Below are 72,089 nucleotides of genomic sequence, written 5' to 3'. Positions count from 1 at the left end.
GGTAGCAATATAAACAAATGTGATTTCTTGATATTGCATAATGAAACATTTGGAAGATCTATGTAAACTCAGCGACACAATATTTTCCAAATGACCAGTGCATAATGTAACAAAATCATGCTTGGGTAAAAAATCCATTCAAAGTGCAAATCAGGCCAATGGATTTTAATATAACAAAGTATAAAAAGATCATTGGTATGGTTTTAGATTCCACTTTACAATTCTCCTTTATGAAACCGCCACTTGTCAAGTTTTGGTGTAATTTCCAAGACAAATATATACAACTACCTGATGAGGCTATTACAATACTCCTCTTTTGCTCCAGTTTACACCTCTGTGAGGCCAAATGTTCCTCATAAGTCGATGACAGCCACAGATCGAATGCAAGAGGAGATATGAAAACCCAACTGTCTTCTATTAAGCACCAAAAAGATTTGAAAAAGTGTAAAACAATGCCACTCTTCTCACCAATGTTTTTGTTTTGTAGAATATAGTTACTTTTTGTTAAAATGTATTATTTATGCCAGCATATAGTGGGATCTTTATTGCTATTTTTCATGCAATTAATAAATATTTTAAACTTTCCTCAGGTTTAATTTTAATGTAATAAATCTCAATAGATATAACCTATATAAACAAACAAAAGCCCTTTGAGATCCTCAATAATTTTTTTAAGAGTATAAAGGGGTTCTGGGTCCAAAAATTTGAGAAACACTGATCAGGATGGTTTTTTGTTAGTTCGTTTGTTTTGTCACTTGCAACAAAGGTTGGAAATGAAATGGAGGGAAAAGAAAAGAGCTGAGTTCCCAGTTTGGCGTCACATCAATACAGAGATAGAGAACCAGCCTCAATATTCATAACAAAGAACAAGAATGCTGCCAATGCAGGATCTAGGAACTAGAGGTGACTGAAAATTTCAGCCTTCCTTACGCCCCCTACTTAAGGATCTATAGAAATATTGGGGATGCTCAGATTTGGAATTTATTCAAAATATGAAGAGGAAAGGTGATTCAGTGTGACATCTGGGTAACAAAACATTCTAATAGAAATAAATTTGTGCTGCCAAATTTAACCCCCATAGAAATTTGATTTCAAGAAATTATACCCAAGTGTCCATCAATGATGAACAAATAAACAAAAAGTGGAATGCCCATACAATGGAATATCATTTGGCCATAAAAAAGGAATGAAATGCTGATTCATGCTAAAACATGGATGAACCTTGAAAACATTATGCTAAGTGAAAGAAGCCAGACCACAATGCCACATGTGTACGGTGCCATTTACATGGAAGTTTCAGAACAGGCAAATCCATAGAAACAGAAAGTAGATCAGTGATTGCTAAGGACTGGGGTAAGGAGAATTGGGGAGCTGCTGATAATAGATATGAAAATGTTCCGGAATTCGGTAGTGGTCAGGCTGTACAATTTTGTGACTATACTGGAAATAAATCACTTAATTGTACATTTTAAAGGGTGAATGTTATGGCATATGAATTATGTCTCATGTAAATAATATTATAAACCTGGTATATTAGCATCACATGGCTGCTATAATAACCAACCATGAATTTGTGGCTTAAAACAACAGAAGTTTATGCTCTCACAGTTCTGAAGGCTTTGATAGTTGCTGGCATTCCTTGATCACAGTATTGCAATCTCTGCCTGTCTTCAGTGTGTGTGTGTATGTGTGTGTGTGTGTGTGTGTGTGTGTGTGTGTGTTCCCTCTGCCTCTTTCTAGTAAAGACACTTGTGGTGGCATTTAGGGTATTATTATCTCAAGATCCTTAACTTCATCATATCTACTCAGATTCTTTTTACAAAATAGGTATTGCTCAAGTTCTGGGGATTAGGAGGTGAATATATCTTTGAGAGTCATTATCAACCTACTACACCTGGGTGTATATGTAAATAACTGATGTGGTATGGCAGCCAACAATGTGTGCCAATTGAATCTGTCTTTGAGAAAGAACTTGCCAATCAGCATATGGCATGCAGTTAGCTGGCATCCTCCAGTTACAGCACCTTCAGGAAGTGCCACACTCCTCCTGGCAGCCCCTGCCAATAGCCGAGCATGGCACATGTGCAAAGGATTGGTCATCTGCACAACATGGGACCCTCTACCAGTAGCCTTTGTGCCAGAGCTCTCCATTGAGTAAGCTGAGCTTTGGCTCTTCCTACTTAGTTTATCTTCCTTTTTTCCCTCTCCTTACCTACCCATTCCTATCCCTCTCCCTTTTATATTTCACAGGGTCACTCCCATGAATCTCTTGTGCTGCCAAATTCAGCCTGACACCTTCTTCTCAGCGGATCCAAGTTCAGTCAGTTAATGCTGAGAGTGGTCCAAGATAGCTGATAGCAAAGTGGACTTTCAGTACTGTTACTCACTGCCCAGCTGCAAATGATGACCCTTTGCCCCAGACTCATTGATGGTCAATGACACAAGGTAGCAGCCTATTCATTCAACTTGTACCAGTGGTGACTCCGAAGAGGGTTCTGGTGGAGGAGACTTCTCTGGCCAGTGCAATAATTCAGGCATTTGAGAGTGAACAACACATACGAGGGCAATAGAATTGGCTGGTCATGATTAAGGGACATGAAGGGATCATTAGAAACTGAAGGCGGTTAAGATGTAAAAAATAAGTGTGAGCGCCAACAGACCTCTCTGACAACTTACAAAGAGACTTAGCTCCCGCAGTGAAAGAACAGACACAGCTGTGGAACAAATTCAGGACATCCATACTTCAAAGACTATTGAATACTCAGCCAAGCCAAGTCTGTTATGCTAAGATGAGGGCTCTGGATAGAAAATACAGGACCCTGAAACATGGGTAAGACTTTGGCTCTATAGCTTACCCTGAACCCTCAGAGACTTCAGACACTACCTATGCCTCCTCATTAAGAGTTAGCACTTTCTCCACGAGTCCCATAGTGCGTTGGGACTTCCCCTTTGCAGAATGACACTGCAGAGACCTCTCCCCTACAAAACAACTGGTCCCCCACTCAGAACCTGACTCTATCTCCTCACCTGGTTGTCAGATCAATCACTAGAATGAATGAAATCACAACTGGGCTTGTGCCAGAAAGGATTAGAAAAGAGGAGATTACACCCTAAAGGTGATGGAAGGATTCCCCAAGATGTACTAGCAGAAGCCATAGGATTGGACTTTGAGTGTGCTTGATCAACTCCTGTATGTACAAGAAAGAATTTATTGACTTAGGGTCACTCTCTGAGAACACAAGATTTAACACTTGGCAAGGAAGAACTCAGGGGAATGGGGCAAACTCACTGGTAGGGTGGCTTTAAAAACCTGGACAAAGCAATGGCCCATGCTAAGTAAATTTGAAATGTGTGAGTTGCCATGACAGGAGAGAGACAAAGTAATTGAAAGGCTCAGGGAATTGGGCATGCTAAGATGCATATATCATGTGGGTCCAGAAGACCCATCAGAGGATTTAGTTCTACAGGAGAACCTAGAGAACACATTGTTCACAAAGGCTATCAGAAATGTAGTGCTGAGAGGGCCCCCAACATCTCTAAGAAATTCAGTGGTGTCCTCTTCTGCAGTTTAGGGCTGACCATAGAAGAAGCAGTCACAGAGAATGGCTTGTTATTAGCAATGGTGGTAATGGGTCCCTGAAATAGTAGAGACCAGGTAGTGGCACATAACTGTCCAGCAGAAGCCCTTTATAAGATAGAAAAGTACAAATGGGATCAAGCATATGCAGAAGAAGAAGTAGTCCAGACTCCCACTTACCCTCCAGGATGGTACCAATGCCCCTCCTTTAGCTTAAACCTCATGCTCATGTGGACGGCTCCACAGGACCCCTTGAAGCAGGAGGAGGAAACTTGAGTTCGGTTTACAAGTGGGTTATCTCTGAATGTGGGAGAAAGCTGAAATAGATGAGGCTGCATTACAGTCCCAGTCAGGGGTGATGTTTAAAAACAGGGAAAATCTTTACAATGCCTGGAGCTTTCAACTGGTACACCTGATCATTCACTTTGTGTGGAAGGAGAAATGTTTCGCGGTGAGAATATATATAGAATCACAAACAGTAATGAATGCCCTGATTAGCTGGTCATAGGCCTAAAAGGAATATTCTGGGAGTTTGGAGCAAAGACTTCTGCAGTTGAGGCAAGTGGATGGATACATGGGAATGAGCACAAAGTGTAAAGATATTTGTATCACATGTTAAAGCTCATTAGAAAGCACCCACCATGGAAGAGGCAATCAACAATCAGATAATAAAATGGCTCAGCCCGCTGACATTAGCCAGCCTTTGGCATTAATCACTTGAGAACTGAAAGATGGACAGTTAAGTAGATTAGTCACCATGTCGGAGATGGAGGCCACACAGGGGCCCTACAGCATGGACTTTCACCTACCAAGGTCAATCTAGGCACTATCTCCTCCGAATGTCTAACCTACCAGCAATAGAGACCAATTTTGAACCCACGATATGGTGCTATTTGTCAAGGGAATCAACCAACTAGTCACTTGATAGCAAGTTGACTACTTTGGACATCACATGATCTAGAAGGACCAGTGAGTCATGGACATTTACTTCAAATATGTGGTTATCTTTCCCGCCTCCACCTGTCTTCCAGCGTCATGATCTGGGGACTTAGAGTGACCTAATCTGCAGCTATGAAATCACACAATATAGCATCCAAACTACTTTGCAGCAAAGGAAGTACAGTAATGGGCTCATGACCATGGGACCCACTGGTCATGTCATACACAATACCATCCAAAAAGCAACCAGCCCGCAGCCTGCAGACAGTAGCTCTGTAACAACCCCTGGTGAAGCTTCTCCCCACATGTATACGGAGAAGTGTGGAGCTGCATGGTTCAAGGAAAGGACTGGATAACCATTACCCATGGAGGTGTGCCTCTTGGGTGTTCCTTTAAGAAGAAGCTGCTACAATTCACCATAGCTAAGATCTGGAAACAGCCTAAGTGCCCATCAGTAGATGAATGGATTAGAAAACTGTGGTACATCTACACGATGGAATACTATGCTGCTGTTAAAAAGAAGGAACTCCTACCATTTGCAACATCATGGATGGAACTGGAGAGCATTATGCTAAGTGAAACAAGCCAGTCAATGAAGGAAAAATACCACATGATCTCACTCATTCATGGATAATAAAGACCATTACAAACTTTTGAACAATAATAGATACAGAGGCAGAGCTGCCTCAAACTGATTGTCAAACTGCAGTGGGAAGGCCAGAGAGAGTTGGGGGGCAGGAGGGAGGGGAGTAAGAGATCAACCGAAGGTCTTGTATGCATGCATATAAGCATAACTAATGGACATAAGACACTGGGGGGTAAGGGAGGGTAGGGGTTTGTCAAGGGCGGGGGGGAAAAAAGGACACTTATGTAATACCCTTTGTAATACTTTAAGCGAAAAATAAAAATAAAAATAAAAAAAAAGAAAGAAAAAAAAAGAAAAAAAAACAATAAAGAATTTAAATTTTAAAAAAATAATAAAAATAAATAAATAAATAAATTTTAAAAAAAAAGAAGAAGCTGCTTGTCAGCAGTTAGGAGGGCCGTTACCTGACAGCTTCTAGCTGCAACACCTTCAGAATCCAGTAAGTGTTTGAGGTGAGCCAACCTCCAGGACAGCCCCCCGTCAGTGACTGAGTCAGTCATTTTTGTCCAATATGGAAGTCTTCTATGAGCCATATTTGTACTGAAGTTCCTTTGGAGTTGTCCACGACTTTATCAGACTGCACCGCAGCCTGTGGCTCTTCCAACCCAACCCTCTTTCTTTCCCCCTCTCCTTTCATGGGTATCAGACGTTCACTGCATCTGAAGGCTACCCGCTCTTGCTCCCCTCTTATATTTCACAGGCATTTTATGGGACAGGTGTGTTTCACAGTAAGTCTCTTCCTGTGTTTCCCAGTGTTTCATCCTGGAAGATCTGAACTGACACATGCAATAATTAAAATTTTCTTAACAACCAATACAATAAAATTCACTTACATTTCCTGCCTCACCACTACCCCACCAATGGACCTCTACTTAGCACCATGCAATTCAAGCATCCATTAATGACCTCAATGTGTATCGCCTTAGCTACAGTACCTATACAAAGCCCAGAGTCATTAATTTATTCATTTAGCAATTATTTACTGAGGATCTACTCTGTGTTAGATATAGGCACTGGAAGCATAGCAATAAACAAACCATAAAAAAAAAAATGCCCTTCCTTTTATGGAACTTACATTGTATTGGGGCAGACACACAATTTAAAAAGATAGACTGGAAGTGCCCAGCTAGCTCAGGTGGTAGAGCATGAGGCTCTTAAAAAGATAGACCACCAGAAAAATGCATATCTGCACTATATTGCTTTCTTTTCTTAGTGGAATCACCTTTCTCAACATGACAGTAAGAAAGCCTAACTGTGGACGAATATAAGAAAGAGCCATTTGTAAAACCTCTGCTGCATTGTTTTGGTAGAACAACTAATTATAAAACCAATTTAGCCTATATTTGAAAAATCACTTATTAAAAATGCACATAGGCTTTGTTCCAACAATTTCATTTCTAGGAATTTATCCCAGGAAAATAATCATGAATATTCAAAAAGTTTTTATCCACGGGAATATTAGTTGCAAGGGTTTTTATACTTGAAAAAAATAAACTGAAAACAATAATCTAGAACCATTTAAATAAACATTTTGTCACCCAGGCAATGGAATACTGCACAGTCATTTTAAAAATGTTGTAGAAAAATATGGCAAGGAAAGATGTTCATAATGTATCTAGTAGGACGGACCTTCTGGCCCTTTAAATACAGTTCCTCATGTTGTGACCCAACCATAAAATTATTTTCGTTGCTACTGCTATGAATCGTAATGTAAATATCTGATATGCAGGATGGTCTTAGGCGAGCCCTGTGAAAGGGTCGTTCGACCGCCAAAGGGGTCTCGACCCACAGGTTGAGAACCGCTGTAGTAGGAGGACAAGCTAGTTACACAGCAATACTTCATACCCATTTATAGAATCATACCATTAAAATTTGGATCTGGAAGACATTATACACAAAAATACCAACTGTTGTTTCTGAATGATGGGATTATGAACAATTTCAATTTTCTCAGTTTGCTTGTCCAGAGCGTCAAAAGTTTTACAATAAACAGGTAAATTCATTTGATCTGCTAACTTACATTCCTTAAAGTTGTGTTTTTGGTTTTGGTTTTGGTTTTTTTAAAAGTCACTCAATATTTCTGCCTTGAATGTCAATGAGTAAACTTTTCAAATGACTTTCAAGTAGCTGGAGATGTTCTAGAAATAAATATTTTGGTGGCCACAACTCTCCCCATGACAGCACTCTAGCTGGGAAGGGGGTGAAAGCGGCCTTAGCTCCCTAGTCACTAGCCTAAAGGAAAACTAGTCCCCAAACACAGTGTCCTCAGAAGCCTCTACCAGGGATGCACAGGTGCAGAATACGGACATCAGAAATGCTGCTGGGACAACAATGCTCCTTCGACACATTGATTATTGAGTAATTACAATCCATCTAACCTTTCTGTGTCACAGTTTTCTCCCATATAATAGGACTTCCCCTCTCCTATCTCTCCTAGTTAAGAAAACACACACATGTGAACACATATGCTCTCTCTCTCTCTCTCTCTGTATGACCTCCCCCCATAGGATCCTGCGACGGCAATTTATTAGAGATGATTTTTAATGAAATGCAAGGAAGAAAAGAGGAAAAAAACCCTCTTTTGCATAATAAGCCAAAAGCTTCATGGGAGTTGACAAGAGATTAGTTCTTCCAGAATCCGAATGCTAGGGTTTGAATTTTAATATCTGTTTTCTAAATATATGTAATATTTATTATAGATAATATTATATGATATTAATATATAATACATTATCATTTAATAATATATAATTTATTAAGTTATATATTTTATACATCATATATAATGATTTATAGTTATCTATTTTCTAAATAATTTATTGTATGTAATTTATATATGTAGTATAAAAATGATTATGTATAATTTCATATATGTATAATCTTTCTCAAGGCCAATCATTTAAGAAAAGCAAACTGACACTCCAAATGTATACCTCTCAATAAATTTTCTCTTCTCCATCCTCAAGGTATTTTTCTACTTGACTTTCAAAGTTGAAAAAAAGAGTGACTCACAACCCACAACAAAGTCTTGAAAATTCAAAAATATATAGGAGAAATAACCGAGATCTTGAGTTCAAAGCCTATGGGCTGAGTCCCACAGAGGAGAGAGGCTCAGTCAGGTGAAGAAGGTACACCCCACGGGTCTAGGTTGAGAGGACTCCCATTCTGGATCAGGGTCCTGTAAAGCACACAGCAGCAAGGAAGATCAAGACCAAGGTTGGCTGACGAATTCACCTAGGATGTTTTAGATTTATACAGGTTATTATTTACATGGGTGGCAAAAGAGTAGCCAAACTCCAACTCCCTGTTATCCTTGTCCCACACAATAAAAAAGATGGCCCCAAAACAATAAGGACCAGAATATTGCAACACATCCCATTGCTGCAGAGCCAACTCTAGACTGCCACTGGTTGGTCTTATAGTCTACAGCTGTATTCCAAAGGGGCAAGGCAAAAGCTTCATACCTCAGCAGTATCCAAAGGTAATGAGAAAGTCAAGGGTGACGGCCTTAGACCAGCTCATCACAGACCTTCTATCCTCCTGTTTTCTGGGAGAATAATAAGGCATATTCTGCCAACACTCATATTGACTGTCTTTCGGGTGTTTGCCTGTATGATTTATGTGGGTATGTGTAAGGTTGCCAGGGTTCCCAGTAGAATTGTTCCCCTACGGGCCTCACATGGAGTGTATGATTGTGAATCTTATGCAAAGACTCAAACAAACTTTTGGACTTAGGTGGATGCTCATTTGCAAAGGTTAGGCGGAAACCACTCAGCCAGTCATGCCTAGTAGGGAGAACCAGGGAAGTCCAGAATTTCCTGCCCTAGAGATCATGTGAATGTTAACAGTGAACCAATTTTATTAATGTTCTTTCCCACCTACAAGATAAGAAAATTAGTGACTGAATTATAGAGATAATGATATCCATCCTAGAGTGGTTGTGAAGCCTAAATTTAGATAAACAAATAATTCTAACACAGTGCCTGATAATGTAACAGATGCTCATCAAATGATAGTTCCTTTCACTCATTAATTTGTTTGTAATTTATTTATGGAACATATACTTTGTGAAAACTTACTGTCAGCCCAATATTAAATCAGATACTAGATCAGTGATGGCGAACCTATGACATGCGTGTCAGAAGTGACACACGAACTCATTTTTTTGGTTGATTTTTCTTTGTTAAATGGCATTTAAATATATAAAATAAATGTCAAAAATATAAGTCTTTGTTTTACTATGGTTGCAAATATCAAAAAATTTCTATATGTGACATGGCACCAGAGTTAAGTTAGGGTTTTTCAAAATGCTGACACGCCAAGCTCAAAAGGTTCGCCATCGCTGTACTAGATAGATACTGGTGAGTAAAGTAGAAAAGTCCCCATTCTCATGAAATCTCTAAGCTGGTAGGGAACACAAGCACACAATAAATATATATTCACAAATTATGTATTCTAAGTGCGAAGCAAAAAAAATATATTATACTAGACATTTTGAGGGACACAAAAATGTAATTATTACATCTTAAAGGAGCCTACATCACTTTGTAAAGAGGACAAGATGTATAAGCTTTTCAGCTCCAGAATTTCTATTTGGTTCTTTTTCCCAATTTCTCTTTATTGGTATTCTCTAATGAAACATTTTTTTAAAAAAATATGTTTTTATTGATTTTTATAGAGAGAGAGGAAGGGAGAGGGATAGAAACATCAACAAGAGAGGAACATCACCCATCCGCTGCCTCCTGAATGGTGGTGAAACATTTTTAGACACAGTTTCCTTTAATTCTTTATATTTATATGTTTCTAAAATCAATATTTATAAATATTTATTTCTATATTTAAGTCATCAGTTATATTTATATTTATATATATATATATATATATATATATATATATATATATATATATATCATGTGGTATATATTACTTAGGACTGATTTAAAGTCTTTGTCTAGTAAGTGCAACATTTGGACCCCTCAGGGACACTTTCTATAGACTACTTTTTTCCTATGCATCAACCATACTTTTATCTTTCTTTGAAAATATTTTAAACTTTTTCATTGAAAACTGGACATTATAGATGATATAATGTGGCAACTCTGGAAGTCAGATTTCCCCCACCCTCAGATCTGTTGTTATTGCTATTTTATTGTTGTTGCTGTTGCTATTTGTTACTTTAGTAACCTGACTGGATTAATTCTATAAATTATTTATTCTATGTAGGGTACAGCCACTGAATTCTCTGACCAATTAACCTAGTGGTCAGCTAATAATTGGTCAGAGATTTTCTTAAATGCCTTGAACAAATAAGTATCTTCTGCTGAGAAGCTTTGTGTGTAGATATGTTAGGGCATGACCCTGACACTCAGGCAGTTTACAGCTCTGCCTTAGCCGTCACTTCTTGCTTGTGCAGGGCCTCTAGTCAGCCAGAAGTGTGAGACTGGGGTCCCCCGAGTTTTCCCAGAAATGCACACAGCCTCTCACATTAGAGCCTTTTAGATCCTCGAGACCATATCAGTTTTTCAACACCCCTTTCCTCAGATCTGCCTTTTAAGTCTTGGCTGGGGTCCTGTTTCTCCCAACTGGTATCACAGCTGTGATGTTAAACAACTGCCTCTGGTTATTTTCAACAAATGCCCTGAGGATGGAGCTTCTCCACAGATTAAACCCAAAGTCAGGACAAAATTAACAACGCCCCTCATTGAGCTTTTCTTTCTTTTTATTTTTTTAATATTTCTATTGATTTCAGAAGAGAAGGGGGAGAGAAAGAGAGAGAGAAACATCCATGATGGGAAAGAATCATTGATCGGCTACCTCCCATAAGCCCCCCCACTGGGGATCGAGCCCGCAACCCAGGATGTTCCCTCACCAGGAATTGAACCACGACCTCCTGGTTCATAGGTCGATGCTCAACCACTGAGCCACGCCAGCCGGGCTCATTGAGCTTTCCCAGAGAGCTGCAAGATATGTCAAATAGTGTCAATGTTTTGGAGATAGAACTTTCTGAGGAGCTTCATATACATTCTGCCCCTTCTAATATCTGCAAGGCTTATGGGGAGAGGGTGATAGGAGCAGGACAGGTTAAAATGCCACAAAGCCCACTGTACTGAGATTCAATTGTTTTTCTTGAATAAACATTTCTCACATTATTGCAAGCCTTTGGTTAATTTACAGTCTGAAAAACTTGATTTTGACCATTTTTGCCATGTTTTTATGAAGGGAAAATTCACAGAGATCTTCATTCCATTATTCCGGGAGCCCCCACTTCTTTTAGAATAAATCAGGCATGAGATGATGCAGTTCTAGACTAGGTTACCGGTCACAGGAGTGGAGATGACCATCTTTGGAGAAGTTTTAAGTCAATATTTAATACAACGTTCTATTAGGATCTGGTGGCCAAGAAGGATGTGGGGAGACAGAGATGGTGCCAGAGATTCACAGCCAGAATGGGCTCTGCTTAAAGAATGGGCCCTGTCCTAACCGGTTTGGTTCAGTGGATAAAATGTCGTCCTGTGGACCAAAGGGTCTAGGGTTTGATTCCAGTCAAGGGCACCTCGGTTGCAGGCACCTCCTCGGGCCAGGACCCTGGTCATGGCTGGTGCAGGAGGCAACCAATCCATGTGCCTCTCTCATATTGATATTTCTCTCTGTCTTTCCCTCTCTCTTCCATTCTCTCCAAATTTCAATGGAAAAATATTCTTGGGTGAGAATTAAAATAATAAAATAAAATAATAAAAAATGGGCCCTCTTTCTTTATTCAGGATAAGCTCTCAATGCCTCCACTTATCACCATGCACTTGCATCTCAAGCAAGCGTTTGAATGATTTTCATGTGGTTTTATTGTGGTTCAAAAGGAAAAGATAATTACTTTGGCATGAATGCTAAGCCCTAAGTACTATACTAGTATAATGTAAACCCTTCTCTATGCCCAAGAGAAAGATAGGTCACATATTGATGATGCAATCTGAAATTTTCCCATTGGACAGGGGTTGAAGAAGGATATCAGGATTCATGATCATTCCATAGAGTAATTTTAATTCATAGAATATGCATTAAAAAATACTTTAAATACTTACCCTGTTATATAAAAAAATCTGTGTCCACGGTATACCTGCACATAACTAAAATAATTTTTTGCCCAGTCTCACCTATGGCAAGTAAATGAGCTGTATCATGATTGAAAAAAAAACATAGAGACACCAAGATGGAGGCAAACGCCTGTACTCTCTGCCTCCCTCACCACATCAAAATTACAACTAAAATACAGAACAACCATCAACCAGAACCGCCAAAAAGCTGGCTGAATGGAAGTCCTACAACTAGAGAAGTAAAGAAGAAAGCACACAAAGACCAGTAGGAGACACAGAGGCACTGAATGGGATGGTCTGGCACCCACGTGTGCCACTTTTTTCATCGGGAGGGAGATTGTCTCTGCAGAGGCCACCTGGAGGAGCAAGGGGTCCCAGACACCCAGCCCATGGTCCCAGAACTGGGAAAAGAAGTCTCTGTAACTATGGGCCATAAAAACCAGTGCAGATTGGGGCTCAGTGACACAGAAGCTGCTGGAGACCCAGCTGCTCCTCTTAAAAAGCAAGCACCACAAACTGAACTTACAAGGTCCTGCTTCCTCTGAGCTCCAGCACCAGGACGAGGCTCTGGGGGACACAGACACACACGATGAGGAACTGGATTGTCTGGCACCGGGGCAGGAACTCAGGGGCAGCTTTATTCCAGATGGAGGTGCTTGCACAAGTCATTGTTCCTATGCTGGGACCTTCCTGGTTGCAGGGCTTACTGGCAGCCATTTCTGTTTGCTCCACCCTGGTGATTCCCTGAGACCCTGCCCCATCCAATTTGTAAACCCAACCAACCTGTGTGGAGTGGATTTTTCATATGAATGGCCTGTCCTTGAAAATCTCAAATAAACTGCAGCTGGGTCAGAGAGCCCCAAACCTATCAATAAAAGGCCCAACACCTGGCACCAGCACCAGCCTGCCTTGCTTCACAGTTGGGCCTCGTCTGGGCATTTCCAAACCTGATACAAAGAGGAGGAATCTGCAGATCTCTCTGTAGCTCCTGTTGAGTGGCCTCAGGCAGTAACTGACTTTACTCCTCCCTAGAGACCCAAGAGCCAGTGTACCCAGTGGTCAGTGTCAGACCATACAAGATTATAATTCTACATATCCATTATTGACACACTCAAGGGGCAGATTTAGTGAGGCCCAAAGCCCCACTGAAGCAGTCCTGCTCCACAAGGGTGTCTCCTGCACAGCAGCTCTCCCACTGTAGTTGCAGCTGGTCCTCACAGTCAATTGGCTTGGAGGTCAATTCCTCCCAGTGATGCCAACAGCAAACAAGTCTCAACTACAACAAGACTATGCACACAGCCCACAAAGGGGTGCACCTAGAGTGTCCACCTCAGGTGATTGGGGAGGCTGAGCCACTGTGTCCAACAGGGCCATTCTATCAACTCTAGGAGACATAGCAGCTCTACCCAATACAAACACAGGGAAGCAGCCAAAATGTGGAGACAAAGAAACATATCACAAATGAAAGAAATGGAAGAAAGCAAACTACTGGATATAAAGTTCAAAATCACAGTTATAAGGTTACTCAAGAATCTTCTAGAAACCTCCAAGGGACTTAGTGAGACTTTCAAGGATTTTAGTGAGAATGCCAAAAAATGGAAAAGGACCAGTCAGAAATTAAGCATACACTGATTGAAATAAAGAATAATATAGAAGGATTCAATAGTAGACTAAAGGATCCTGAGAATCAAGTCAATGATTTGAAATATGAGGACAATAGGATGGCAAAGGCCTAGGGTGGGGCAGGAACCAGGTGGAAGGGGGTCATGGAGGGGGGAAGAGGGACATCTGTAATAATCTCAACAATAAGGATTTAAAAAAAAATAATAATAATAATAATAACATAGAAAAAAAGAATATGCCTCTTCCAGAGAGTTTAAATTTACATAACTTAAGCCACATCATCTGGAAACAGTAAAATCATTATTACCTGAGAAGAAGCTAGTCATCCTTGATTAACACTTAAAGTGGCCATTTTTCTTCAAAATAGTGCTCATCAAATCTTTAAATCAGCCGAAACCGGTTTGGCTCAGTGGATAGAGCGTCGGCCTGCGGACTGAAAGGTCCCAGGTTCGATTCCGGTCAAGGGCATGTACCTGGGTTGCGCGCACATCCCCAGTAGGAGATGTGCAGGAGGCAGCTGATCGATGTTTCTCTCTCATCGATGTTTCTAACTCTCTGTCTCTCTCCCTTCCTCTCTGTAAAAAACCAATAAAATATATTTTTTAAAAAAATAAAATAAAATAAAAAAATAAAATCTTTAAATCAGCAGTAACTTCATACATTTTCTAATTATCTCCAATATAGGAATGTTTGTCTGAATCTCAGAAAGTGTCCTGCAGGACCCATTCTGATGTCCTCTGTGGGCTTCATGGTTTTGTTCAGAAGCCTTCAGAGATGGTTGCTTAGAAATAATCACATAGCAAGTTCTTGCCACTTTTCCTTAAAAAATTTCTCCCTCAAAAAGGGGAAGGGAAAAAGGGGAAGGGATATGGCTAAGATTGGTGATCAAAGGAAACACAAATTATTAAAAGTTTGAATACCTTTTCTAAAATATATTTTTATTGATTTGGGAGAGGAAGAGAGTGATAGAAACATCAATGATGATAGGCTGCACATTAGACCAAGCCCACAACCCAATCATGCGCTCTTGAAGGGAATCAAACCTGGGACCCTTCGGTCCGCAGGCCGACACTCTATCCACAGAGCCAAACTGACTAGGGCTTAATACTTTTTTTAAAAAAAAGAGGAAGTAACTTGAAGGAAATATAACACTATGTTAGCCACCTGGATGGAAACAACATGACGTTTACTAAATATTCTTGCTTTTTCCTTTATTTTATGAATCTCTCAACATAAACGATAAGATAGATGGTGGCAGATGTACAAAAGGTGACATCCAGAAGGAACAGCTGAAGGTGGGCCACACCAAGCTAGGCCTGTTGCCAAGTTGCAGGAATCCTATATAATAAAAAGCTAATATGCAAATTGTCCCCTCGGGAGTTCGATGAACCAGGAGTTCAACCGCTCCCCATGACATGCATTGACCAGCAGGGGGCCAGCGCAGAATGAAGGAAGGCCCTGGCTGGCCACCAGAAACCAGGGGAAGAAAGGCCCTGGTCAGCAGCCAGAGGCCCCAATTGGCCCTGATTGCCAGCCAGGCCTAGGGACCCTACCCATACACAAAGTTCATGTACCAGGCTTCTAGTGCAACAATAAAAGGCACACCCCTGCCTTTACAGTGTTATATTGGAGTGGTAGAAGGAGGAAAGAATTTCTCACAATTCTGTGATAAAGGTGAGCAAGGAAAGACTCACTGGAGGAGATAGATAACATCAGAACTGTCATTAAAACCAAGGTTGGGACCCATCAACTGATGAACAGATAAATAAAATGTGGTATGTCCTTACAATGGAATGTTATTTGGCAATAAAAAGTAATAAAGTACTGACACCTTCTACAATGATGAACCTTAATAGCGTAAAGTTAAGTGAAAGAAGTCAATCATAAAAGGCCACACATTGTATGATACCATTCTTATAAAATGAGCAGAACAGAAAGTAGAGGCCGAAAGTAGATTAATGACTGCCAGAGGCTGAGATGCAGGGAGGTTGGGGAAGTGGAGGAAGCATTGCGGGGAAGGGGGAACAACTGCTAAAGGGCAAGAGTTTCTTTTTGGTTTCAAATGCATAATAAATCAAATGGATTAAACTGTGTATTGATTGCTAATGTGCATGGGGTTTCATTGATAAAGATGTGCTAAAACTGATGGTGATCACGGTTGCACAACTCTGAATATACTAAAAACCATTGAATTGCACTCTTCAAATGAGTGAATTTTATGGCATGTGAATTCTATTTTAACATAGCTGTTATATTGAAAAATTTAAGTGCTAGGTAATTTTTTTCTAGCTATAAGAAATGTTTATACTTATTGATTGATTGATTGATTGATTTTAAATAAATCTTTATTGTTGAGAGTATTACATATGTCCCCTTTTTCCCCCTATTGCCCTCTCCAACCCCCTCTTCCCCACCAAGCCCTCACCACCCTACCATCTGTGTCCATGGGCTATGCACATATGCACAGGAGTTCATTGGTTGGTCTCGTCCCCCACCCTTCCACCCTCCCCTGCATTCCCTTTGAGGTTTGACAGTCTGATCGATGTCTCCATGTCTCTGGGTCTATTTTTTTTTTATTAGTTTACTAGAGGCCCAGTGCATGAAATCATGCACTTGGGGAAGGTGTTCCCCAGCCTGGCCTGTGCCCTCTCACAGTGTGGGAGACCTGTGATCGATCTCCCCAAAGAGGTAGGCTCTGCCCACCCATCCGGGGCTCCTCGATGGATTGCCCCAAAGAGGTAGGCCGGAGCAGGGGGGTTCCGCCTCCGTGCCAAGCACACAACATCAAGTCCCCGCCCACCCTTCGTGCGCCTGCTGCGCATGCAGCCTCCTGGTGGTGGATTGTTACGGCATGAGGGCATCACAGCGTGAGGGTGTGACGACCAAATAGGCTTTTATTAGTATAGACTAGAGGCCCAGTGTACAAAATTCATGCACGGGGGTGGGGAGGATCCCTCAGCCTGGCCTGTACCCTCTCACAATTCTAGACCACTGGCTCCTAACTGCTCACCTGCCTGCCAGCCTGATCACCCCCAACTGCCCTCCCCTGCCAGCCCGATCGCTCACAACTGCCCTCCTCTGCCACGATCCACCTCTTCTGCTGGGACCCACCTCCTCCACATGAGGTGGTGTAGACGCCAGGACTGGCCTCCTCCACGCCACACAGAGCCATAGGACCCCCAGGTCTCACTGTGCAGAGCGGACAGCAGGCCCTGCCTCAGCTGTGTGCATGGCCATCTTGTGATGGCCATCTTGTGATGATGTGAGGGCGTGACACCACCTAGGCTATTATTAGTATAGATGTTGTTCATTAGATTCCACATATGAGTGAGATTATGTGATATTTATCTTTTTCTGACTGACTTTCTTCGCTTAGCATAATGCTCTCTAGTTCTATCTATGCTATTGCAAATGGTAAGAGTTCTTTTTTACAGCTGCATAGTATTCCATTGTACCACAACTTTTTAATTCATTCATCTGCTGATGGGCACTTAGGCTGTTTCCAAATCTTAGTTATTGTAAATTGCATAGCTATGAACATAGGGGTGCATATATTCTTTCTGATGGTGTTTCTCAATTCTTGTGATATATTCCTAGAAGTGGGTCATGGAGTCAAATGGTAGTTCCATTTTTTTATTAAGTGCTAGGTAATTTAACCAAATGACCCAAACATACTAAAAATGGCCCAGCTGTCATCACCTTTTAAGGGGGCCACTTGATGATAGTTTATAATAATATTTTTGTTTTTTTTCTGCCACTTATAACTATCCTCATGTTCTGTGCTCTCACGTGATCATCTGGTACAGTTGAAGAAATTAGTGGCTCCCAATACTACCTGGCAGTTGCTATTGATTCTACTGGGCAATTTGGGGTTACTATGATTTGTTTGTTTCTCAAAGGACTGTCACACATTGTAATGTCACATTTTATGTGAAACTTCAGCTTCTTTCTCTGTAGGAACAGGAAGAAGAGGAACTTTGCAATTCTGCTAGTTTATAGATGTGTTAAGTGGTATGCCCAGTATGAAAACCTAAAAATTATCAGTTGTAAGAGTCAAGCTGTTTCTTTGACCCTATGGAGATATCAGTGCTACCTCAAAGACTCAACTAAATATATCCTTGATCCATAGTATTTCACTGTGTAAAACTTCAGTAAGAGGCTACCATTTGGTACAGTAGAATAACTCATTTTGTTTATGTTTTGTTAATCCTCATCTGAGGATATTTTTTCCACTTATTTTTTTTTAGAGTGGAAGGGCGGGGGAGAAACAGAGAGAGAGAAACATTGATTGGTTGCCTCCCACATGTGCCTGGGACTGAGCCTGCAACCGAGGTACATGCCCTTGACGGAATCGAACCTGTGACCCTTTTGTTTGTGGGCTGACGCTCTAACCACTGAGAAATCAGCTAGGGACGAACTCATTTTCAAGTAGTCATTTACCTAGTAAAATAGTTTCAGCTCAATGGATGACAGATATCACTTATTTCATTACCTGTGACTAATAATAACTATTTAAACAAAATCCTCTGCTTTGCAAGTGCAAAAGAGCTAAAATTTCTCAACTCAAAAGCTAAACATCTGATGAATATACCTAATTGTCCTTTGGAAGTCATTTTTGTGCTGTGATAAGATGGTTTACTGAGTCTGTGTATTTGTTTTGTTTTTGTTTGTTTTCTTAGTATAAGAACGGTCACTTTTTTATCTTTATTGTTGAAAATATTACTTATGTCTCTTCCCCCCCCCATTGACCTCTTCTAGCCCACCACCACACCTCACACCCCACACCCCCAACCCCAGGCCTTTATTTCCTAATTGTTTGTTCTCATGGGTTATGTATACAAGTTCTTTGGTTGACCTCTTTCTACCCACCCACTGTTGAGGGGATTACAGACGTCTCCCATTTCCCCCAGTTCTTACCCCACCCCAGGCCTTCACCACACTATTATTGTCTGTGTCCATGGATTATGCATACATGGATGTAAGTTCTTTGGTTATTCTTTGCCCATCCTCCCCCCTTCCCTCTGAGATCCATCAGTCTATGTCATGCTCCCATGGCTCTGGGTCTTATTTGTTCATCCGTTTATTTTGTTCATTAGATTTCACATATAAGTGAGATCATGTGATACTTGTCTTTCTCTGACTGACTTATTTCACTTAGTACAATACTCTCCAGGTCCCTCTGTGCTATCTCAAAGGATAAGAGATCTTTCTTTTTTACAGCTGCATAGTATTTCGTTGTGTAAGTGTACCACAGCTTTTTTATCCACTCATCTACAGATGGGCACTTGGGTTGTTTCCAGAATTTAGCTACTGTAAATAGTGCTGCTATGAATATAGGAGTGCATATATCCTTATTCTTAAATAATGCAAACACAGGAAAACAATTTTTTTGGATAATGATGAAACATGCTTTGCAATGGGTCTCAGTGCATGGAGAAATTTTCAATGCCTAATAGCAGTATCTTGTGTTATCTCTAAGTTTACTGATGAGCTTTTGAAAGCATGCAAATTATGTTGCAAGTCCACTGACTTACCACTGTTGAAATTCTTTCACTCTTATCAGTTAATGAAAGGAAGAGAGATCTGCTTTGTTGATGCATGAAGCCTTGGCACCCACCAGAGAGCCAGGCACATAGTAGTGGTGCAATATTTGTAAAATGTATGATTTAGCTACTATCTTATCTATGGTAAGTTAGATAGTAAATACCTAAAATGTTCAGTAACAATGGCCTCAAAATTCAATTGTGAAAAAATGTAACTACTTGTTAACTCACCCTCTGTAAGAACCCCCCATTATAGATTATTGAACGCTCACCTTCTAAAATAAGGACAAAGACTGGATATCTTTAATCACCACTTTATTTAAACAGACATCACATAGTTGCTGTTATGATACACTGATAAGTCCACAAAATTACTGCCCCCCCCACAAAAAGCATTAATTATAAAGAAACACCAGACAAACTCAAATTGAGAGACATTCCACAAAGCAACTGGTTTATACACTTCACTTCAAAATGTCAAGTTATCAAATACAAAGAAAAGCTGAGGAACTGCTCCACACTGATAGAAACTGAAGTTTTAACAGTGTGTGATGCTGGATCAAATCCTGGACCTACAAAGGGTATTTTGGGGCAATCTATAAAATCCGAATAAGTTATATGGAGTAGAGGGTTATATCATCTCGATGTTAATTATATCATATCAATGATTTTGGTGATGTGATGGTGGTTATGTAGAAGAGTAATCTTAAGAGTGTCCACCATGACAAGTACCAACAATACTTCCTGGCTCTATGGCACATATAGATTAGGATAATGGGCATCCTGGATATGATTCTCCGTTCGGTCACCTGCAAGCAATATGTGGTGAAAGGACCTAGAACACAAAGCAATGTGTTGACACTGAACGTGAGAATTCATAAAGCACAGTAAAAAAGAATGCCCAGGTAGGCAGTAAAGGGAATTAAGAGTCAAAGACAGACGAAGCATAAAGCATTCAAGTATTAGATAAGAGCACTCAAAAAGGCAGATAGCTGGTTGGTCTTGGAATCGGGGAGCAATCAAGGATAACAGGTATGACAAGTAAAAACAACAGCTAACCTCCAGCCCAACAGCTTCTATCATATTCGTTATCAGAAGACCTGCATTCTGTTACCAGCTTTAGTGAAAACTGTAACTACTACTCAGCAATAAAAAAAAAATGCTGATCCATGATACAACATGAAAGACCCTCAAAAACATTATGGTCAATGAAAGAAGCCGGACGCAAAAGACTACATACTGCATGAGGCCACTTATATGAAATGTCCAGAAACGTCTGAACTGTAATGACAGAAGATAACTGGTGGCCTGGGAGTAGGAATGGGGATGGCAATGGAGATTAATTGTAATTTCGATTTGATTACAGTTAATAACTCATTTGTAATCCCAAAATTGAGGGTCTCTGCCTCACTTTTCTCATTTTCTATTCGTGACAATTACAGTAACTCATAAGGGCTCTTTGAAGATCAAATGAGATCATTCAAGGTTGAAAGCTTGGTACAATGCCTGGCACTTAGTAAGGGCTCAAGATATACACACACGTCCAGCTTAAAAACTGAGAAAATAAAATGCATGTAGAATATAGCATGCATGCAATAAATTATACACATAGGGAAAGTAAATCCATACTTATTTAAAAATTCAGCAACAGCCCTGCCGGGTGGCTCAGTTAGAGCATCGTCCCATACACCAAAAGGTTGCAGGTTCCATCACCGGTCAGGGCACATACCTAGGTTGCAGGTTCAATTGCTGGTCTGGGCACATGCCAGAGGCAACTAACTGATCGATGTTTCCCTCTCACATGGCTCTCTCTCTCTCTCTCTCTCTCTCTCACTCTCTCTCTCTTTCTCTCTCTTCCCTTCTCCCTTCTTCTCTAAAAATATATCCTCGGGTGAGGATTAAAAAATGATTCAGCAACAAAGTATACTTCAACCTATGCCTTAATCAAAGTAAATACTTCAAAATACACTGGGAGAACTTTTAAAATATATTCATAAATGATAACAAAGGAAACATACTAACTGTATTATTTCTCTAAGAGTATAAGGAAATGTTGAGATCCTTCCTCAGCCTCTCATCTTTGAAAGTTGACATTTTGATGTGTAATTCTCTAATTACACGATTTTTCAGTATTTTCCACATTTTTCTATACATTAAAGTCCTTTGTGGAGACTGGACTTCCATTTTATACTTTTACTTTAGTAATTTTTTTATTATAGAGCAGGCTGTTGTTCATCTATAATACAATCTTGGGACCAAAAAAAAAAGAAACAAAACAAACAGAAGTCACTACTACTGAGGCCAAAGGCACCTACCTCATTGACATACATACACTCTTCCATGTTTTCTTGTCCTTCGTAACATACTCTATGGTATCAGAGGAATCAAAATTCTCTTCCCGGCAGGTGTCAAACAATGATAGAGATACTGCCTCCAGAACTCAATCCTGTTCATTGACTCTTTAAATACAGGTACACAAAGTGAAAAGTTGCTAACCCACCACTCCATCAGACAAATAAATACTTGCTTAATTTTAATCTTTTGAAGTAACTATTCCATTGAACATAACCTGTATATCTTTGGTTAAACAATATTGTCTCACCAGCATCAACATTTACATTCTCTTATTTGTCATCTCTAAGACCATTTATAAAACAAACTTCTGTTTTCATTATTCTCTAATTCCTTAAGTATTTCCAGAAAAACCTCCTAACATGAGAAAGTAGAGACAACTTTCAATATTTGATAAATTTTATCTTGATAACATCGAAAACAATTTTACTCTTTAAATTGCATTATAAAAAATACATTTAGTCTTCACATTAATTTCACATGGAAATATATAGCTGCTTGAATATTTAAATATAGCTTTTCTTTACCAAAAGTGTCACTCAAAGCCCTACTTACACAAATAATTTAAATGCACAAATGCCAACACACTTTACACAATATTGCCCACATACTATTTAACTCGGGACAATTATAATAAGAATCTATGCAAGATACTGAACAAGTACAAGATTGATAAAATATTCATTGTGGTGGTAATTCAATTTTCACTATTAAAAGAACTTAATGCACTCTTGAATACACAAAAAACATCCAACTGTTTAATCTGCAAATGAAGCCAAAGTATATTTTGACAAAGGGGCACATCTTGTAACCTACCAAATTCTGAAAGTAACTCATTTCTAATTTAACTGAAATTATAATTTTTACAGTTTTCCATTCTCAAGCTTGTCTCAAATAATAATGATTACAGAAACTTAGATAGTTCCAAAATGTTTTAAAACACATCAGGACTGTATACTTTAACATTTTTAGTAATATAAATTTTTCAATATAAACCTTTTTCTTCTAAAAAAAAAATGGAACTTAGAAGAGTTTCTAACGTGGAAAAGCTAGTAAATTTTTATGTTTGATCATTTGAATGATAAGAACTGTCCTCTTTGCATGATGTAATCACAACAGATATGATACATCATAATTTCACAGTGCATTATTTCCATATGATCTGTAGCTTTTAAATTTACACTAAAAGTATGCAGAATGCCTACTGATAGTTCTTAGGGGAATTATATGTCTATTTCATAGGAAAAGAGACACCAATACCCACAAATAAAATATTCTTATATATTAGCTGCTTGTACTTCCTAATCAGTAGGACAGTATTCTTCCTAAATTAAAATTGGAAAATTATTTTAAACCAGTGATCCACAGTGATATTTTAAGAAAGGAAATTAAAATATTTTATATGAGGCAAAGTTAAAGTTGCTTTACAACTAAAAATATAAACATTTGTCCATTTTTTCAACATAGTTACTGTTTTAAATTTAAAAGTAAATAAATTTAGAAGTAAAGAAATTAACACCATCATAGCATATGCACAGGTTAAATAATGGCCCCTGAAATAAAACTACACTTAGAAATCAACTGTTACAACACTATACTTCATTAATTCTAAGATAACAACACACTTATATCTCTGAAATCATGGTACACTGATATAGTTTCAATGAAGTATGGTTTATACAATATAGTTTAAATTCATGTTTTCCTTTAACATTAACAATAAATAATCCAGAATCCTTGGCTTAAGGATAAATGGACCCATCTGAACTAGCTCAACCAATGTCCTTGAATAAAGGATCTAAACACATTCTGAGTATCTCAGACTGAAAATCTGCTTATATTAACATCTTCTATTTGATCATTAAAATAGTTAGCAAGTTGCCCAGCCGGTGTGGCTCAGTGTTTGAGCGTCGACCCATGAACCAGATGGTCACGGTCCGATTCCCGGTCAGGGCACATGCCCGGGTTTCGGGCTCCAACCCCAATAGGGTACGTGCAGGAGGCAGCAGATTGATAATTCTCTCTCATCATTGATGTTCCTTTCTCTACCCCACTCCCTTCCTCTCTCTGAAATCAATAAAACATTTTTTTAAATAAAGTAGTTAGCAAGTTCAAGGAAAGCCAACCTAATGTTCAAATACATCATTTCTCACTTGCAAAACGAGCCTCCATTGGTTTGTCGATTTTATTAGATCTTTTCAGGTATCAAGATTATAAATACGTAATTGGTTCATGACAACGATCAATGGTCTGGTAATCAAATTACCAATCCAATAATTTCAGTTTAAGCTATTAAAAGTAGTACGGTAGTGTCTAAAATATTTTTAAGAGGTACGGCCATAGATAACCTGGATTCTCATATTAAACCACCAACCCTTCAAGTGCAAGGGAATAAAGGTGATAGAAAATTATACTCACATTGGCAAGGTTGTTTTCCCCTTAAGATACAATAATGCTAAAGGAAAACAGAGATTGTTTATTACAGAGATTGTGTATGTGCATGTGTCCAGATGTGGAAAGTTAGAGACTTGTAGATCCATTTTAAATAAAGCGGAAAGAGTTGTGCTATGTGTATAAAATTACCAGGCAGTTTTTAAAATCTGGATTAAAGATTACGGAATCTCATTATCTGGAATGCTTTTGAAAGAAAGGTTAAGTCATATCTCGTTTGTGATTAAGTCAACCTCACTCAAAAGTTGAGATAATTACAGTTTCTTCTTTTTAATTATCCAGTTAGAATACAATGTTGATAGTGCCATTGTGAGACACACTGAATATAAGTAGATAGTCATTGTTCCAATATTGAAAAGTAAAAATAAGATAGCGTTAAATGTTTGGCATATTAAATCTTATAATGTTATAACCTGCTGACATGAGAGATACAATCAGATAAAATAAATACGAGGGACTTGAGTTGGGGGAGAAAATTATATATTCTGTGCTAAATTATGTGACATAAATTAAGATGAAGCTCTTCTATAGCAAATGGACAAACGGTCTTTTGAATCTTTTTTTAAAAAGGACCTTAAACACTAATTTTAAAATAATATAAAAGTTCTGATATGTGATGTCTATAGCAAAATAGTTGGTTAATTTTTTCGCCAAAGTTGGGAAAGCTATGTTCTCTAATTACCAAATATATTTCAAGTGAAGCTCTGAATCTCAACTAGCTTCAGCACAAACACTTCTTGTTTGCCTTGCTGAGCAACAATTTGTGTAATAGGCGAGTCATCCTTCTATGAGAATATGGCACCTGAGAATACAAGCTTCTCAACTCATATACTCTAACAGGTTTAGGACGCTTTTTTTGCTTTCTTCTGGGGCGTTTTTTATTACCATTCCTCTTAGTTTCTGCAATGCTGGAAGAATCCTGCACACATTGCTTGGGAGAAGAGCTCTTGACAGCACTGAACTGCTTTTCGGCATCAGCTGATGGAACCGAGCTTGAAAGCATTTTGGCCGGTCTCTTCGCCTTCTTTAACCTATTGAGAGCAGATTTTGTCTTTTTAAGATGCATTCCAAAAAAAGCCCTCCTGGACAGATACTTGCGACGCAAAAAAACAGAGTATTTTGAAATATACTTTCTAATTATATCATTTAGTTTGGTAGGAATCCAAGCTGACGGTTTTTCTGGTGTGATTCTGGTTATTTCCTGAACAACAACGGGTCTGTACACCTTTTTGGGTAAACCTGGCTTCTTCTTAGTTGGCACCTTCCTTCTCTGAACTTTCTTTTTACCTTTTAAGTACTTATTTCTCACTGATTTCTGTGAGATTTTGGCAGCATCACCATTTAAGAGAGTTAACTGGAAATTCCTCTCTTTTGGAACTTCACTAGATTTCAAGATCTCTGATTTTGCCAGAAACACGGAAGACCCATTGGCCCCCTGGTCCGATGTTAATTCATGTCTTACTGACACTGTTATAAAAGGTGACGAAGTAGAGCTTTGTACATGAGCGTCATCATCTCCTTCACTGGAGGTGAGGTCACTAAAGCGAATTTGAATCCAGTCATCATTCCTGTCAGACTCTAGTATTTCTGTGTTCAGAGGAGGATTAATTACAGTTTGTTTATTCAATGAGTCATAACAATCAAAGGAACCCAGTTTATATTTGTACTGGATGTTAATGTCCTGATTGTTTTTATCATTCTGCTGGCTAATTTCAGAGACGTTGAAGGACTCACCTTCATTCAGCTTAACATTTGAAGAAACAACATAGACTAAGGCATTGGGGTGCAAAGGCTTCAAAATGTTAGTATATGATTCAAGAAATTCAAATCTTCCAATTTGGATTTTCTTTTTTGGTCTCCTGTCGTTGGGTAAAAGTAAACGCTTCAGTGATGGCGAGTATGTCTCATGTTCACTTACTCTTTTTGTCACTATGTAGCTCATGAGACTGGTTTGAGCTCCACTGCTGACTTTTACAGTCTGGACTCTAGAAGTCACTCGCCAGGTTTGTTCATAAGGCATCTTTTCTATAGGGTCATGGCTAGGTTTATCTAAGGCTACTGAAAAGTCATCAACATTATAATCACATTCTAACAGAACTTCAATGAATGCAGTGTCATTTAGGTCTGATGAGACAATCTTTCTTTCTTCACTCGAATATTTTTTTTTTACTTTCCTGGGTTCAGAGTCATCATCAAAGTAACAGTGGAAACGACCTTCCTTAAATTCCCTCACAAGAGTGTTAATTTTTATGTCATCTTCTATCATGATTTGAGACCATGTTTTCCCCACAAATGAAGGAGGGACATGAGGCAAGGCTTCAAGAACTGGTTCATCAGCCTTATCTTCCAAAACCAACTTTGCTTTTTTTGATCTCCTTCCAGAACCACCCTTAGAACCAGAGCTTGAATAGGAATCACGCTTCATTTCTTTCAGGCTAAAAGACATCTTCTTCACACCTTTTTGAGTACGGTCATTGTCAGACTGAAAAGAGCGATCACATTGAATATTCACCCCAGAAACACAAGCTTTAGAGTCCTTATTTTTTACATCTGTACGTTTTAACTTTAACTTCAGCTTCAAACGGTTATCTCCATTAGCCATTTGAAGGTCTGCTGACTCAGGCGAGGCATTACGGCCCTTTGCAGAAACACTGCGTCGACCGCGCTTACCTCTCTGGCCTTTCTGATCTTTCTGCGTGTTGTCTTCTTTGTTAGCTTTCCGCTGTTGACGAGTCCTTGGCTGAGAAGTCTCTTCCCAATTACATTTTCTTTTAGGACTAGTAGATTTACCTCTCCTGCCTCTTGGGTTACTTTTTTTTGCCCTTTTTTTATCAGGCGCTGGTGGTTGGTGAGTCTTGGACTGGCGAGAGGCATCCTTTTGAACATTTATTTCAGAACCGTAAGGCTCACAGGCTGACTCTTCCAGAATGATATAGTCTTTCTTCTGGTTTACTACTTTGAAAGTCTTTCTGGATTGGTTTGACTCTGATTGAGGAGAGCCTTCACAAACATATCCTAGCTCTGAATCACAACAGTCACAGCATGCACCTTCTAGATCAAAACTTTTTGCATTTATACCGGCAATGCCTTCGACAGTCACTTGAGGCGAGTCAATCACTGGCTGACAGGAGGCATCAGAATCAGCAATCACTTCACAATCACTATCACCGGTCACCAGGTCCACCAACAGCATCTTTTGAGGATCTGCTTCTTTGACTGACACCTGAAATTCATCCACTATTATTTGAAGAGGGACATCAGAATCAGACATTATTTCAGAATCACTAGTCTTTTCTTCCATGCCAAGATGCGACGTCTTCTGAAGGTTCATTTCTTTGCAAACCATGTGAGGTTGGTCGACTTCTAACTGCAGATGAATACCAGAACCACATTTTATTCCAGAAATGCTCGGTTCACAGTGCTGATTTTCTAAGTCATTATGATCCTTCTTTTCCAAGTTTATCTCTTTGACAGCCACAGGACATTGACCAACCACTAACTGAACAGGAGCATCAGAGTCACAACTTATTTGATAACTAGATAGTTTATAGGTATCTCCCAGGTAAAAATGGCCTTCCTTCCAAAGACTTACTTTACCAGCGTTTTCAAGCTGGTCAGCCACAGACTGAAGAGGATCGTCACAAGTAAAACTTATTTCAGGGCCACCAGAATCATTGCTCTTATCGTCCAAATTGGCATGTTCCTCTTCCAGAATGTGTGGTTGCTCAACTGCTGGTTGAAAATGGACATTTGAAACATAAATCATTGCAGAATCCTTGGGATCATAGCCCTTGTCATGCAGACAAGCATGTCCCTCCCTCAGAAGATTTATTTCTGCAGTAGCCTCTTGAATTTCATTAGCCACAGAATGAACATGTTCATTAGAGTCAAAATGTAGTGTAGAATCACTGGGTTTGACAATCTTACCTTCCATGTCTACAGGCTTCTTCCAACGGTTAATCTCCTTAATAATTTCCTCAGTTTGGCCCGCCACTGACTGAAAATGAACATTAGAATCATACATGATTGCAAAACCATCAGATTTATCCGTTGTCTCTTCCACATCTTCATCCTTCCACAGGCTTATTTCTTTAACAGTTTCTCTAACCTGCTCAGCCACTGACTGGAGAGGGTCATCAGAGTCAAAACTTATTTCAGAACCACAGGATTTACGGTGTTTATCTTCTAGCTCAATATGCTCTTTCTCCAAAATAGTTATTTGAGATTGATCAACTGTTGACTGAGCCAAGTAATCAGAATCCAAGCTCATGTCAGAACCACTATATTGGCTGTTATTATCTTCCAAGTATACATGACCTTCATTCTCAAGGTTTATTTGTTTAATAGCTGCTTCAGGTTGATCAGGCACAGACTGAGGAGAAATATCAGAATCCTGTATTAATTTAGACTCACTAGGTTTATCGACTTTATTTTCTACGTCAATATCTTTTACCTCCCACATGTTTGTTTTTTGAATCACGTTCTGAAATCGTGCAGTCAATGGCTGAAGAGGGTCATTAGACCCCAATTTTACTTTACAATCGCTAGATTTGCTGCTTGTGTTCTCCAGATCAACATGTTTTTTCTTCAAAAGGGCTAGCTGAGATTTCTCAATGACTGATGGACGAGGGGGACCAATATCCAAATTTCTATCGAAACCTCTAGATTTAGTACTTTCAACTTCTGGGTCAACATGGTCCTCCCTCAAAACAGCTAGCTGAGGTTTTTCAGTCATCAAATGAGGAAGGACATTTATTTCAGGGCCACTATATTTATCACTCTTGTTTTTTAAAACATATTCATCTTTCTGATCATTTTTTTCTTTAACAGCTATTTGAGGTTCAGTCACTGAATAATGAGAAACATCAGAATCTAAATTTACTTCAGAACTGCTAAAGGCAGCATGCTTTTCTTTTTGAAGCAACATTTGTTTAAGAACTACATCAGTTCTTTGAATAACTGACTGAAGGGGGATACCAAAATCCAATCTTGCTTCAGAAACATTTAATTCATTACCCTTGTCTTTTATTTGTTCTTCTTTCGGATTGTTTCTTTCTTTCACAGCTCCGTCAAGATGATGGGTCACTGAATGAGAAATAGAAGATTTCAAACTGTTTTCAGGAACATCAAGTCTATTACCCTTATTTTCCAGCTGTACATACTCATCTTTCTGGAGGTTTACTTCTTCGCTGGGGTTTTCAGAATGTCCAATTGTTGAGTGATAATTCAAATTTAATCCAGAAACACTAGGCTCAATGTGCATCGGTTCTTCTTCTTGAAGTTTCAGTCTTTTAGCAAGAACTCCAGGAGAATTTGTCACTGAAAGAGGAGGGACATAAAAATCCAAACTTATTTTAGAACCACTGGGTTCATCATTCTTCCTTCCTAAGTGTTTATAGTCTTCTTTCTGATTAATTACTTCTTTAACACCTACTTCAGATTGATCAGTCTCTGAAGGAAGAGGTACATTGGAATCAAAAGCCATTTCAGAACCACAAAATTCATTATTCTTATTTACCTGATCAACAGGTTCCTCCTCAGCTACTTGAGGTTGGTCAACTACTGGGCAAAGATGAATATCAGAATTAAAAGTCATTTCAGAACTATTTGACCCACAGCTCTCATCTTCCATGTTCATGTCCTTTTTCCTTATTTCTTCGCCATTCAGCTCAGAATGCTCAGTAACTGACAGAAGAGGAGGGTCAGAATCAAAAGTGAACTCAGAGCTAGAGCATCCATAGCTCTTAACTTCCACATCAACATTTAACTCTTTCATATTTATGTCGCCCAGAGCTCCGGGAGGTTGTTCATTAGCTGACTGTTGAAGAGAAGCATGAGAATTAACACTTAGGTCAGAAACACTAGATTTAGCACTCTTATTCTGCAGGTCAATAGCTGCTTCTTGAGGGTTTACTTCCTGAACTGCTACTTGAGGTTGGGCAGCCACTAATTGAGCATCAGTGTGGAAATTCATTTCAGGACTGTAATATTCACAGTTCATATCCGTAAGGTCATTGTTCTCTTTCGGAAGGTTGATTTCTTCAGCAGCCCTCTGAGGTTCATCAGTCACTGCCTCGAGAGAGGTATCACAGTCAAGATGTGCTTGAGCACTACTAGATTTGTTGTTATCTTTCAGGTAGACAGGCCCCTCCTTTGGGTCTCCTTCTTTGACAGTTGGTTGGGGATGGACAATTACTGACTGAAGAGAAACATCACAACCAACACTTGTTTCAGAACAACTCGATCCATAGTTCATATCAACCAAGCCAGTGTACACCTTCTCCTGAGGTTCTGTGTCAGTGACAGCCACTGGGAGTTCCTCAATCACTGACTGAAGTGGTGCAACAGAACCAGCACTTATTTCAGAGCTACCAGATCCATAGTTGTTATCTAAGTCCATGGGTGCCTCCTGAGGAAGGTCTACTTCTTCTGCAGGCTGTTGGGCGTCGTCATCAGTTGGCTGAACTGAGGTGTCACCATCAAAATTCATCTCAGAATCACTGGAGTCGTAGCTTTCATCAACCAGGCGAACATGCACTGCCTTCTGAACACTAGTGCCTTTAACAATTACTTGGATTCGGTTGGTAGCCAACTGCAGAGGGCCATCGTGAACAGAACTTATTTCAGAAGCACAAGATTCATTGCTGTTCTGCTGCAAATCATCATGCACTTCCTCGGAAAGGTTTGTTTCTTGGGCAGTCACTTTTGGTTGGTCAGTCACTGAATAAAGAGAGGAACTGCAATCAAAACTCATCTCAGAAGCTCTTGATTCATAGGTCTTGTCTTCTTGGTCAATTTGCCCCTCGCTGCAAAGATCTTGTACAGCCACTTCAGGTTGATCAGACACTGACTGAGAGCCACAAGCAAAGTCCATTTTAGTAATCACTGAGCATTTCTGTTCCAAAGAGGCTGGCTTGTTAAAAACCACCTGCTTTTTGTCTTGGGTACGATCCACATTAGGAAAGGATTTCTCCTGGTGCTTTGGAATGGCACCTTCAAAGGTTCCTTTATTAGAAGGCATATCCGTTTTATTCTGATTGACTGTGGGGTTAACTGCTAATTTGGAAACTGACTCAACCTTTAAGGAACCCTCAGTACCCATCGATGCACGTGATTGAAAGCCAGGTGACAGAGTTTTACCCCGAGATTTTACATCTTCCTGTATAACCGATTTATCTGGATTTATACATACAGATTTTCTATTTGACTCTTTAGGTTTCGGATTTAAACGTGAAGCATTTTCTAGACTGGTTGAGGGCATAGGATTTCTAGAGCCCCCGTCTCCCTGTTCAAGGGATCTGTCAACTTTGTTTGGGTCACATTTGTTAACCGAATCCAAACTGGCTGCTACTGGTAACCTAGCAGTACTAGTTATAACTGGTCGAGCATTAGAACTCTCAGGCAAAGGACGAGCAGGAGCAGTGGAAATCACTGAGGGACCTAATGGGTTTTTCCCAGTATTTGTAGCTTGACCAACACCTACTGGATTAAATCCTTTCAGGCCACTCCCAATTTTATAAACAAACTCCAAGGGCTTCTGCCGCCCCTTCTCCAATTTTTGAATAACTGATGGCCGAATTGGAACACCCTGCATACATTCCTGTGACACACTAGGTCTAGAATGCAACTCTCCAGTAGGTTCAGAATTGTGGGTGGGTATCTCTCCTCTGGCTCCAGGAGCATCATCAGCCATTTCTTCTGAAGCAGAGTCATCCATGAGAATCACTTCAGCAGCTGCGTCATCCCCAGCAGGTGCATTATTCCCAGCAGGCGGGGCGTTATTCTCATTTGGTCCTGATCTAAAAAGAAAAGGGGAAAATCGTAAAAATTTTTAATATCTGTTTAAAATGTTTAAATAAGGACACAATGGTATTTTCTTTTTATCCTAGGTGAGATTCTTAGAGGACAAATAATTGAGCTAATCACACCAGGCTGTATAATGCATTTCAGCGAGGTAATGAGTGCAGCTGGAAGTAGCTCCACCAATTGCTACTTAATAAACACAAATGGCTCCCAAACATACGAAAAGTGTAAAGCCATACCTCATTTTTTGGTTATCAGAGCAGCAAACAGCATAAAGTTTAACACAAGTTACTTAACCTTTTAGATTTTAGGCCTCCCCTTCCCCCAAAAGAGGAGAGAATACTATTTCCCTCATTAGATTGTTTTGAAAAGTAAACTAGTTGTTACATGTAAAGAACATTTTTTTAAATACTGGAAAATAGTAATCATTCACAGGTATTAACTATTATTATTTTAACACATTGTTTGGGCAAAGGTGCAGTAACAGGCACTTTAACACATTATTGGTAGGAATATAGATGAGTTTATATGAAGAAAAATTTTGTAATGCCTATTAAAATTAAAAATGCCAGGAAGAGTCTAAAGAGATATAACAAGCTAATGCAATCTGATTATCCTGGATGGGATCCTGAACCAAAAAAAAAAAAAAAAAAAAAGAGACATTAGGTGACAACTAGGGAAACCTGACTAAATTACAGAATTCAGTTAATATATTACATTGGTTCATTAACTGTAACAAGTGTACCACACTAATGTAAGATGTTATTAATAGGGAAACTGGGTGAGGGGGTATATAAAAACTCTCTGCACTATCTTAATTTTTCTGTAAATCTAAAACTACCTAAAAATACCTTTATTACATATTTTTAAATATGAGAGATGCCACAACTGCTTAAGAGAATATGCATACATATAAAAAATATATTATCGCAATTAGTATCAAGATAGTGCTTTGGTATTGTAAAATAAAAATGTTAAGACTGGCATTAAAAATAATATCATGAAGAGCCAAAAATTGCCATCATTTTTCATACTTCTGAACTCTAATCAATAAAATTGCAGCACAAGAACCACTCTACCCTAGTTTTTCAGAACCCTAGTGGAGTATCTCCATTTGTCTTAAACACTATCACAAAATTCTCAAAATAAAATCAATTTTGCATCATTTGGCTAAGAAAAGAAAGGAAGAAAAAGACACGCAGAATCATGAAATCCATGAAGATGGCAATGTGAAAAGGGGAGTTACTAGATACCATTTCACATTATATTCCCTGATTCAAAGATGCACTTTAAGAAGGGCTGAATGTTAACGCAAATATCTACTGTAACACATAATAACAACTATGTACTAATATTATTCCACTCAGTTACTTTACCTGCTTTCTTGATAATGATAGGGGTGGTGCAGCAGGACATCCTGCAAGAAACGTTCCATCAAACTACTACTGGGGACCTCAGCATCTCGTTCTCCCGCTCCTGATCCTGCTCCTCCTGATCCTCCTGGTCCTCCTTGTCCTGCTGGTCCTCCTTGTCCTGCTGGTCCTCCTTGTCCTGCTGGTCCTCCTGGTCCTCCTTGTCCTCCTGCTCCTCCTGCTCCTCCTGCTCCTCCTGCTCCTCCTGCTCCTCCTCCTCCACCACCACCACTACCACCACCCATCCGTTCTCTATTCTGTGCGGTCATGAATTTGTGTTCCGGACTGTTCACATGCTGTACAGAAGAAAGAAACTGAGTATTTTTAAAAGGGTCATATTCGGCAGTGAGAGTTTCACAAAATGGATTCATTTACAAATACACTCCTGATAGACGTATACGTTGAAATACCCTTTCTATAAAGCAATTCTAAAATATACATCTAAAATCCTTAAGATTACCTTTCTCTTAGATGTAATAATTACATCTCTCTAAGTCTCTCCTAAGAGAATCATCTTAAATGTGGGCGATTTGTGCAAAAAATGATGCTTAATCACAGCATAACAAGCATCTCTTCTTTAAGATTGTTTTGTATCGATTTTCAGAGAGAAAAGGAGAGGGGGAGAGACATCTATGCGAGAGTGAAACATCAATTGGCTGCCTCCTGCATGCCCTGTACCAGGAATCAAGCCCACAACTTTTCTGTGCTCGGGATGATGCCCAACCAACTGAGCCACCCGAGCCAGGGTATAAATATCTTTTGTAAATCTCATTTTCTGTGTGGTGTTTGTATATAAAAGTACAGTATCTTTTTATGTCAGCCCCACAAGTTTTTAAACTCACTTATCAATACTAATAGTTTATCTAGATAACTTTAGAATTTTCTATTCCACAATCACATTGTGTACGAATAAGAATAGTTTTATTTATTCTTATCTAATCTTTATCATTGTAATTCTTTTTCTTTTTCTTATTTATCTGACTAGGACCTCTGGTAAAATATTGCATACAGTTTAACTCAAGCACCAAGTCTATGTTTTCTTCAATATATTTGGATCTAATCTTTGTTTTTATTTTTAAATCTATTTTTATTATTCTTGCTAATACAATGTCCTTATTTTTCTTCTTTCTTGCTGTCTTGTGAACTATTTTTATCATTCCAATTTGTTCCTATTAACGTAGTTACAGATATACTAGTCCATTAGTGGGAACAGTATATAACAAGCAACCTGACCTATCAAAGTCTACATTTGTTACTTTTACTCTCTTCTTGAGCAATGCAACGTCCAATTAACTCAATTTACTTTCCTTCCAATTTATATGCCATTTCTGTTAATCCCATGTGACATTAATTATTTAGATTGCCTACATATTTACACTTCCATTGCTCTTTATTCCTTCCCATATCTCTGAGCTTCCAACTGGAATTCTTTTCCTTACACCTGAAGAAATACTTTTGCTATTTCCTTTAGTAAGGGTCTGCTAGACATAGTTCCTTAATTTTTGTCTTTGTAAAATAAAATGTTTCTATTGCACCTCCTTTTAAATGATGTACTTATTAAATATAGAATTCTAAGATAGTGTTATTTTCTTTCTTTCGGCTTCTACTGTTTTTGTTTAATATTCAGCCACATCTGAGTTCCTTATTTCTTCACTGCCTTAATAGTTCTCCAAAGCCTTGAAATTTGAGCTTTCAAAGAAAGGACAAATTATTTTTTGCTGTCATTAACACAGTCTTTTTAAATGTCCATTTAGTGCAGGAATATCCAAATGTCTAAAAATTACTTTAAGCAAAAAAAAATTATACAAGAGCTTATTGCATAAAACGTGTTGTTGAAGATTTAATGTATTTTATCATTATCAAAGGTTCAACAGATAATCTCCCAGTCAAGTGATGATATAATTTATGAGATAAATATTAAAAAGAGCTTTGAGATTTATTATCTGCCTCCTCGTGTTTATAACCAGCATTAAAAAGTATTTCTTTTTTAAAAGGCGGAGGTATGGAAATCACAATAATAAAAACTTTTCCTTAATATAAATTTAAGTGATTATTGTTAGATAATTAAACAAGGCAAATGCCACTAAACAGATTTTTTCACGTTATAAACCTGTGTTTGATATATAAGATGCAAGTTTAGCACTAGCAGAACCAGAACTTGATTATACTACAACTTCACCTATGACATGATTCCCTTATGAACATAAATGCAAAAATCCTCAACAGAATACTTACTAGCAAACCAAACCCAGCAACACATACAAAGCATTATACACCATGATCAAGTGTAATTTTTCCCCAGGAATGCAAAATTGGTTTAAAATCTGAAACTCAATCAATTGTAATTGCTATAATAGACTGAATTCTGTTCCCACCAAATTTATATGTTGAAGTCCTAACTGCCAAAATGACTCTGTTTGGAGACAAGGCTTTTAGGAGCTAATTAAATCACATCATCTAGAAACATTAACTCAAAGTGAATCAAAGATCTACGTGTAAAAACTAAAACTTTAACACTCTTTAAGAAAAACACAAGCATAAATCTTCATGACCTTGGATCAGGCAATCCTTATGAGACCCATAACACATGCAACAAAAGAAAAACAAAGTTCAACTACTGTAAAACGTAAAACTTTTGTTCATCAAAGCATAAAACTAAAAGTCCTTACCTTATTTTACAACGTCTTACAGAATCTAATTCTCTGAATTCTCTGCCTATCACTCAACCCTCTCCCACCTCACGCTCTCCCTCTACTGGAGTCACAATGACCACTTGGCTTTTAGGTTAGTATGCCAACACCCATCTGTCTCAGGGTCTCTGCCCTTGCTCTCTGTTCTCTCTACCTAGAAATTCTTCCCCCAGAGGTTAGCGAGCCTGGCTCCTACACTTCATTCAAATCCCAACTAATGTTATTTCCTGAACCTCAGCTAGCCAGCCACCCTACCTAATATTATACTCCCTCCCTCATTTTATTTCCCTCGTAACATTTATCACAATCTGACATAGGTATTAAGTTTATATATCTATTTTCTGTTTGATTGTACCATAATATAAGTTTCATAAATAAAAGGACCTGGTTTTGTTCATGGTCATATCCCTAGAACCTTAAACAGTGTCTGTCAATGAGAAGGTTGTTATTATGATCTGTTTAATGAATGAACTTGTTAAAATGACTAGAATGTGAAAGAAGAGGTAGTCACTCATAAGTCCTTTGAGGTGTAAAAACCATATTAACAGGGTCCTCTCACCTCGTCCAGATCGGTATAGCGCAGGAGGCAATAGCTGCAATATCCGTATCTGTTCGGCATGTTGAATAATCAAAGTCAAAAGGTATTGTCGTTGAATATTCAAAGACTGGGGAAAAAATGGCAAAAATCACAATTCCTTACTATCACAAGGAAAATAGCTACGATTAATATCAGAGAACAGAATTTCGTTCTTGAAACCTAACCACTCTTTTTTCTCATAATTATGAAAATAGATAAGGCTTCTTCCCATGAGCTACGGAATCAATCAGTGAACCTAAAGTAAAGATGATAGCATTAGGACTGATACAGTATTGAAGAATACCGTACTCAATTTTAAAGACAAATTACTATTTCTAAGTTGTTACTATCATATATTTTCTATACAATAATGAGGCTCATGAGTTTTCCCATTATGTTTCTATACAAAATCCCAGATTACTTAAATTGCCAGTGTCATATATAACATCTAATTCTCTGTCATGAGAGGAAAGATCACACTTGGATTTTCTGTTTAGTCCAGAAAAAGGCAGATTTTGAAATAATTTACCCAACAAAGTTGCTGAAAATAAAAATAACAACAAATTTAACCTCTGAAATGCAAGACATTTCTCTGACAATTACATAAACCAAATGAGGAATTTTTTTCCAATTGGTGTAATGAGATTTCTCTACAAATATTTTCCAAGTTTCTACCCCTTAAAACTATAATCCTTTAAACATTACATACTGCAGTGATTTCTAAATGAGAATGAATATCAAAATCATCCCCCAAAATTTTGATTTAGCAGCACTGAGACAATCTAGAATTTAGAATATTTTAAATTCCCAGGTAATTTTTATCCACATCCAATTCATTCACTGACACAAAGTATATATAGCTTATGATTATTTGAGTAACAAATTCAATACAGTTTTTGCTGTTTTCTTAAAGTTAAAATAAAACTGTAAGAAATAATTTTATCACATTTTAAATTCTAATTATTGTAAACATTGTAGGTTGGGAAATATATAACACAATGATCCTATAGCATTATGAATATTTCTGACAAGAAGGGTGGCTCTGCAACAGAAAAAGTTGACTCATTAAAATCAATGTTTAAAAATTATTTCAGTCTTAAAACCAGTAAAACGAGAACAGAAAATAGCTTCATTAAGTAAAATTCTGTAACGTTCACTTACCTATTAGTTTTTATTATGAGAAACTGACTTTTCTACTTCCCACACTTATGTGGAAAGTGAATCAATTAAACCAGCCTCTGAAATAAAGAATATATAAGAAATGACTTACTTGTAATTTAGTCTTATTTCCATTAATTTACTTCATTTGTAATCTGAAGCAACAAAGTGAATCAAGCTTTAAATTGTATTTATAGATATGAAAATTTTCAGGTTGAGAGAACCCTAGAGCTTAAACCTAAACGTTGAAAATCATTATATAAAAAACTTTTTAGTACTTTCTTAATGAAAACATTCATTGAATGAAAGGCAAAGTGGAAGCATGAACCTAGTATCACAAATATACACACACAAAATCGAAATACTTCAAATATTTTTAAAATCTTTAACCTTTATGTCCCTCAACTCCCGTTGCATTATTACCTGCCATGTCCATCATCTTCAGTGTCATACACATGCTACAATGACACCGAGCTACAATGAATCAGAAGCACCTGTCGGCATTTTTTAAAACTCACATGCTAGGACTCACCTGAAAAACTTACTGAATCAAAATCCGCTGAAGAGACAAGCCCATGCATATTCCACATATTTTTTTAAAATATTTTTTTATTGATTTCAGAGAGGAAAGAAGGAGAGTTAGAAACATCAATAATGAGAGAGAATCATTGATCAGCTGCCTCCTGCACTCCCCACACTGGGGATGGAGTCTGCAACCCGCAACCCGGGCAAGTGCCCTGACAGGGGAATTGAGTCATTAAGTCCTGGTTCATAGGTCCACGCTCAGCCACACTGGCCCAGGCAATTCCACATATTAAAAATGCTCCCGGGTGACTCTGATATAGGTTGAACCAATAATATGTCATTCCATTATGTACTAATAAAATTCTTACTTAAAAGGATCATTTCTTTGGGGTCTGGGATTATATCGCATTGCATGACTAACTAGGTCTTTTTATACAATCTCTGAATTCTACTGGTACCTGGTATTTTTAAGAAGTAGCAAGTCATTTACCTTCAGCAGAAAAGGGCAGGTATTTCATCAGCTGTATTGGTCCCAGCAAACATCTGTAAATTAAAATAATGTTTTTGAAAAAGATAAGCTCCGTAAGTGTCTAACACTTGCCAAATAAACACCTGCAAGTTATATTTGTTTGAAAAGAGACATATTTAAGTTTCCAAAAATAAGAAGAGAAAAAATATTAACTCTTGAACACCCTACATGACCGCCTAAAATGCTCTAGAACAGAGTAACTGTGATGGTCCATATAATCCCCATCAAATACATCAAATCTCTGGGGTTTGAGAATAGCAGCTGGAGGAGAATGTAAGGCAAAACTGTGCCTCTAAGGTTAAGAACAAAGATACCATCAAACTCCAAATAAGCTCCATAAGAAACTTTTAAAAGAAATATTTATGTGAAATTAAGTTTAGGTTCTGAACTCACCACCCCACTCTTAGTTCCTGTGTTAATTTTTATGAAAGATACTGTCAATTCTTTACCATCTATATCTATTGACAACTCAGCCAAATTATCAATTCTTTTTTTTTCCACACTGTTGTAAGCAAAGTGCTGACTCTTATCCAGGATTACTGGTGAACACAATATGCCGCTGCTTTGACTCAAAAGAGCTGGTGACAGCGCTGTATATTCAAAGAATAGATATTCAGCACCTACGCTGTGTAAGGTGCCATGGTAGAAGCTTTAAGGGATAGAGAGAAATATAAGACAAGCTTTCTTGCCCTTAAGAAGTTTAAAATGGAATTAGGAAATTTACGCAAAAATACCAGGTGGTATCTGAGAAATGCGTAAGCACAGATAATAACTGCTGATTTGTTTTTAACAGGAGGGGCCAGGATGCATAGTAGATATGAGTGTTTTTCGTTTTGTTTTTTTAAACTGGAAATTGGAAAATGGGTAGAATTAGCTTACACAAAGGTCAGAAGAAGATATTCCAAGTAACAAAAAAGCAAAAGTACAGAAGCAAGAAAGCACAAGGTATATTTGGAGATATTGAGCTGACAAGTACAGATACAGCTAAGGTTTCCTTTAAGAATTTAAGAGGCAATAAAGCAAGAAAAGTAGGTTGAGTTTTGACATGATAAGGTTTCAAAGTGGACTAAAGAATCTAGACCATATCTTTAGGAAGTATGGAAATATCTTTAGTATGGAAATATTTTGGAAAGAAGCATATATATATACTCAAAGAGTGCTTTAAGAAAATTCTGAAACAATGGTTATTTCCTACTCAAAGGAGCTTTTCCAGGGTAAGGAATATAACTGCTACACTATTCAGCATTTCCTAGAATACTGGAGAAATTAATTTATACCCAAAATATTCAAGTTCAAAGAAACAATATCCTTTAGAGCAAAAACTTAGTCTCATTATGCTTGCAAATTAGGAAAACACTCACAAATTTTTTCTTTAAAAATGACTTTTATTCATTTTTATTATGAAAGTAAAACGTACTTATTATAATGCAATTATATAGCTAAAGAAATAATGAGCATACAAATCAACCATAATCCCACTATCCACCACTAATTAACATTTGTCATATATTCTTCTTTGTTCTAAACGTGTTTTTATAAAAATTGAATGATACTATTTGGTCCATTCTATAGCCTCCTCTGTCACTTAACCCAGTGGTTGGCAAACTCATTAGTCAACAGAGCCAAATAACAACAGTACAACAACTGAAATTTCTTTTGAGAGCCAATTTTTTTAAACTTAAACTATATAGGTAGGTACATTGTTATTAACTTAATTAGGGAGTATACTCCTAAGGCTTAGGAAGAGCCACACTCAAGGGGCCAAAGAGCCGAATGTGGCTTGCAAGCCGCAGTTTGCCGACCACGGACTTAACCATATATGATAAGCACCTCTATATGTTCCAAAACAGAATTTTAATGATTGCATATTATTTATTTCATCTTATTAGTGTAAGAAGAAAGCCTTCTTATCTGCTAGAACCCAATAATTAGTGAACTTTTAAAAAACCGTATACACACATAATCTTACTATTTTATCTAACTTAAAATACAGAAATGTATCTGTGTTTTATTTAAGTTCAAATCAGGCTTTTTTGTTTCACTGAGGGCTTTTTGTGCATAGGAGAGCGAGAGTTCCGAGTCATTTTTTCCCCCATGCTTTCAAAAACCTCATCATAATAATAATTTACACTCAACAAGTTTCCATTTTGCTCCTCTAAAGCAGAACAAAAACTTAAAGACATATTCAAAACTGAGAGCACCATTATGAGTGTTTAGAAATTTGTGCAACCTTTTACAGTTGTCCTGCCCAATTAAGAATTTTTGCACAAGCGTTTTTTTATAGTCCAAAGCACTTAACTTATTTTTCATAAGTATAACTACTATAAAAATGACAATGCTTACACTCTCATTTCATTGGTGTATGTAATGTTTAAAACTGCCTAAAGCGACAGGGGCGATGAACAGAGACTCTGGACTGTCTGAAAGGATTTCACAACTGTCTCAAAACCGACATAAAATTGCATTTATTTTTTTTTCCAGATTATTTCTTGCACACCTGTTTTGTCGACATGAGTTCAGAGCTATAGTGTGTTTCTCGTGCTGACTTCGGTGTTGAAATAGAAGCTAACAAAATTCAGAATCCCTATGGGAAATATTTGTCAACAGTCTGACAAGAGAGACACCAATTTACTAGAAAAGACAAGAGAATAGCAATTGGTCTGTTGAATAAAATAATTTAATTACCTGTCTAGGAAAGGGGGCAGGATTGGGAAGCAAATACTATTTTTTTAAATCGTAATTCGTTGTCTCTTTCTTTACAACGTTAAACTGATTCGACTTCCCTTTTCTTTCTTTTTTTAATTATCCATTTTACACTGGTTTAGCTCTAGTGACAAGCATTACCCTGGACACCTCAATTCAGTCTTATTAAAATAATAATAGCTAGCTTTTAGTGAGTACTTGATCTGACCCAGGGACTATGTCAACAGTTTCACAAGCATTATTTCATCTGAATATCAAATAGATTTACAAAATCTAGAAACTGAGGTTCAGAGAGAAGCGGGATTTTGTTCCAGGTCACACACTAATACCCAGTGCAGCAGGGATGTGACCCTAGGTCATTCTGAGCAGTCCCCGCTCCTAACCTCTTCGCTACTATAAAAATGCTCCCTTCTCTGCATTTTCGGGAATGCTAATTGCTTGTTTTAATATTAGGTGAAAACAAATAATTAGGAATCTAATTTGCCTCAATAAACACTGTCACATATTCCAAAGAAAAGAGTAAAACTAATATTTAGCATAATTGCATCATTGCTCCCATTCTGAGATGAGCGCTGACAGTACCTTGGATTAGTGACTTTCAAAATTAAATATCGTGGCACAGGAAAGCAATACATTGTATATCACAACCCAGCAGGCACACATGCACGAAGGCGAAGGCGCGCGCGCGCGGACACACACACAAACACACACAGTTTTTCGAAAACAATACCTTCATGATGCGTAATGTAATGCATTCTGGTCTTTTCTATGCTATTTTGTTTCCCTTTTTTTTTAAGTGATCATTATGACTCACCAAATTAATTTCACAATTTACCAATGAATGGATTGAAAACTACAATTTGGAAGAAAAAAACACTGCCTCACATTATTAAGCAGAACAAACAGTATTTTATAAAAAATGGTTGTGACCCTTAATTCAATTTATTGCCATCCAATATCTTGGCCATTATAGTGATGCTTTTCAAGTATTTAACGAGTGTCTTTACTAAGGCTGACGGTTGTTGGCCAAGGAGCAGGGGGAAAAAATCACTGCCTTTCACGCTTTGGGTCCAAATCAGTGCGCGCTGATAAGGCAGTGGAGGGGTGTTTACGCATCTATATAGAGAACATCTTCAATGTATTAAGTAGAAAAAGCAGATCACATTAGTACCCCAAATATGTAACAAATGAATATAATTAACGAAACCCCAATTAACAGTGACTCTCTTAAAGATGAGCTTGCTATGGGCTTTTTCAGTGGGTTTTTTTTTTTTCCTGATAATATCTATTTGCTGTAAATATACATATATACCTCTATTCTGGGGGTTAAAAAAACGTTTTTGTTCCTTGAAAGCTAGTATCTCGTTACGCATTTCTTCCACGCGCTACCAGAATCATCGCGTCTTATAATGTTAGGAGCTGGAAAGGGCCTTTAGCCGCGCGTAATGACGACGGCGTAATTTGACCAAATTTACACAACTGTTGCACGGCGATAGTAAAATGATCGTTAACAAAAAAACTAACGTTTCCAAAATACATTCTAATCGCGGGAAGCTGGCTAAGACCGAAGTCTGGGGGCAGCTGGACACAGCGCAGGGCACACGGGGAAGGGGATTCGTAGACAGGTGGCTCCGGACCGACCGCGGTCCCACAGGTGCCCGTGCGAGTTCCCGCGGGTACAAAGCCCCAACTCCGACCTCGGCGGCCGCCCCTCTCCCGGTCCCCGCGCAAGGCTCGTCCGCGGACCCCTCCGATCACGGAACCCGACGGACACACAAGGCAGCCCGCACCGCACCTCCACCCCGCGCCCCACCGGCAGCCCGCGCCCCACCGGCGGCAGCCCGCGCCCCAGCCACCGCGATCCCCGCCACCGCGAACGCCGCCCGGAGACGCCGGCCCCGCTCGCGCCCGAGGCGCAGAAAGGGACTGGGGAGGAGGGAAGCCGAGGACCTGCGAGGCGAGTGCGGGAGCCGGGCGAGCGGTCCGTGGGTCCCTCGGGAGGAAGAAGGCGCCCAGGGCGCGAGGCAAGCAGGCCCCACCCCCGGCCGCGCGCACAGAGCCCGCGGGCGTCGCCCGGGCTGCGCGCCGAGTCGGCCAGCCCGCCCGCGCCCGCCCCTCCGTCCCCGCCGCGGTTCTCACCTCCGTGGAAGCCGCCGGAATCCTTCCGGGCCCCGGAGGAGACCGAGGACCGGTGGGTGCGCTGCCTTCCTATTCCGGATCCATGGCCAGTGCCCGGACCCGGAGCCGTCCAGAGCGCCGCGGCCGCAGAGCCTGCAGCCCGCAGCCCGCGGAGCCAGATATAGGAGCCGCCCGCCTCTCCTGCCGCTGCGAGAGGAGAAGCGGAATGAGAGCGTCACTGGCAGGACCTGGGCCCCCAGTCACGACTCAGCCCACGTCGTCCTCCAGGGGCAACGCTGCGTTGCAGCCCCGAATGAGGTTTGACGTCAAGGAAGGTGCGAAAACAAGGCCCCTTCTGACGCAGGCTCAGCGGACCGCCTCCAGCCCACCCCCCTGCGGGCGCCTGAGCCCCCTTCCTCCCGCCCCCAACACTCCCCTCCCTACATCTTTTAAAGCGAACACTTCCTCCAGGGTCAGGGCCCCACTCCGAGCTTGTAAAATCAAACCTGTTCCAAACAAAATGACCAGGCTTAGAGCGCAGGGAAGGCGCGAGATAGACACCGAGGTGGTTACTCTCGGAGGGGCCAGCTAGAAAACGCTTGCCAATTCCGAGCAACACACAGGAGCTGCAGAAAAGAAAATGGGGCTCCGAGGGGCTGGCGATTTGCGCTGTTCCGGTGTGTTTACCGCAGTGAGCTGCATCTAACAAAAGCTGCTGGTCAATGGGCGCTTGATTGGTGCTAGACACTGTGCTTAAGGTTTAGATGGGATTCTTGCATTTCATCCGCAGGGCAAGTCTTTGTAGGATCTTAGGATGAATCCTACTGTACCTTTTCACAAACGAAAAAAAAAACCCTAGGCTTGGGGAGGTTAGGTATTCAAAGACCTGTACTGCACACGAAAGGGTTACGAATATTAACCAAAACCCACTCAGTTATTCAGTGAGATTCTGTACTACCCACTGCGAATGCAGTCTTGTGCAAAAACAGCTTAGTGTAATGAGGGACACAGACCTGAATTCATCACGCTACTGAATGTGTTATAACCTGTGACAAGGAAAATAATCATACCTAAAATGGAGAAAGACTGTTGGGAGAGCTTATGTCTTATGTAAAAAAAAAAAAATTTAAAAATCATAGAATGTGCTACTTTGCTCTTTGGTTATTGCAATAATTATCATTACATGTTTTTTGATAAGCATGTGGATTTCCCCCCCCCCTTTTTTTTAACTTACCCATTGCTTTTACATTCCTAGTTTACATTCTTTGTGTATTTTTCAGCTCCTGCCTCTCCTACTATATCTTTCTCCCATTTTAAACCGGCTATCGCAACTGTTTGGTTTTTCACCCCCTTCAGATTTTTTTAAGACACAAACAAAAGCACTGATTTTTTTTTTTTTTTAAGGCAAGGTCTTTTCACATTTCAACCTTGGGATTGATGAAAGAAAACTCATTATACATTAACCCAGTCACCATGACATAATGTATTTCACAGATGCTAAGACACACATTTTTTACACTGAAAACAGGATGCGTTTTACAAACTGGGCTCTTAACATTGGTGGGGGGGGGGGGGGCTGTATTAACGCGGCTGCCGTTGCCTCCACAGATAGACACTTGGATACGGCTAGCTGTTCACATTGCCCTTATTTCAACTGAATTAAGTGCGTTGTTTTTTAAAACTCACAACCCTAGAAGGAGTGGATTAACAGGTATAGGAGTCTCTCAGACTTGAAGGGGATTTTTCCTAGGAAAAGAGGGCAGATTTTCCTAGGACCGAAAAGATATTCCTCCAGCAATTAGCAAAGAGAGATATGGGACCGGCTGAAAGCTATTAGCCCCCTAAGTTACGCACCAAGTACATTAGTTCTTAATGCATTTTGGAAACCTATATCCGAACATTTAAATAATAAGCCTAACACACACATACATACATACATACATACATACGTACACCACACACACACACACACACACACACACACTCCCAAAAAGTGAAATATATGAGTTATTATTCCTAATGGTATGGTTAGTCAATTGCAATCCCTCTACATTTTAGTAAAAAAAAAAAAATCATTAAAGAAGGAAAATGAATTCTGAATGTAACCTGAAAAGAATCCATTAACCTCTTCTGGTTAGATCAAGAAAATGCCAGCAAGAAAACTTTCTGAATAGCATCGGCTGCGTGGGGAGAATCCCTGGGTTCAATAGCGGAGCACTTTTAAGTCTTGATGCATCACCACCACGTTCGGTGGCACAGGAGACAGTACAGCACGGAAAACCACAGCCGTTCAACAACTGAACCAAAAAGTGATTTAGAAAAAGGTGGAGTTCTTGCAACACTGCAGCCAGTTTTATGTTTCCCTTTTTATGCACGCACCAGGTTGCTACATAATCATCTATTTCTAAGTATGAAAGAGTTCTTTCACTAAGGTTGAAATGCAACTACTAAATGACAAGAAATCATTACATTTTAGTTTACTTGGCAGCAATTTTTTTTTATTGTTGTTAATCCTCACTCGCGGATATTTTTCCATTTATTTTATAGAGAGTGGAAGGGAGAGGATGAGACAGAGAGAAACTTCCATGTGTGTGCCGGACCAGGGCTGGGGATCCTGCAACCACGGTACATGCCCTTGACCAGGATGGAAACCCTGACCCTTCAATCCAAAGGCCAACACTCCGTCCACTGAGCCAAACCGGCTAGGGCTAGTGGGCAGCATTTTTTTATCCCAACATGACATTATCATAAAGGTGGAGGAAGTGCCAGCGTGCGTCAGATGCGCAATCTTTCCAGGCCAGATTTCTGTCCAGTGGCCGTGGGGTCTTTTTAGCAGAGCTTAATTATCTATAAAGTTGAGCTCTAAAAGTTAATATTTCCCCTCAATCCTTTGTTATCCCATTATAGATCACAACCCATTCGTTCAGCAAATATTTATTTAAAGGATCCTAGTTTGATTTTATATGCATTTCGGTCCCTCCCCCATAGAGGAAAAAAAGTTATCCTACGTATGTGTTGTTTCACATTCTCCTTTCTTCATCAGAATGAAAACTGCTTTTTTATGTCCACACGTCATAAAAATTCCAGTAATTCCTATATTTTGTAAGCTGTTTAAGCTAACATTAGGCTAATGTCTTAAAGGAAAAGGCTATAGGGAAAAGCTAGGTCCCGTTTCTTTTTTTCTTTTTTTTTTTAGTTTAGTTTTTTATTTTTATTTATTTATTTTAGAGAGAGAGAGAGAGAGAGAGACATCAATCTGCTGTTTCACTTATTTACGCATTCATTGGTTGATTCTTGTATATGCCCTGACTGGGGGCAAGTGAGCTATCTGGCTAGGGCTAGGTCCTAATCCCGAATCATAAAAAAAAAAAAAATTAGATTCCATCCTTTAAGAGATTGGATTATTTACCTCAAAAATTATATTACTATACACATCTACCTATTCATAGTCAGGTGAAATCACTATGAAGCTTTCACCCACTAGCGTGGCATTTCAACTCTTTAAAGAGTATAATGTCATTTTTAAAGGAAAGGGATTCACTCATATTCCACATCCAAAGCATGACTTTAAAATTAATTAGGAGGGTCACAAAATATCTCCATCCATTATGTCTTGTTCTTGATTCCTCCCTGTAAGATGACCTCCATCCTTGACAAAAATTTTATCCAAAAGGAGAGGGAAGGATGATAATGTAATGTCTTCATCTTACTGATCATTGGAACAAGAAGAAAAACATAGCTTAAAACTACAGACTTATATGGTGGACAAATGGAGGATGGCAGTGTAAATGTGGGGACAGGCTAGAGTGCAGGAGGAGATTGTGTGAATGGGTTAAATCCTCCTCCATCAGATGAGAATGTAATGTGTAATGTGTGAAGTCAGAGAATCACTAACTAGCACTATAAGCCTATTTTTAACTAAACCTAGAGATGACCCACCAGAGCTCAAGACAACGTTTTTCATGGTTGCTTCTATTTGTCAGGAGTAAATGTGGGCAAAGGCATGGCAATGGAGCAGGCAACTACAATTCTAACAGTATTTCCCACACATCAATTTTTAAAATTATGCACAATGAGCCCTGGCCTGGGGGCTCTGTGGGGTGGAGTATCATCCTGTGCACCAGATGGTTGCAGATTTAATTCCTAGTTGGGGCATGTGCCTTGGTTGCAGGTTCGCTTTCCAGTCAGGGCGTATGCAAGAGGCAGCCCATAGACAGTTTCTCTCTCACATACATCTCTCTCTCTCTCTCTCTCTCTCTCTCTCTCTTTCTCTCTCTCCCCTCCCTCCCTCCCTCCCTCTCCCTCCCTTTCTCGCCTCTCTGAAAATCAATAGAAGGAGCATATCTTCGGGCGGGGCGAGGATTAAATAAATAAATAAATAAATAAAATATGCACATGAATGAGATTTAACTTCTCCGTTATAGTTTTCCCATCCTATTCTTCCTTCCATGTAGTCAAAACCAATTCCTTTCCACTTTTACATTCTGTAGATAAACCTGTAATACAACTCCATACAGTGGCATAGCTGGGACATGGTTTGACATAGTTGGTTTCCAATACACAATTCTTTACCAACTCCTACCATATCCTACTCCTTTCTCTTTTTCCTTTCTCTCCTTACCCTCTTGTTTCTACCTACCCATTTTTAATATTTTTTTCCTTTCTTTTATTCTTGCTAGCAAAACCACAACCTGTAGCCCTTAAGGATAGTATTTTTAACTTCTGGTGATAATTAGGACTGACAATGTTACTTACCTCACCCTTGTTCCTTCCTTTAATTCAAAAGTCATTTCAAAGTTTATGTCCTCTGGAGTTTAAACTTTTTTTAAAAAAGTATTATTATTGCCTTTCCATACAGTGAAGTCATTAATATGAGAACTATATATATATTCTTGAGCTTTGCCCCCTATTTAAACTTCCAAATGTCTTCACTGGTTGACTTGCAACAGTATAGAATTATTTCATGGCTGAAGTATGTCCCATCCTTACCACCAAAGCCCCTACAAGATGCCTCAGTATCACAAGGTCAATTGTATCACCTATATTTTCTTATTTTACGTATTCCTGATGCTCTGAAATTTGAAGCCCAAGCACCCAGGGGTCCCCCCTTCCCAAGATTCACTAACTCTGAGACATAAGAAGACAATGTGCCTTCCAGCAAAGCTTTGATGTGCAAGTGAACCAGTCCCTGAGTCCAAACTGCCCTCTCAGCTCTGTTTATCAGACCTCTGGCCCTAGCCCTTCATTACAGGGCCAGATACGAGACAACTAGAGATCCAATCTCCAGCGCAGTCTGCAGAAACTATTCAAACTGTCTAGTGTATAGTGTGCACGTACGTACCCTTTGCTCACCCTGCTTAGCCCATTCCTTCCCGATTCTCCAGGAGCCCTTCCCGGACTGACCTGCTGTTTCCAGGAAACCAGGAATATTACAAAAATATTTTCCCCCTGGCAATCATTTTCGTGTCTGTGTGTCTTACTTTATCTGCGAAAAACAAGTCTAGGGTATGTTTTTTAGAGCAATTAGAGCAGCGAGCAGAATAGCTTTGAACCAGAGGATAGGATTTGTATGTACTTAGATGGTTGGGTTCACCAACAGAGGGGCCACTGCTGGTTGTGGTCACCCTGGCTGCTTTCTGGCTGTATTGTTGTTGTTTTCTCGGGTATTGCCATGATTTCCCGCCTAAAATTGGAGAGTTCAGGAGCTGAGTGTTCCCTGAGCTGTGGAGGGCCACTTGCAATGCCAAGCATGATGCCACTGCAGCAGGAGGACCGTGGAGTGACTGGAAAGTAGACTGCGTATCAAGGCTTGATTCATACAACTATCTCTTCGGACCACAATGGTGTGAAGACAGAAATTACTAGTGAAACAAAACTTGAAAAATTAACCATATGTGGAAATTAAACCACAACTTTGGAAGAACTAATGAGTCAAAGAGGAACTCATAAAAGAAATCACAAGGTATCCTGATATAAACAAAAATGGGAAAAAAAAGTCAAAGTTTGCACGTTGCAGGAAAAGCAGTTCTAGAAGGGATGTTTCTAACGGAAAAACAATATAGTAAAAGTAAAAAAAAAACCTCCGCCTAACTTTAACCTCAAGGAAAAATGTAGAGAGAACAACACACTAAGCCAAAAGTAGCAGCAGGAAGAAATAATACAGATTAGAGCAGAAGTCAATGAAATAAAGACTGGAAAGACAATAGAAAAAAAATCAACGAAGTAAGAGTTGCCTTTGTGAAAAGATGAACAAAATTGAAACCCTTTAGTTAGACAACCAAGACAAAAAGAGGGAAGACTTAAATAATAAAATCAGAAATGAAAAAGGACACATTACAATTTACAAGAGAAATGCAAAGAACCATTAGAGACCACTAAGACAATTACACGCCAACAAACTGGATAACCTAGAAAGACATGGATAAGTCACGAGTCTGTACCTCTTCTTTGTTTTGCACATTCCTTCCGGAGAAAAACTCCACCAGGCTCCTGCTCCCAGTCCCCCTCTCCTCTCTGCCTGTTGATGTTGCAGGCCACTTCCCAGGGGACCCTGTGTGTCTGGCCTGGCCTCCTGTTTCCAGGACACAGTATCATACAAACTTCTTCCTTCATAGCAATCATATTTGTGTCCGTATAGTTTACTCTTTCTGCTTAAACCAAGTCCAGGGCATGTGTGCACAACCACTGGCAAAGTGGAGCTCAGCAGACCACCCCAGATGGCGAAGATAGGGCCTGAGAAATCTTGGGCTCTCCAGCGGGACCCACCAGAGACCACACCTAAGCAGCACTGCTGGCTGAAGTACAATAACTTCCTGATGAGTGTTGCGTTGTTTTTTGCTTTTTGGTTTTGGGGCTTTGGTTTTTGGTTTGGTGTGTGTGTGTGTGTGTGTGTGTGTGTGTGTGTTTTGTCGGATGTTGCCATGACTTCCCAGACTAAACGAGGGAGCTCCTACACCTGAGTCCTCCTCCTGATGCATGGAAGAGGGCAGCGCTGACTGACGCTGCAGAGCACCGAGCCGCAGGGTGCTAGGAGGAGCCCAAACTGCGACTTGCACGGTGGGGGCTGTGTGACCCGGCATATAGGGTTCAGGACCCACGACTGTGAACTAGCGCGCTGCGCTGCGCGGTGTGGCAGAGTGAAATAACGCTTAAGATGGCCAGACAGTATTATTCAAGACCACAGCAATAGGTACAGGGACAACTCCAAGTAGTCCTTCCTAGTGAGAGGGATACTGCACCTAATTCCTAACTCAATAAGGTCAAGTGGGAATGTATGGCCAAGGAGCAGGGTGGGCATGAAAAAGTGACCACGAGGAAGCATTAGGGAGAAGGTGGGCTCCAACTTAACCAAGCCAACACCATTCTTGCCGAGGCAGTCCATGGTGATCAGTTAGGGGGAGGTTTCTGATCTGATATCCCAGAAGCCGGAGGACTCTGGTGAAAAATGGATTTAGCAGCGCTGGTGCTAAAACTGGGTTTAACAAGGAAGTACACAAATGCCCCCAGAAGAAGGTCCTGAACTTTGACTACAGGACAGTGAAGCAAAGAATCCTTGTCATGTGAGTGCTGGGTACCCTATGGGGCTGCATCTGATGGCGCTCCTGGTGCCCCATGCAATGCAGAGGTAAGGCGCTGCCCACAAAGAGGCAGGAAGTGTCTGGACACTGCCACTGTAAAGAGGAAAAGCTATTCAATGATACTTGTTAAAATGGTAAGATGGGCTTTATTCAGGGCCATCGCAACAGGTGTAGGAACCTCTGCTATTAGGATTTTAGAGTCGGGGAGAAACTGGGCTCAGCTCCAAATGCAGCAGGAGTAGTTCTGACTACAGAACTAAGAACTAATAAATGGGTTTCATTTAAGCCCCTAAGTTTGTGGTAATTTGTTACCTAGCCATAGAAAGCTATTACAGTAATCAGTGTGAACGCAATTATATTCATCACACAAGAAATTCACAAACACATCGTTCTTAAAATTGTTTGAAAATATAGAAAAGCGGGATGACTTCAAACTTTAAAACTTCCCCAAGTCCAAGAAAACAACAGAGTAAAAGGCAACCTGTGGGATGGATGAAAATAATTGTAAATTATGAGGGGTTTCCTACCCAGCACATTTAAGAAGCTTATACAAATGAACAGCAAAACAAATAACCCAGTTGGAAAGGGAAACAGTGATTGAATAGACATTTCTCCAAGGAAAATATACAAACAGCCCGCAAGCATATGAAGAGATGCTCATCATCACAAATCATCAGGGAAATATATATGTCGAAACCACAATGAAATATCACCTCACATGCATCAGGATGCCAGCCATCATAATAGCAGAAAACAACAGTGTTGCAAGGTAAATGGAGAAGTTGAACCCCAAGTGCACTGTTGGTGAGAAGGTAAGACAGCTCAGCCGTTATTAAAAAACTGTATAGAGGTTCTACAAAAATATCAAAAACAGAGGTTATATATTCTCTACCAACCCCACTTCGGGTATTTATCCAAAACCATTCAAAGTCGATCTCAAAGGAATATTTGGACCCCATGTTCATTACAACAGCTGAGAGAGAAATAGAGAGAGAAAATAGGGTATTTACATATGAAGGAGCATTATGCAGCCCTAAGAAAAATCCTGTCATGGCCACTGCATGAATGAGCATCAAGGACCTATGCTAAAAGAAATACGCAAAGTATAAGAAAGAAAATCACTGCAGGCAGTACCTAAAGTAGTCAAAATCATGGAAAGAAATGTAGAATGAAGATTACCAAATCTTGGGGAAGTAGAGAAGTGTTATTAGCATAAATTGGCTACACAGTCTCTGGATTGCAGGATCAAAAAGTTTTAGAGATCTAGTGAGAACGAGTATAGTTAACACTCATAAGCTATGCACTTAAAAATGGCTAAGGTGGTAGATTTAGTATTATCTATCTTTTACACAACAAAATGCTGTATTGGAAAGAAATAATGGACAGAGAATGAGGGGAATGGGAACCTGGAAGGGTTTGTGACATGGACTTTGATCTACTGCAGCAATTAGGTGCCATAGATGGGTCCTAAGATTCAAGATTGCCTCCAAGATCCTTACTCTCTCCATGACAGGGTTTTACACAGCCACTGAGCAATGTTATACCCCAGAGTTCACCAAAACTATTCAAACTCTCCAGGCAAAGTTCATACACATGTTTATTTGCTTCGCTCCTTCCTGTTCAAACAAACCCCCATAAGGGATCCCGCCCCTGCCCCCTCCCGCTCCCCGACCCCTCCCCCCCCGCCCCCCCCCCCCACCCCCTCTGCATCTCTCTCTCTCTGTCTCAGCTAATCTTGCAGGACACTTTTGTGGTGGCCCCGCATAGCCTGCTGGGCTCTCTGTTCTGAATGATTTCGTTATAGTAAAAACCATCTTCCTTCGTGGCAATTACTTTTGTGTCTTTCTATTTCTGCGCGGAAGTCTGGAGCACCTTTCAGAGCATTTGGCACAGCAAGCAGGACACTGCCAGCCGTGGGGGTGATGCACCAGCTGGACCCAACAACAGCTGCCACCGCCTAGGGGCACCTGTGGTTATGCGCATACATGTTGCATGATGGCTGCTACATTCCCCTGTGTTTTTAGCCTGAACTGGGGACGCTCCAAAAGTAACGCTGTCCTAGAGCTGCCTGGAAGAGTGCTGGGAGGAGTGTGCCAAGTGATGCAGAAAGGGATGGTGTGTGTGTGTGTGTGTGTGTGTGTGAGAGAGAGAGAGAGAGAGAGAGAGAGAGAGAGAGAGAGGGAGAGAGAGAGAGATGAAACTGGCTCAGCAGGGCTCTTGTTAAAACGACAGACACTTTACAAGGAAGACGTCAGAGGAACCTAGGAGAAGATGATTTGGGAGCCTAAACCAAGTACGTTGAAGTGAAGAATTCACAGAAAGTGCCCTGGAATGTCTGAAAGGTACAGTGCCAAGGCACATCTGTGGTACAAGACCAAGGTAAAAACTGCGGCACCACCGATGGCATCACTAGGGGCAGCCACAGGACACTGCCATGCAGGGAGCTATGGATGGAGTTGCACAGGAAGGTGGGGTTCGTGCCAACGAAGGTGCTGAGCTGTGCTGCCCCGTACTGCCACTGTTAGAGAGAAAAATATTCAACGACACGTACTGAAGATGGTAAGGCCGACCATAGCACAGGTATTGGGACCTCGGCCCTTGTGATTTCACAGTGGAGGAGAGACTGGGCCCCATCCCACACACAGCACGAGGGAGTGATAATACAGAGCCAAGGAGGAGAATGGGGGCAATGGATGGAAAATGACATCAGGGAAAAGGGAAGCGCTGCTTAACACACCTAACACAATCCTTGCTGAGGATGGGGCAGGGCAATCAAATATCACCTGGGAAATGATGAAGGATCAGATCCTGATCAGATACAGAAACGCGGAGCAATCAGACAGGGAGGCAGGCAGGGAGGTCCTGGTGAGAGTGACAGGCGAGTTCTTGCTAAAACTGGATTTCACCGGGCAGTGCACAGAGAAGCCCAGGAGACCAGGGAGCCAGCCTGACAAAAACGTGTAAGAAAGCAAAGAGTGCCCGGCAACATGGGGAAGGGCTAGGGCGCTTCCGCCTGAGATGCTCACCAAATACCGCAGTTCCAGGCTAGGTCCGTGTCCGCCAGGCAGAGCTGACGTGTGTCTGCGGTACAGTGTTGTGTGGGTCTGAAGTACAAGCCGCCGCGCACATCAGAGGTACCCCTGCTGTACACCCCCAAACACCAGGTACGGAGCCCAGGTCCGCCTGTGGTTTTAGTGTGGAGGTTCTGGTGAAAACGATTTAGAGTTCTTGCTAAAACTGCACTTTACAAGGAAGTGCACAGATGCACGTAGGACAAGCATGTCAAACTCAGAGGCTAACACGGGCCAAATAAACAAGGTTTAAGTTTATGCAGGCCACAGAAAAACAAACGCTTCAATTTTCATAGAAACGTAGGTTTATCTCGATGGACACATGCTGAATACAAAGGACTGAAATAAATGAGTCATCGCTAACATAAAATAATAGAACATTTTAATAAATATTATTTTGTCTTGAACATTAACTTACCAGACACCGAAAAACTGCACAAATTAATAAGCACAACGCAAATAAACCTATATCTTTTTGTTCTCTGGACAGGAAATATTTCCTGTTGCGCACACCAAACAAGTCAGTCCAAGACGAATGTCGTGTGAATCGGCTGCTAAAATATTCGCTGCTAGTATTGGTGGAGAGAAATGGTGCGTCTGTGCGTAAGGCGCATAAGGGAAATGTATGCAACACGATTATAATAATCAGTCATTAGTGAATGTTGTAGTTCATTACTAATAATTATGTATAACAGGATATTGTAAAAATTAAGCTACAAAACTTTTATTAAAAGGTTTCTTACATACCGTTATATTGGTTGGGCCACAAAAATATTCATTGTGGGCTGAATGAGAGTTTGACATGAGTTTGACATGCTTGGCATAGGACAGTGATGGCAAACTTTTTGAGCTCGGCGTGCCAGCATTTTGAAAAACCTTAACTTTACTCTGGTGCCGTGTCACATATAGAAATTTTTTGATACTTGCAACCATAGTAAAACAAAGATTTATATTTTTGATATTTATTTTATACATTTAAATGCCATTTAACAAAGAAAAATCAACCAAAAAAATGAGTTCGCGTGTCACCTCTGACACGCATGTCATAGGTTCGCCATCACTGGCATAGGAGAATGTCAGGGATCCAGCCTACCTGAAAAAAGTCAAATGAAGCAAACACTCTTCACAGAGTACTGCAGTAAAACCCAAAGGCATTAGGATCCAAGCGCCGGGTTTGAGGCACCAGGTTCGCCCCGGTATCGTGGGAGGCGCATCCGCCCCAAGGCGCTGACGAGCTACCACCTACAGTGCCTCTGTGTGTGCGGTACAGTGCTGCATGGTGAGAAGTAGAGCGCCAATGCCGTGTATGTGGGGGTACGGTGCTGTAGTACACCCTCAGTAGGTTGTTTCACTGATGTTTCTCTCTCTCTCGCTCTCTCTTCCCCTCTGAAATCAATTTTTTTTAAAAAATATATTTTTTTAAGTATAATGAAGCAAAGACTCTTCCTCAAAAAAGAGTGCCACCAGTAGGACCCAGAAGCGCTGGGTTCGAAGCACAGGGTTGCCCACTAGTGCACCAGCCCCTACACCCTAATGAACTTCCGCAGTTACATGCACAAATGTGTCCACCTTGTAGAGCTGATGTGCATCCACGATACAGTGAGTGAGGCTGAAGTACATGCTGTGTCTCCCACACCCCCCAGGTACAGGTGTAGGGTTCTAGCGAACACCAGGCACTGTGCCAGGTCCAGCTGTGGTTCCGTATGGAGGTCCTGGTGAAAATGACTTAACCAGAACTCTGGCTAAGACTGCATTTTACAAGGCAGTGCACAGAGGAGCCTCAGAGAAGGTTAGGGAGCGAGCCGGACTAAAGAGTATAAGCAGAGGTGCAGAAGATGCTGGGCCCCCTGGGAGTTAAAGTTCCTCCTAAAATGTTTGCTTGTTGGAAGAACTTGAGGAAGGACAAAAAGGAGTGGGCCATGGTACAGTTAGCTAGGGCCTTGAAGACGATGAAGATATGACACTTTCAAGGTGCACAGGTATGATTATTGGACCACCAAGAACAAATTATGAACATGGCCTATATAGCCTGAAAGTAGAATGTGGACCTAAATACCCAGAAGCTCCTCTGTCAGTTAGATTTGTAAGCAAAATTAACATGCATGGAATAAATAATTCCAGTGGAACGATAGAGGCACAGAGCACACCAGTATTGGCAAAACGGCAAAATTCATAGAGCATTCGAAGTTGGGCTTCAAGAACTGAGACGCCTAACGATGTCCAAAGGTAATGGGATGCTTTCACAGCCGCCAGGAGGACAAGCATACAACAATTAATTTTAGTGGATCTCAAACTTGTCTTAAACCAACAATCTCCTGCTCATGTTAATGTCTTGATTAAACATCACAATGCAAAAATAGCCACACATTAAGTGAAAGAATGCCAGCTGGTAAACAAAACCCAGACATGTGTAAGAATATGTTTAATATTTATATACACAGTATGTTTTCAGGTAACAGGAGAAAAAAATGTAGCACAATTTGTTTTAAGGCACTGTCATTTACACATAAAGCTGGAGTATTCAAAACAGAATTCAGATTTACCAGATGAAAGTATGGTGATTTTTACTAAAAAGAAAAATCTCAAGAAGGAAAAAGAGAAATGGAATGCTTTATCCATCTTGCTTAGCGAAAAAGCTTCAATTTAAATTGTCTAAAGTAGCCGGTACAATGAATATTGTCTCAAATTGTTTTAATGTTTGAAGTGGTGTGGGTGCTGACTACCAATAGTATCAAAAATATGTTCAGGCCCTAGCCGGTTTGGTCCAGTGGAGAGAGCATCGACGGAAGGGTCCTGGGTTTAATTCTGGTTAAGTGCACAAGCCCAGGTTGCAGGCTTGATCCCCAGTAGTGGGTGTGCAGGAGACAGCCAATCAGTGATTCTCTCCCATCATTGATGTTTCTATCTCTCTCTCTCTCTCTCTCTCTCTCTCTCTCGCTCTTCCTCTCTGAAATAAATAAAAATATATTTTAAAAATATATATGTTCAGGATTGTTTTGATACCTATATTTATAATTTTTTTAAAAATGTCATGGGAAACATCAATGAATTCCTGTTAAAAGCTGTTTCTGTGTGTTACATGTAACAGGCATGGTAAATATTTATTTCCAGTCTTTGTTTGACAAACCATGTATTTTTAAGTTTAAGTGAAATCAGGAAAAAAGAAATGGGTGAATGGATATGGGATTTTTGAGATTAAAGTTAGTCTTAACATGTAAATAAAATGTGGATTGATTGTGTTCTCAGAAAAAAACATACAACAAAGCAAACACTTCACACACAAAAGAGAGCCCCGGTAAGACCCAGGGCCCCGGGTTCGAAGCACCAAGTTCGAAGCATTGGGTTCACTTGCTGTACTGTGCGAGGTGCATCCACCCCAAGGCACTGACCATCTACCGCAGTTACGTGCCTCAGTGCATCCACCGCATAGAGCCGAGGTGTGTCTGCGGTGCAGTGTTGCGTGGTCTGAGTACAGTGCCGAGTGCACCCGAGGTACCGCGCTGTTGTCCATCCGCGGTAGGTTGTACGGTTCTAGCGAACACCGGGTACTGTGCCAAGGTCCACCGTGGTTTGGTCTGGAGCAGGGGACTCAAACTACGGCCCGAGGGCCACATGCAAATACAAATATTGTATTTGTTCCCCGTTTTGTTTTTTTACTTCAAATTAAGATATGTGCAGTGTGCATAGGAATTTGAACATAGTTTTTTTTTTTAAACTATAGTCCGGCCCTCCAAGGGTCTGAGGGACAGTGACCTGGCCCCCTGTTTAAAAAGTTTGAGGACCCCTGGTTTGGAGGTTCTGGTGAAAATGACTTAGAGTTCTGGCTAAAACTGCATTTTACAAGAAAGTGCCCAGAGGAACGCTGGCATTTAGTCAGGCGAGCCTGACTAAAAAGTATAAAGAAACAAAGACGCTTCCACACAAAAGTGCGGCGGTACCACCGGGAAGTGCGGGTTCGCCCGCGGTACATGCGGAGCGGCACCAGCCCCTGAGGCGCTGAGAACTACCACACTTACATGCGCCAGGTCGTCCAGGGCATAGGCTGAGGTGTGTCTGCGGTACAGTGAGTGGGTCTGAAACACACTGCTGTGTGCACCAGACGTACGGCACTGTCGTCCACCCACTAGGTTGTACGATTCCAGCGAACACCTGGTTGGAGCAAGGTCCACAGTGGTTCTGGATGATTTTTCTGGTGGAAATGACTCAGGAGCGTTCTTCCTGAACATGCATTTTACAAGGAAGTGCACAGAGGAGCCTAGGAGAAGCTTAGGGAGCAGCCTGACTAAAAAAGTACGAGGCAGCAATGATGCTGCGTCACAAAAGAGAGCCGCGGTCAGTCCTGGCAGCGCCGAGTTCATCCGCGGTACCGTGCGAGGTGCACCCGCTCCAAGGCGCTGCCGAACTAGCGCAGTTACGGTCCCCGGTGCCGCCCCCAACAGTGCAGAGCTGCGTCTGCGGTACAGGGAGTGGGTCTGAAGTGCAGTGCTGAGTGCACCCGCGGTACGACGTTGTTGTTCACCCGCGGTATGGGTGTACGGTTCTAGCGAACACCAGGTACAGAACCAAAGTCCAGCCGTGGTTCGGTATGGAGGTTCTGATGAAAATGACTTAGACTTCTGGCTAAAACTGCATATTACAAGGAAGTGCACAGAGGAGCGTTGGCATTTAAGAAGCCAGCCTGACTAAACAGTATAAGGAAGCAAAGGCTCTTCCACACAAGAGGGGCGCGTGGTACCGTGAAGCGCCGAGTTTGGCCGTGGTACCATTACCGTGCGAGGTGCACTGGCCCAAGGCGCTGTCGAACTACCGCAATTACATGCCCCACTGCGTCCACCGAATAGAGCTGACGTATATCTGCGGTACAGTGAGTGGGTCTGAAGTACAAAGCCGGGTGCACCCGCGGTATGGTGATGTTGTCCACCCGTGGCACGGGTGTATGGTTCTAGCCAACACCAGGTCCAGCCGTGGTTCAGTATGGAGGTTCTGGTGAAAACGACTTATAGAGTTCTGGCTAAAACTGCATAATACAAGGAAGTGCACAGAGGAACGTTGGCTTTTAAGAAGCAAGCCTGACTAAACAGTATAAGGAAGCAAAGGTTCTTCCACACAAAGTGCCACGGTACCACCGGGAAGCGGCGGGTTCGGCCACGGTACCGTTACCGTGCGAGGTGCACCCGCCCCAAGGCTGTGGAACTACCGCAGTTACGTGCCCCACTGCGTCCACCGAATGGAGCGGACGTGTATCTGCGGTACAGTGAGTGGGTCTGAAGTACAGTGCCCTGTCCACCGCGGTAGTGCCCTGTCCACCGCGGTACAGCGCTGCTGTCCACCCGTGGTACGTGGTACGGTTCTAGCGAACACCAGGTCCACCCGTGGTCTAGTATGCCATTCCTGGTGAAAATGACTCAGGAGCGTTCTTTCTGCACGTGCATTTTTTTTTTAAATATATTTTATTGATTCCTTACAGAGAGGAAGGGAGAGGGACAGAGAGTCAGAAACATCGATGAGAGAGAAACATCGACCAGCTGCCTCCTGCACATCTCCCACTGGGGATGTGCCCGCAACCCAGGTACATGCCCTTGACCGGAATCGAACCTGGGACCTTTCAGTCCGCAGGCCGACGCTCTATCCACTGAGCCAAACCGGTTTTGGCTGCACGTGCATTTAACCAGAAAGTGCAGAGAGGAGCCTAGGAGAAGCTTAGGGAGCAGCCTGACTAAAAGTATAACTAATCAAAACACTCTGCGTCACAAAGAGAGCCGCGGTCAGTCCTGGCAGCGCCACGTTCACCCGCGGTATCGTGCGAGGTGCACCCACCCCAAGGCACTGACGAACTACCGCAGTTACGTGCCCCACTGCGTCCACCGAATGGAGCGGATGTGTATCTGCGGTACAGTGAATGGGTCTGAAGTACAGTGCCCTGTCCACCGCGGTACGGCGCTGCTGTCCACCCGTGGTACTTGGTACAGTTCTAGCGAACACCAGGTACAGAGCCACGGTCCACGCGTGGTCTAGTATGACGTTTCTGGTGAAAATGACTCAGGAGCGTTCTTTCTGCACCTGCATTTTACCAGGAAGTGCACAGAGGACCCTAGGAGAAGCTTAGGGAGCAGCCTGACTAAAATTATAAAGAATCAAAACACTCTGCGTCACAAAGAGAGCCGAGGTCAGTCCTGGCAGCGCGGTACCGTGCGAGGTGCATCCGCTCCAAGCCGCTGCCGAACTTGCGCAGTTACGGGCCCTGGTGCCGCCACCAACAGTGCAGAGGTGCGTCTGCGGTACAGTGAGTGGGTCTGAAGTACAGTGCCCTGTCCACCGCGGTACGGAGCTGCTGTCCACCCGTGGTAGGTGGTACAGTTCTAGCGAACACCAGGTACAGAGCCACGGTCCACGAGTGGTCTAGTATGACGTTCCTGGTGAAAATGACTCAGGAGCGTTCTTTCTGCACGTGCATTTTACCAGGAAGTGCACAGAGGAGCCTAAAAGAAGGTTAGGGAGCAGCCTGGACTAAAAAAGTACGAGGCAGCAAAGATGCTGCGTCACAAAGAGGGCCGCGGTCAGTCCTGGCAGCGCCGGGTTCACCCGCGATACTGTGCGAGGTGCATCCGCTCCAACGCGCTGCGGAACTAGCGCAGTTACGGCCTCGGTGCCGCCACCTACAGTGCAGAGGTGCGTCTGCGGTACAGGGAGTGGGTCTGAAGTGCAGTGCCGACTGCACCCGCGGGACAACACGGTTTACACCGCTGTACAGGTGTACGGTTCTAGCGAACACCAGGTACAGAGACACGGTCCACCCGTGGTCTAGTATGACCTTTCTAGTGAAAATGACTCAGGAGTGTTCTTTCTGCACGTGCATTTTACCAGGAAGTGCACAGAGGAGCCTAGGAGAAGCTTAGGGAGCAGCCTGACTAAAAGTATAACGAATCAAAACACTGCGTCACAAAGAGAGCCGCGGTCAGTCCTGGCAGCACCAGGTACACTCGCAGTACCGTGCAAGGTGCACCCACCCCAGGGCGCTGACGAACTACCGCAGTTACGTGCCCCAATGTGTCCACCGAATGGAGCGGACGTCTATCTGCGGTAGAGTGAGTGGGTCTGAAGTACAGAGCCCTGTCCACCGCGGTACGGCGCTGCTGTCCACCCTTGGTACGTGGTACGGTTCTAGTGAACACCAGGTACAGAGCCACGGTCCACCCGTGGTCTAGTATGACGTTCCTGGTGAAAATGACTCAGTTGCTTTCTTTCTGCACGTGCATTTTACCAGGAAGTGCACAGAGGACCCTAGGAAAAGCTTAAGAAGCAGCCTGACTAAAAGTATAACGAATCAAAACACTCTGCGTCACAAAGAGAGCCGCGGTCAGTCCTGGCAGCGCCGGGTTCACCCGCGGTACCGTGCGAGGTGCATCCGCTCCAAGCCGCTGCCAAACTAGCGCAGTTACGGTCCCCGGTGCCGCCCCATACAGTGCAGAGGTGCGTCTGCGGTACAGAGAGTGGGTCTGAAGTGCAGTGCTGAGTCCGGCGCTGCTGTTCACCCGCGGTATGGGTGTACGGTTCTAGCGAACACCAAGTACAGAACCAAAGTCCAGCCGTGGTTCGGTATGGAGGTTCTGATGAAAACGACTTAGACTTCTGGCTAAAACTGCATATTACAAGGGAGTACACAGAGGCGTTTAAGAAGGGAGCCTGACTAAACAGTATAAGGATGCAAAGGTTCTTCCACACAAAGTGCTGCAGTATCACTGGGAAGCGCCGGGTTAGCCTGCGGTACCGTTACCCTGCGAGGTGCACCCGCCCCAAGGCGCTGTGGAACTACCACAGTTACGTGCCCCACTGCGTCCCCCGAATGGAGCGGACCGGTATCTGCGGTACAGTGAGTGGGTCTGAAGTACAGTGCCCTGTCCACCGCGGTACGGCGCTGCTGTCCACCCGCGGTAGGTGGTATGGTTCCAGCGAACACCAGGTACAGAGCCACGGTCCACGCGTGGTCTAGTATGACGTTACTAGTGAAAATGACTCGGGAGCGCTCTTCCTGAACGTGCATTTTACCAGGAAGTGCAGAGAGGAGCCTAGAAGAGGCTTAGGGAACAGCCTGACTAAAAAAGTACGAGGCAGCAAAGATGCTGCGTCACAAAAGAGAGCCGCGGTCAGTCCTGGCAGCGCTGGGTTCATCCGCGGTACCGTGCGAGGTGCATCCGCTCCAAGGCGCTGCCGAACTAGCGCAGTTACGGTCCCAGGTGCCGCCCCCAACAGTGCAGAGCTGCGTCTGCGGTACAGGGAGTGGGTCTGAAGTACAGTGCTGACTGCACCCGCGGTCCGGCGCTGCTGTTCACCCGCGGTATGGGTGTACGGTTCTAGCGAACACCAGGTACAGAACCAAAGTCCAGCCGTGGTTCGGTATGGAAGTTCTGATGAAAATGACTTAGACTTCTGGCTAAAACTGCATATTACAAGGGAGTGCACAGAGGAGCGTTGGCATTTAAGAAGCCAGCCTGACTAAACAGTATAAGGAAGCAAAGGCTCTTCCACGCAAGAGGGGCGCGTGGTACCGTGAAGCACCGAGTTTGGCCGTGGTACCGTTACCGTGCGAGGTGCACTGGCCCAAGGCGCTGTCGAACTACCGCAATTACATGCCCCACTGCGTCCACCGAATGGAGCTGACGTATATCTGCGGTACAGTGAGTGGGTCTGAAGTACAAAGCCGGGTGCACCCGCGGTAGGGCGATGTTGTCCACCCGTGGCACGGGTGTATGGTTCTAGCCAACACCAGGTCCAGCCGTGGTTCGGTATGGAGGTTCTGGTGAAAACGACTTAGAGTTCTGGCTAAAACTGCATATTACAAGGAAGTGCACAGGGGAACGTTGGCGTTTAAGAAGCGAGCCTGACTAAACAGTATAAGGAAGCAAAGGTTCTTCCACACAAAGTGCCACGGTACCACCGGGAAGCGGCGGGTTCGGCCACGGTACCGTTACCGTGCGAGGTGCACCCGCCCCAAGGCTGTGGAACTACCGCAGTTACGTGCCCCACTGCGTCCCCCGAATGGAGCCGACGTGTATCTGCGGTACAGTGAGTGGGTCTGAAGTGCAGTGCCGACTGCACCCACGGGACAACACTGTGTACACCGCGGTACAGGTGTACGGTTCTAGCGAACACCAGGTACAGAGCCACGGTCCACGCGTGGTCGATTATGACCTTACTGGTGAAAATGACTCAGGAGCGTACTTTCTGCACATGCATTTTACCAGGAAGTGCACAGAGGAGCCTAGGAGAAGCTTAGGGAGCAGCCTGACTAAAAGTATAACGAATCAAAACACTCTGCGTCACAAAGAGAGCCACCATCAGTCCTGGCAGCTCCGGGTTCACTCGCGGTACCGTGCGAGGTGCACCCACCCCAGGGCGCTGACGAACTACCGCAGTTATGTGCCCCACTGTGTCCACCAAATGGAGCGGACCTGTATCTGCGGTAGAGTGAATGGGTCTGAAGTACAGTGCCCTGTCCACCGCGGTACGGCGCTGCTGTCCACCCTTGGTAGGTGGTACAGTTCTAGCAAACACCAGGTACAGAGCCACGGTCCACACGTGGTCTAGTATGACGTTCCTGGTGAAAATGACTCAGTTGCTTTCTTTCTGCACGTGCATTTTACCAGGAAGTGCACAGAGGAGCCTAGGAAAAGCTTAAGGAGCAGCCTGACTAAAAGTATAACGAATCAAAACACTCTGCGTCACAAAGAGAGCCGCGGTCACTCCGGGCAGTACCGGGTTCACCAGCGGTACCGTGCGAGGTGCACCCACTCTAATCCGCTGCTGAACTAGCGCAGTTACGGCCTCGGTTATGCCACCTACAGTGCAGAGGTGCGTCTGCGGTACAGGGAGTGGGTCTGAAGTGCAGTGCTGAGTGCACCCGCGGTACAGCGTTGTTGTTCACCCGCGGTATGGGTGTACGGTTCTAGCGAACACCAGGTACAGAACCAAAGTCCAGCCGTGGTTCGGTATGGAGGTTCTGATGAAAATGACTTAGACTTCTGGCTAAAACTGCATATTACAAGGGAGTGCACAGAGGTGTTTTGGCGTTTAAGAAGCGAGCCTGACTAAACAGTATAAGAATGCAAAGGTTCTTCCACACAAAGTGCCATGGTTTCACCGGGAAGTGCCGGGTTCGGCCGCGGTACCCTTACCGTGCGAGGTGCACCCTCCCCAAGGCAATGGAACTACCGCAGATACGTGCCCCACTGCGTCCACCGAATGGAGCGGACGTGTATCTGCGGTACAGGGAGTGGGTCTGAAGTGCAGTGCTGAGTGCACCCGCGGTACGGCGTTGTTGTTCACCCGCGGTATGGGTGTACGGTTCTAGCGAACACCAGGTACAGAACCAAAGTCCAGCAGTGGTTCGGTATGGAGGTTCTGATGAAAATGACTTAGACTTCTGGCTAAAACTGCATATTACAAGGGAGTGCACTGAGGTGTTTTGGCGTTTAAGAAGCGAGCCTGACAAAACAGTATAAGGATGCAAAGATTCTTCCACACAAAGTGCCGCGGTACCACAGGAAAGCGCCGGGTTCGGCCGCGGTACCGTTACTGTGTGAGGTGCACCCGCCACAAGGTGCTGTGGAACTACCGCAGTTACGTGCCCCACTGCATCCACCGAATGGAGCGGACGTGTATCTGCGGTACAGTGAGTGAGTCTGAAGTACAGTGCCCTGTCCACCGTGGTACGGCGCTGCTGTCCACCCGCAGTACGTGGTATGGTTCTAGCGAACACCAGGTACAGAGCCACGGTCCACCCGTGGTCTAGTGTGACGTTCCTGGTGAAAATGACTCAGGAGCGTTCTTTTTGCACGTGCATTTTACCAGGAAGTGCACGGAGGAGTCTAGGAGAAGCTTAGGGAGCAGCCTGACTAAAAGTATAACGAATCAAAACACTCCCTGTCACAAAGAGAGCTGCAGTCAGTCCTGGCAGCACCGGGTTCACCCGCGGTACCGCGGTACCGTGCGAGGTGCATCTGCACCAAGCCGCTGCTGAACTAGCGCAGTTACGGCCTCGGTGCCGCCACCTACAGTGCAGAGGAGCTTCTGCGGTACGGTGAGTGGGACTGACGTACAATACCAATGCGGAGTACAATGCCCGGTGCACCCGCTGTACGGCACTGCTGTCCACCCGCGGTAGGTGGTTCGGTTATAGTGAACACCAGGTACAGAGCCACGGTCCACGCGTGGTCTAGTATGACGTTCCTGGTGAAAATGACTCAGGAGTGTTCTTCCTGCACGTGCATTTTACCAGGAAGTGCACAGAGGAGCCTAAAAGAAGGTTAGGGAGCAGCCTGGACTAAAAAAGTACAAGGCAGCAAAGATGCTGCGTCACAAAGAGAGCCGCAGTCAGTCCTGGCAGCGCCGGGTTCACCCGCGCTAGCGCTAGCGTGCGAGGTGCATCGGCTCCAAGGCGCTGCCAAACTAGCGCAGTTACGGCCTCGGTGCCGCCCACTACAGCGCAGAGGTGCGTCTGCGGTACAGGGAGTGGGTCTGAAGTACAGTGCCCTGTCCACCGTGGTACGGCGCTGCTGTCCACCCGCGGTACGTGGTACGGTTCTAGTAACACCAGGTACAGAGCCACGGTCCACCCGTGGTCTAGTATGACATTCCTGGTGAAAATGACTCAGGAGTGTTCTTTCTGCACGTGCATTTTACCAGGAAGTGCACAGAGGAGCCTAGGAGAGGCTTAGGGAGCAGCCTGACTAAAAGTATAACGAATCAAAACACTGCGTCACAAAGAGAGCCGCGGTCAGTCCTGGCAGCGCCAGGTTCACCCGCGGTATCGTGCGAGGTGCACCCGCTCCAATCCGCTGCTGAACTAGCGCAGTTACGGCCTCGGTGCCGCCACCTACAGTGCAGAGGTGCGTCTGCGGTACAGGGAGTGGGTCTGAAGTGCAGTGCTGAGTGCACCCGCGGTACGCCGCTGTTGTTCACCCACGGTATGGGTGTACGGTTCTAGCGAACACCAGGTACAGAACCAAAGTCGAGCAGTGGTTCGGTATGGAGGTTCTGATGAAAATGACTTAGACTTCTGGCTGAAACTGCATATTACAAGGGAGTGCACAGAGGTGTTTTGGCATTTAAGAAGCGAGCCTGACTAAACAGTATAAGGATGCAAAGGTTCTTCCACACAAAGTGCCGCGGTACCACAGGGAAGTGCCGGGTTCGCCCGCGGTACCGTTACCGTGCTAGGTCCACCCTCCCCAAGGCGCTGTCGAACTACCGCAGTTACGTGCCCGACTGCGTCCACCGAATGGAGCGGACGTGTATCTGCGGTACAGGGAGTGGGTCTGAAGTACAGTGCCCTGTCCAACACGGGATGGCGCTGCTGTCCACCCACGGTACGTGATACGGTTCTAGCGAACACCAGGTACAGAGCCACGGTCCACGCGTGGTCTAGTATGACTTTTCTGGTGAAAATGACTCAGGAGCGTTCTTTCTGCACGTGCATTTTACCAGGAAGTGCACGGAGGAGCCTAGGAGAAGCTTAGGGAGCAGCCTGACTAAAAGTATAACTAATCAAAACACTCTGCGTCACAAAGAGAGCCGCGGTCAGTCCTGGCAGCGCCACGTTCACCCGCGGTATCGTGCGAGGTGCACCCACCCCAGGGCCCTGACGAACTACCGCAATTACTTGCCCTCTGCGTCCACTGAATGGAGCGGCGGTGTATCTGCGGTACAGTGAGTGGGTCTGAAGTACAATGCCCTGTCCACCGCGGAACGGCGCTGCTGTCCACCCGTGGTAGGTGGTACAGTTCTAGCGAACACCAGGTACAGAGCCACGGTCCACGCGTGGTCTAGTATGACGTTCCTGGTGAAAATGACTCAGGAGCGTTCTTTCTGCACGTGCATTTTACCAGGAAGTGCACAGAGGAGCCTAGGAGAGGCTTAGGGAGCAGCCTGACTAACGGTATAACTAATCAAAACACTCTGCGTCACAAAGAGCCGCGGTCCGTCCTGGCAGCCCCGGGTTCACCCGCGGTACCGTGGGAGGTGCGTCCGCTCCAAGACGCTGCTGACTGGCGCAGTGCCGCCCCATACAGTGCAGAGGTGCGTCTGCGGTACAGGGAGTGGGTCTGAAGTGCAGTGCTGAGTGCACCCGCGGTACGGCGCTGTTGTTCACCCGCGGTATGGGTGTATGGTTCTAGCGAACACCAGGTACAGAACCAAAGTCCAGCCGTGGTTCGGTATGAAGGTTCTGATGAAAATGACTTAGACTTCTGGCTGAAACTGCATATTACAAGGGAGTACACAGAGGCATTCAAGAAGCGAGCCTGACTAAACAGTATAAGGATGCAAAGGTTCTTCCACACAAAGTGCTGCGGTACCACAGGGACGCGCTGGGTTCGGCCGCGGTACCATTTTTGTGCGAGGTGCACCCTCCCCAAGGCGCTGTGGAACTACCGCAGTTACGTGCCCCACTGCGTCCACCAAATGGAGCGGATGTGTATCTGTGGTACAGTGAGTGGGTCTGAAGTACAGTGCCCTGTCCACCGCGGTACGGCGCTGCTGTCCACCCGTGGTACTTGGTACGGTTCTAGCGAACACCAGGTACAGAGCCACGGTCCACCCGTGGTCTAGTGTGACGTTCCTGGTGAAAATGACTCAGGAGCGTTCTTCCTGCACGTGCATTTTACCAGGAAGTGCACAGAGGAGCCTAGGAGAAGCTTACGGAGCAGCTTGACTGAAAGTATAACAAATCAAAACACTCTGCGTCACAAAGAGAGCCGCGGTCAGTCCTGGCAGCGCCGGGTTCACCCGTGGTACCGTGCGAGGTGCTTCCGCTCCAATCCGCTGCTGAACTAGCGCAGTTACGGGCCCTGGTGCCACCACCTACAGTGCAGAGGAGCGTCTGCGGTACAGGGAGTGGGTCTGAAGTACAGTGCCCTGTCCACCGCAGTACGGCGCTGCTGTCCACCCGCGGTCGGTTGTAGGGTTCTAGCGAACACCAGGTTCAGAGCCACGGTTACACGTGGTCCAGTATGACGTTCCTGGTGAAAATCACTTAGCAGAGTTCTTTCTGAAAGTTGAATTTATGAGAAAGTGCACAGGAGAGCCTAGGAGAAGGGTAGGGAGCAGGCTGACTAAAATTATAACAAAGCAAAACACTCTGCATCACAAAAGAGAGCCACTGAACGACCAGAAGTGCCAGGTTCGCTGCGTTACCACGCGGATCGGCCTCCGCCCCAATGCGCTGATGAACTGGCGCAGCTTCGCGCCCCAGTGCGTCCAGGGCATAGAGCCGAGGTGCGTCTGCGCTACAGTGAGTGGGTCTGAAGTACAGTGCTGTGTCCGCCAGAGGTATGGCGCTGTTCACCCGCGGTAGGGTTCCTGCAAACACCAGGTACTGTGCCAGGGTCCAAGGTGGTTCAGTGTGGAGGTTCTGGTGATACCGCCTTAGAGTCCTTGGTAAAACTGCATTTTATGAGGAAGTGCACAGGTGAGCCTAAGCGAAAGTTAAGGAGCGTGGCTGCCTAAAATGTATATGACAAAGCAAAGACTCTGTGTCACAAAAGAGTGTCGCTATAGGTGAGACCTGGTCAGGTACCTCATTTGGTTAGAGCATCACCCAGATAAGTCAAGATGGCAGGTCCCATCTCCAGGCAGGGCACATACAAGAAGCATCCAATGGCCATGGCCAGGGTGGCTCACTTTGTTGGGGAGTCTTCCAGGAGGACTGAAGAGTCATGAGTTCAATCTGGTCGGGGATCATACAAGAGGCAACGGATAAAAGTTTCTTTCTCCTTTCCCTCCTTGTTTTTAAAAAAATCTATTTGTATTGATTTCAGAGAGGAAGGGAGAAGAACAGAGAGATAGAAACATCAATGATGAGAAGGAATCACAGATTGGCTGCCTCCTGCATGTTGGACTGAGCCTGCAACCCAGGCATGTGCCCTTGACGGGAATCGAACCTGGGACCCTTCGGTCTGCAGGCGGACACTCTATCCACTGAGCCAAACTGGCTAAGGCCTTCTTCCCTCCTTTTTAAAATCAATAGACACATTTTCTAAAGTGAGGCTTTTAAAAAACATGTTATTTTTTAAAATAAATAAAAGAAGCAACCAATAGATGCATAAATAAATGGCCAAATCAATGTTTCTGTCTCTGAAAATCAGTAAATAAAATGTTTTTTAAAAAGGAGTGCCACATTAAGACGGGGAATTAAGTGCCCATGGTAAGGTTTCAAGGTGCATGAGGTACATCCACCATAGCGTGCTTGCGCACACCCTGTTACTGTGCTGGGGGAGAGCCATGGTCTGGCACCAGAGTACCCCTGGAAAAGGGTAAGGTCCACCTGCACTTGATATGGAGGTACATCCTTGGTAGAGAGCACAGGGACAGTATTGCCCATGGTACCACCCAGGAGCAGCTAAAGGACAGGTGGAGGATGCTGTGGCCTGGGATGTTGCATGGTGCTGACCTACCCTGCCACCTGTGGTGCTGTGTTGAGGATGCCTGGCAGTGCCACTGTGAAAGAAAAAAAATATTCAATGCCAGTTGTTACAGGTGCTATAATGCATTTATTCTGGACTATAGCGTAGGTATAGGGGAGAGATTAAGCTCAACTCTGAATACGACGCAAACAGGTGGAAATACACAGGCATACCTTGTTTTATTGCACTTTGCTTTATTTCTTTCAACAGAGGATGTGGAGTTTTTAAATTTATTTTTTAAGCATAGTTGATATGCAACATTATCTTAGTTTCAGATTTATAACATAGTGATGATTTGTTGATTTACCTTACAAAGTGACGACCACAGGAAGTCTAGTAACCATCTGTCGCTATGCACAGTTACTCTGATATTATTGGCTCTATTCCTTATGCTGTAAAACACTTCTTTGTGACCGATTTATTTTATAACTAGCAGTTTGTACTTCTTAGTCCCCTTCACCTTTTTTGCACAGATGTTGCCTTTTTTACAACTTGAAGTTAAGATCCTCCACCAGCAAAGAGATGAAGACTCGCTTACAGCAATACTTGATTTATTGAGGTGGTCTAGACCAGTGGTCAGCAAACTGCGGCTCAGCAAACCACGGCTCACGAGCCACATGCGGCTCTTTAGCCCCTTGAGTGTGGCTCTTCCACAAAATACAGGCTCTTCCACAAAATACCGACTTCTGTGCATGGGCCACGAAGTTTCAATCGCACTATACATGCGCGCCCGCACGTGGTATTTTGTGAAAGAGCCACACTCAAGGGGCCAAAGAGTCGCATGTGGCCCGCGAGCCTTGGTTTGCCAACCACAGGTCTAGACCAAACCCACAATATCTCCAAGGTATACCCCATAGCTAAGAGGTGAAATGGATGAAAACAACTAAGAGAAAACATCAGGGTAATGGGGGTTCTGGCTAAAGGAGCCTAACAGGAATCTTGCCGAAGCTGGGGGAGAATGATTATATATCAGCTGGGAATGGTAAAAGGTGAAGGTCCTGATTAGATACCCAGAGTGATCAGATATGGAAGGTGGGGGTTCTGAGGGAAATGACTTTGCGGGATTCCTGCAAAAACTGGATTTCACAAAGAAGTGCACATATGAGTCGAGGAGAAGGTTCAGCAGCCTGAATCAAGTATGGGAAACTGAAGAATACTTGCCACTGAAGAGTGCCTAGGTGAGTGGCACCGAAATACAGTGCTGCCTGTAGCTCCACCTAGGGAGCCAAGATTCAGTGTTTTGTAGATCCCAGTCCATGCTAAGGTCTGGAGCCAAGCATGGTGCCAGGTGATGTGCTGAGGTACAGAGCAGCAGTGCCATATGGGGTACCGTACCGACATAAAGAAAACATATTTATTGACACTTGTTAAGATGATAAGACAGGCTTTGTGCAGGGCCATACAGTAAGTGTAGGGGCCTCCACAATTGGGATTTTAGAGTGAGGGAGAGACTGGGCTCAGCTCAGAATACAGCATGGGCAATCCTGACTACAGCCCTGTGGACTAATAAGTGGGTTAAGGTTAAGCCAGTGATGGCGAACCTTTTGAGCTCGGCGTGTCAGCATTTTGAAAAACCCTAACTTAACTCTGGTGCCGTGTCACATATAGAAATTTTTTGGTATTTGCAACCATAGTAAAACAAAGATTTATATTTTTTATATTTATTTTATATATTTAAATGCCATTTAACAAAGAAAAATCAACCCAAAAAATGAGTTCGCGTATCACCTCTGACACGCGTGTCATAGGTTCGCCATCACTGGGTTAAGCAATTAGGTTTGTGCCAATTTGTTAAACAGCAATAGAAACCTGTTACAATAGTCAATAGTCAATGTGAATTCAATTATTATATTTACTGTGCAAGAAATACACAAAAGACATTGTCCTTGTAAATTTTTTAAATAACAGGCAAATGGACATCAAACTTTAATACTTCCACACATGAAAGAAAACACATCAAAGTAAAAGGCAACTTTCACAATGGGAGAAAATAACTGCAAATCATAGTACCCAGTAAAGGGTGTCTTACCCAGTATATTTAAGGAAACAAAGCAAATAATCCCATTAGAATATGGGCAGAGGTTTGAATAGACATTTCTTTATAAATGGCCAACTAATATATGAAAAGTTGCTCAACAACGATATATCATCTCACATGTATCAGGATGACCACTATTTTAAAAAACAAACAAACAAACAAAAAAACAGAAAATAACAATTGTTGCTGGGAAAAGGAAGTTGGAATATAA

At 42.4% G+C, this 72,089-nt stretch overlaps 1 protein-coding gene and 1 pseudogene across 1 annotated transcript; one reads left to right on the top strand and one right to left on the bottom strand.

Annotated features, from left to right (window-relative positions):
• Window positions 1-19,714: 19,714 nt before the first annotated feature.
• On the bottom strand, window positions 19,715-43,841 carry ZDBF2 (zinc finger DBF-type containing 2). Its single transcript, XM_070421951.1, has 6 exons — window positions 43,756-43,841; window positions 38,875-38,927; window positions 37,863-37,939; window positions 36,684-36,789; window positions 33,399-33,730; window positions 19,715-32,018 (listed from the first exon to the last, which is right to left on the bottom strand). The coding sequence occupies exons 4-6, from the start codon at window positions 36,741-36,743 to the stop codon at window positions 24,941-24,943; spliced, it is 7,470 nt and encodes a 2,489-aa protein (XP_070278052.1). The 5' UTR covers window positions 36,744-36,789; window positions 37,863-37,939; window positions 38,875-38,927; window positions 43,756-43,841; the 3' UTR covers window positions 19,715-24,940.
• Window positions 43,842-56,339: 12,498 nt separating this feature from the next.
• On the top strand, window positions 56,340-56,658 carry LOC139015522 (ubiquitin-conjugating enzyme E2 variant 2 pseudogene; annotated as a pseudogene).
• The last annotated feature ends 15,431 nt before the right edge of the window (window positions 56,659-72,089 follow it).

The sequence above is a fragment of the Myotis yumanensis genome, unplaced genomic scaffold (genome assembly GCF_028538775.1).
Source record: "Myotis yumanensis isolate MYYU_CA2020_CCGP unplaced genomic scaffold, mMyoYum1.0.hap1 SCAF_8, whole genome shotgun sequence".
In the NCBI taxonomy this organism is placed as follows: Eukaryota; Metazoa; Chordata; class Mammalia; order Chiroptera; family Vespertilionidae; genus Myotis; species Myotis yumanensis.
This window is presented reverse-complemented; position numbering and strand designations above follow the sequence as displayed.

What these genes read in the sequence shown, in the direction of transcription:
- ZDBF2 (XM_070421951.1), bottom strand. Translation starts at nt 36,743, where the DNA reads ATGCCGAACAGATACGGATATTGCAGCTATTGCCTCCTGCGCTATACC. An exon ending in GCTATACCGATCTGGACGAG is followed by an intron (nt 33,731 to 36,683) that starts GTGAGAGGACCC and finishes TCTTCTGTACAG; the next exon opens with CATGTGAACAGTCCGGAACA. An exon ending in TATCATTATCAAGAAAGCAG is followed by an intron (nt 32,019 to 33,398) that starts GTAAAGTAACTG and finishes TTTTCTTTTTAG; the next exon opens with ATCAGGACCAAATGAGAATA.